The 68040-nt window shown below is 38.2% G+C and overlaps 1 non-coding gene across 1 annotated transcript; it reads right to left on the minus strand.

Annotated features, from left to right (window-relative positions):
- Positions 1-24532: 24532 nt before the first annotated feature.
- Positions 24533-24639, minus strand: LOC118492763. Its single transcript, XR_004894765.1, has one exon. It is a non-coding gene; the product is annotated as a small nucleolar RNA R71 (small nucleolar RNA).
- Between the last annotated feature and the right edge of the window lie 43401 nt (positions 24640-68040).

The following is a 68040-nucleotide window of genomic DNA, read 5'->3' on the forward strand; positions in this document are numbered from 1 at the left end:
TTATTTTAAATCTTGTTATATCTTCATAAGCTTTTCTTGGAATTGGCTAGATCTTCATTAAATATGTTTGTACTTGGGAGGACACCTTAACCATTGGGTATTAGAGATTATGTTTATAATATCCACCATCTTCTCCAACAAATATCACAACTCACTTCACTCCTCTTCCCCCACTAAAAGCTACGGCCAACACCCCCTTCCAACATATCACCATTTTCTATCTTCATTCAAGTATTCCAAGCTTTTCACAAGGTGCACAAAGGTGAATCACGAAGTGTGGAACTCACAAATCATCAAGGACCTCTCTTATGTGCTTTTATCCACTCATTTTCCCCATTGATCTTCCCTAGCTTTAAGCTAGATGTAAGCTTCTTTGATCCTTGTTTACTTCATGTTTGTAGTGGTTAAAGGTTATTTTATGATGAAATCTTATGAACTCTAAAAGACTTCAATCTTAAATCTTGAAACATAAGCTTAAAGATGATGAAACAAGATGAAATAATGAGAGTATGATGTTGTTTGAATGTGTTGATGATTTCTTGATGATTACTAGTAATATGATGGTTAGTCATCATATGAAACTTGTTAAGTTATGATTAAAAACATGGTTTAACAAGTTAGAGATGATTATGTGTACATGAAATAATCATCCACTAGTGAAGACATGAACTTGAAAGTAGGATGATTTTTCTTGAAAAATAATAAACCAAGTAAACTAGTAATCTTGTAAATCCAAGTCTTGAGAATGATTTTTCTAAACAAACCCAGTTAAAAAGACGAATTTTGAAAGATCATGATTCTTACACTATTTTTGGAAAGAAATAAGTATATGGATCCTAGTAAGACATGAAAATGTGTAAATAGATATTTTTGTAAAATATGTTCACAAGTTGTGAAATCTAAAAATCCCGAGAATGAGATTTTAACAAAAGTAAACACACTTTGGAGGGTAACTAAACCCACTAAACACTTCACCGAGTTACTACGTGTTTCTATAAAACATCAAGTTCATGTTGGGTGATAAATGGGGTAGTTTTTGCACTTGGTAAGTGTAATATTGTTTAGAGTATGTTTGTTGATGGTTTGAATGATTTTTGGAAAATTTCGCCATAGTCTCCTTTGTAAATAGAGGTCTCTATGCTAATAAGCATATCATTTTCTAATGTGACAACTGTCAAATTTGCATGCATCCGTACGTTTAATTAATATTAATTTATGCTTAATGACTGTGCTTAATTACAACTGATGACTTAAATTGCTTTCTGATTTCTGTATCATACATACATGTGCATCACATTTCTTACTGTCACAACATTTATCACATACAAACTTTAGTGACAAACTTGATGCACAAAGCACAGCTAGCACAGTGAGTGTGATGTGCGTAAAATGCAACATATAAATTACATCAAATGAGGCATAAAACTAACCCTTTTTAAGTACTAATGTTGGAAAAAGTGTGTTTTTGTCTTCCTTTTGTATTTTCATGATTAAATGAGCTCAAATTAACAAAAGAAGCAAAAAGACAGTTAAATCTAACATAAATACAAGAAAAGGAACAAAAGTGGATTGCCTGACCCCTCAACAGCATCCTCCCAAGCAAAACAGAGAAGGCAGAAGACTGAACACGCCCCGTGCTCAGCGAGCACGGGGCCGTGCCCAAGAAGCAGCAGAAAAGACAAACCTGTAGAAGCTTCTATTGCTCACCACAGGGCCTTGCCCAGTGAACACGGGGGCGTGCCCAAAGTACTGCAGGCGCATTAATTGTAATTGCGAATTACAATTAATGAGGAGAGATAGTGTCAGACAGGCACGGGGCCATGCCCAGCGGACACGGGGCCGTGCCCAGGCCTCTGTTCAGCCTATAAATACGAGTGCTTGGCTTCATTGCAACTCATCCCTTGGCACACCACCTCACTCACACTTCATCCACCACCCACCACCATCACAACACCATCATCCACCACCATCATCCATTGTCCATCATAGAGTGTGTGAGTCGTCTCGGGATCCAAGACTGATCGTAAGAGTTCTTGACAATCAAGGCCATGTTTGCCTAAGTCTCTTACATCACTTGGTGAAGACAAGTGTTTAGTATAAATACTTTTTATTTTTAATCTTTTGCACTTTTTATTTGGTTTTGTATTAATGACTTTAATAACCAGTTTCTTATGTTGAAGGTGACTTTTCCTTATCGTTTGTCCGTGGTGTCTTGGCATTATTTTACTGTCTATATAAAATAAAAGATTTTCACCATTCATATCTCCACGGTCTATATGGAGGTATGTTGGCTACCTGGTCGGGGGTTAAGGGAACGGTTTGGTAAGGGTCTTGCCCTTGTTCAGCGTTTAGAGGTCCTGCAAGGGACCTGGGTCAAATTTAGTAGGATCTCTTTCAATACCCAAAGGTATTGGATGGCGGGGATCCAAACTCTTTGACCCCCTCATAAGTAAACTACTATTAATATTATAACCCGACTATTTAGGACTGTATCCCAGCTGACACAGACTACTTAGTCGAGGGTAACGTCACCTCCAAAAGAGGGGCCTACCATAATTTACATTAATAACTTAATTCATTATCTTTCAATAATCCGACCCTTTAGGATTGTATCCTTGCTGACTCAAACTACTGGGTTGAGGGTAACGTCGCCTTCAAAAGAGGGGCCTACTACAATAACTAAGATAATCTCTTAAACAAGTGCAAAACTGCGAAAATAATCAAAGGTTATACTAATACACGAGTCGGATCCAAGTGATTCATCTTGTCTATCTGTTTTTATTTTTATTTCTATTTTATTTTTCAGCATTTAGTTAGTTTTATTTTCTTAGTTTAAAATCTTTTTCTAACATTTTGATTTGATTAGACGTTGAGGATAAACCGGTACTAAAAGCTCTTGTGTCCTTGGACGACCTCAGTATCTTACCAACACTATACTACGTCCACGATGGGTGCACTTGCCCATATGTGTGTTTAGTGTTAGTAAATATCGTGTTTTATAAATTTAAAACTTGGCTAAAAAAGTGTAAAAAGGGCTTAAAATATATATCTAAAATATATTACACTGCACACGCATCAAGTTTTTGGCGCCGTTGCCGGGGACACAAGGATTTTAAGAAAGCTTAAAATCGACGGCCTAATCAGTTTTTCAAAACTTTTTCAAAACGCGCGCACATTTTTCTGCATTTTTGTTTAGTTTGCATTTACAGTAGCTTGAACACGGGGCCGTGTCTAGTGAACACGCCTCCGTGCTTCATATTTTTAGTTAGATACCCAGATACAGAGTCTAAACACGGGGCCGTGCTCACTGAACACGCCCCCGTGTCCAACGAGACCAGTAACTTTAATTAAAACGCCCAGATACAGACCTTGAACACGGGGTCGTGTCCACTGAACACGGGGTCTGTTTCCGTCTTTGTTTTTGTTTTCTGGTCCCGAGACTCAGTTGTGGTCTGTTGAGTGATTCCTATGGATCAATACTCAGGAGGCTACAACTACACCTATGAAGAGGATGATTATATGAGAGACTATTGCACAAATTGTGGTAACCCGCACTCGGTACAATATTGTAACTTGTTTCAACCATCCACTTCATACAACCATTATGAGGAGCCCAGGTACGAGCCATCAACTTCATACACATCCTATGAAGACCAAAGGTATGAACCTTCTCCCTCATACTCATATTTTGATGAACCAAGGTATGAACCTTCATACTCATACTTTGGGAATTCAAGATATGAGCGACCACCTTCATACGCTTATTATGAGGAACCATGGCGTGAACAACCCACCTCATATGAGTACTATGAAGAACAAAATTTCGACCCTTATTCATCATATGCTAACCATGAAGAACAATGATGTGAACCATCTACTTCATATGGGTACTATGAGGAACCAAGGATCGAACAACCGGATTCAAGCCATGAGGATCCCGATCCTTACTCTATCACCGACATAGCCGATAGGATAATAGAAAAACTCAAATTTATCGAAAGATGCATAAAAGAATCTCGCGCAAGGGAAGAGGAGTCCCGCACAAGAGAAGAATTAAAAAAGGAAGAAACGATAAATGAGGAATTAAAAATGGAAGAACAAATAAGTGAAAACCCGACACATGAGCTAAACAACGAAAAAGGTGAGGCCGATAACGTTAAAATTCAAGAAGAGTCTAATTTTGAAGAAATTAATCTCTTGTCACCTTCTTTTGAAAATCATTGTTTAGTAACAACTCATGCTAAGTTTTTAAAAGAGTTAAGCACTAACACTAAAATTGAAGAAATGGTAAGTGTTAAGTTAACCAATGATCAAACTTCACTAATAAAAGAAGATCCTTTTGAAATTAACATTACATCGGTTCCATGTTTTTTTTCAAAATTCATTTATTAGTAATGTCACCATTGATAAAGATCTTTGTGTTAACATAATGCCTAATTACATTTTTGAAAAATTAAGTATTAGTGATTTTGCTCCACTTCAAATACCCATTTTTCTATCCAATCGGAAAGTAATAAAATCAAACGGTGTAGTTGAGGATGTCTTGGTTCAAACAAATCAAATGGTTATTCCAACCGACTTTGTCATCCTTGATGACGCTCCTCTAGTCTTGGGAAAACCTTTTGTAAAAACTCATGAAGCTTTGAAAAACCGGAAATTTAACAATCTACCTCTTCAGTTAGGGGCATTCAAAAGGAGCATAGATCTTGAGCGTTCAATGAAATATCCTTTCGGTAATAATGACCCCCTAATTGAAGATGAAGATGAGCCACCCGATACAACTGAAGAAGTTGACCACTTTGTTGAAGAAGAGGTTGCCATAGAACAAACTTTTAAAGTTCTTGATCTTGATGAGCCACAAAGTAAGGTGTCTCCTAAAGACCAACCCCTTGAGCTCAAAGAACTTCCGAAAGGTTTGGAATATGCTTTTCTAGACAAAGATGGTAATTTACCTGTAATTATTTCGTCTAAATTAAGTAGCGTAGAAAAAGAAAAATTAGTTAATCTTCTTAAAAAACACAAAAATGCGATTGCTTGGAAGCTTGTAGATATTAAAGGAATAAATCCTTCCATGTGCACGCACAAAATTTTAATGAATGATGACTACAAAACAGTGATACAACCACAACGTAGAGTAAATCCCAATGTGCACGAAGTGGTTAAAAATGAGGTCATCAAACTACTTGACGCCGGACTAATCTATCCTATCTCCGATAGTCCATGGGTAAGTCCCGTCCAAGTAGTCCCGAAGAAAGGAGGTATGACGGTAATAACTAATGAAAAAAATGAATTAATACCAACAAGAACCGTCACAGGATGGAGAGTTTGCATAGACTATAGACGGTTAAATGAAGCAACGAGGAAAGATCACTTTCCTTTACCCTTCATTGATTAAATGTTAGAACGACTATCCGGTCATAAATTTTACTGTTTCCTGGATGGTTTTTCAGGTTATTTTCAAATTCCGATAGCACCTGAAGACCAAGAAAAGACGACTTTCACATGGACACGGGGCCATGTCGACGCAACTGTCGGGATAAAACCCTCTTTTCATAAAAGTTACATCATTCCACACGCCCCGTTTCCCCGAAAAAGCTCTGGTCCAAGGCGATTTTCTGCAGATTTTCAACGTTATTTCCAGATCTAACAACATCAAGATGTCGAAGTTCACAAGATTTAACGCAAACGAGCTCGATGCTAGGGCAAGATACGAGATACTTCAGACTAGACCCGAGGAATACCCAAGGCAAGCGTGCACGAACCTGTTAACCTTGGTAAACCAGCTCGACCGATTCAACAACCTTGTTACCGGACCACTAAGGGCTGCCTTGACCACTCGGCTTCGGTCGGTACATCAATGCACTATGGAGTTCTATAGTATTTTCACCTTCACTTCAAGGTGTGACCCGTTTGACAATGAGGGGGTTGCATTTCGATGTGGTGGGACAAGGTACTCGATCTCTATGGCACAATTCGGAGCAATAGTGGGACTGTATGCGGAAGAAGGATCGGGGAATGAGGAAAACACTGGGGGATTACGAGATCTAGATGAAAATGAGCGCCAAGCCGCATGGGCCCAAATCGGTGTAGGACACTACAACCCCAGCAGCACAAAGAGTACTAAGCTGAGGGATCCGCTTTATCGCTACATTCATAGGCTCCTCACTTACTCTCTCAGCCAAAGACATGACAGTAGCGGAGTTGTTGGGTGGAAAGATTTGGTAGTCCTTCACTGCATCCACAACCGAAGGGCCCTCGATGTTCCATATCTCCTGCTTCGAAACATGCATCTAAACCACCTTGCTCGTGCACCAACCCCTATCTTCTTTGGGGGATGGGTGTACCGCCTCTTCAAGCACTTCACGCGCATTCCTAGGTCCTTTGAAAGGAGCCCATGGTCGGGACGAGTTGATTATCACATTTGCCGCGCCATGAACCTAATTTATGAGGCGGAAAACGGATCAGTGAGCTTTCAAAGGATGCAAGGCCATGCATGGAACCCACAGGAGGCCCTAGTCCTTCACGCTCCACCTCCCCACTACCAGTATCAACCCCATGGTGATCCGGGTCAATCCTCCTCCCAAGGAGGCGGTTTTCCTAACCTTCAAAGTATACATGATCTTTTGCAGGAAAACCTCATGTGCACCAGGAACACCTACAACCTTGCCAACAATACATACCACCGGGTCAGAGCTATCGAACGAAACATCAATGATATCCAAGACGACATCGGAAGCATCCGGGAGTATATGGCGGGTCATGGGGATGGAGGTGATGACAGCGATGAGGATATGGACTAGGAGGTTGAAGGAGCAAGAGCGGGTTGATGGTAAGCCCACAGGTTAAGGTCCCCTTTTATCTATCAAAACAATTTCCGGCCTGCGTGCCGAGTGTTAGACAATTTACTTTCCTTAACTCCTTTTTACTTTCTGCTTTAATTTTCTTTTACTTTATGGTTTGGATGATTAACTATGGTAAATTAGGACGTTTGGTATTGCTTGGTGTGGTATTTAGTGATAAAACAGGTACAATCATTAGCACTAATAAAGCCAGGATAGGAAAACCGGAAGAAGAAACCTGTTTTTCAGCCTTGCAGACAGTCCACACGGGGACGTGCCCAGCCGACACGCCCCCGTGCTCACCTCCCAGATCTGCTGTTTGTTTATTTTTCTGCAGATTTTTGCTAGACACTGGGTCGTGCCTAGCCAACACGCCCCCATGTCCATCTTCTGTAAGTTTTCATTACTGGCAGTTGAACACGGGGTCGTGTCCAATGGACACGGGGCCGTGCCCAGACTGCCAGTAACATAAAATTTTGCTTCTAAAACCATGTTACACATTCAATCAACCTAAAAATTTATTTTTGGGACACATTGAGGACAATGTGTAATTTAAGTGTGGGGGGATGCTAAAACCTTGAATTTTGCAAGTCCTAATAACAAGCCTTACACAAAACTCTATTGGAACCGCTAATCACCCCAATTTTTAAAAAAAAAAAATTCATTTTTTTACTTGTCTAAAGTTTAAGTTAGGAATTCTAAGACTAACAAGGTTATATTTTTACAAGTTTACAACCGATAGCGTCGTGATAAAAAGAACCAACATAAGAAAATTATGAAACGGCATGACAAGCTTAGTTAAAATTCGATTATATATACTTGATCACATAAAAACCCATTCCCACAAAAGTGAGTTTTGAGCCTTTATTGAGCATACAAATATATATCTTTACGCTAAATGCTCATTTTTCGTTTCTTGTGTAAATAGCCGCTTGGTTCTTACGACTCTAGAACTTGCCACGACAATTCATTCCCGATCCTTACCAACTTAAACCCAAGTAAGTAAATGATGGAGGCATTAGGACTAACCCTTTTTCTTTCAAAACCATTATTTTTATTTTTCTTTTCACCTACCCAAAAACTCCCCCTAGTTAGCCCCTTTGAGCCTAAACCTTTTTGTTTCTTAACCCCAAAACCCTTTTTACCGACCAAAAAAAAACCCTTTTTATTTTTACCCTTTATTTTAGTAACAAGCTCGGTTTTCGTGTGACTAAAAAAATAAAAAAATAAAAATAAATAAAAAAAATAAAATATATATATATATATATATATATATATATATAATGAAGTTAGAAATAAACAAACAAAGCTCCTCAAACAAAAGCTTGTTTGAAGAAATACTTCATTAAAAATAAAAAGTCACAAAAACAAAATGTTTTACGAAAACCGACGCTATTTACGACTTTCGCCCTTTTCTACTAACCACTAACCCAACTACCCACCTTTAGCCCAAGCCTAACCCTTCACCCCAAAAAGTCCTCTTGATATTTACAAAGGTATAAAGTTAAAAAGGAGGAGGATTGATTGCTTGGCAAGCTTATGGTAGGAATAAGTTCCATGCCGCTCTCGAGTGATTCACTAAAAATACACATTCGGCCGAGTGTGAGTGATTTCTCCCGTAAGGTATGTGAACTTGTATATAAATGGAATTTTAAAAAGGCATGTTATGCCTTAATAAATAATTTACCTTATGAAAAGTTTTTAATAAATCATGACGAATAGGATTGTAAATAAATAAAAATAAGACCCAATAAAGATCTTGGATTCCCGACACTCTATGACAAGCCAAAACCTTGTCTTCTACCCATTCCATTTGGGAGTGTAAGCCACATATTAAAGAGTTTTGCTTGAGGACAAGCAAAAGTTCAAGTGTGGGGATATTTGATGTGTGTAAAATGCAACATATAAATTACATCAAATGAGGCATAAAACTAACCCTTTTTAAGTACTAATGTTGGAAAAAGTGTGTTTTTGTCTTCCTTTTGTATTTTCAGGATTAAATGAGCTCAAATTAACAAAAGAAGCAAAAAGACAGCTAAATCTAACATAAATACAAGAAAAGGAACAAAAGTGGATTGCCCGACCCCTCAGCAGCATCCTCCAAAGCAAAACAGAGAAGGCATAAGACTGAACACGCCCCGTGCTCAGCGAGCACGGGGCCGTGCCCAAGAAGCAGCAGAAAAGACAAACCTGTAGAAGCTTCTATTGCTCACCACGGGGCTGTGCCCAGTGAACACGGGGGCGTGACCAAAGTACTGCAGGCGCATTAATTGTAATTGCGAATTACAATTAATGAGGAGAGATAGTGTCAGACAGGCACGGAGCCGTGCCCAGGCCTCTGTTCAGCCTATAAATAGGAGTGCTTGCCTTCATTGCAACTCATCCCTTGGCACACCACCTCTCTCACACTTCATCCACCACCCACCACCATCACAACACCATCATCCACCACCATCATCCATTGTCCATCATAGAGTGTGTGAGTCGTCTCGGGATCCAAGACTGATCGTAAGAGTTCTTGACAATCAAGGCCATGTTTGCCTAAGTCTCTTACATCACTTGGTGAAGACAAGTGTTTAGTATAATACTTTTTATTTTTAATCTTTTGCACTTTTTATTTGGTTTTGTATTAATGAGTTTAATAAATAGTTTCTTATGTTGAAGGTGACTTTTCCTTATCGTTTGTCCGTGGTGTCTTGGCATTATTTTACTGTCTATATAAAATAAAAGATTTCCACCATTCATATCTCCACGGTCTATATGGAGGTATGTTGGCTACCTGGTCGGGGGTTAAGGGAACGGTTTGGTAAGGGTCTTGCCCTTGTTCAGCGTTTAGAGGTCCTGCAAGGGACCTGGGTCAAATTTAGTAGGATCTCCTTCAATACCCAAAGGTATTGGATGGCGGGGATCCAAACTCTTTGACCCCCTCATAAGTAAACTACTATTAATACTATAACCCGGCTATTTAGGACTGTATCCCTGCTGACTCAGACTACTTAGTCGAGGGTAACGTCACCTCCAAAAGAAGGGCCTACCATAATTTGCATTAATAACTTAATTCATTATCTTTCAATAATCCGACCCTTTAGATAATCTCTTAAACAAGTGCAAAACTGCGAAAATAATCAAAGGTTATACTAATACACGAGTCGGATCCAAGTGATTCATCTTGTCTATCTGTTTTTATTTTTATTTCTATTTTATTTTTCAGCATTTAGTTAGTTTTATTTTCTTAGTTTAAAATCTTTTTCTAACATTTTGATTTGATTAGACGTTGAGGATAAACCGGTACTAAAAGCTCTTGTGTCCTTGGACGACCTCGGTATCTTACCAACACTATACTACGTCCACAATGGGTGCACTTGCCCATATGTGTGTTTAGTGTTAGTAAATATCGTGTTTTATAAATATAAAACTTGGCTAAAAAAGTGTAAAAAAGGCTTAAAATATTATCTAAAATATATTACAATACACACGCATCAGAGTGGATAACTCAGAAACATGCTGACAATGCCAGCACATAGACAGACAATGTTTTAAGGCTCAGTATGAGACAGAGACAAGGTACTACACTAGTAGGGAGTGTAGGGAAGTAGGGACCATAAAACTGCGTCACTAGGTGATAGCTTAAGTACCGGAGAGTGCCTAAAACTCACTCAAAGTACAGAATTCTGCATTAATTAACAAAATTCAGCATTTTAAATATGCTAGTAATGTGCAAAAACATGGCAAAATGGTCCTGTATGCTTTCCTAAGTGCCGAGAATTAAAAGTGTCACAAAAGGTTACATAAAAGACACTATACGGAATAACTTAGCACTTTAACGGAACGGTATCTAACCGAACAACCGGACATAACCCGGGACACCAAAATATTGTTAAAAACATTGTTTCATTTTTGTTTCTGAGCTAGTATTGGTTCCCGAGCACACTAACACATTACATAACACATGCAACACACTAAGCACTAGACTTAACACTTTAACCTTCCACCAAATCACCTACTTACCATTTAATTAACAATTTACCCCCCCCCCATGCCAATTCACGGCTCCCATAAGGCCCCACCAAAGATTATTTTAAATCTTGTTATATCTTCATAAGCTTTTCTTGGAATTGGCTAGATCTTCATTAAATATGTTTGTACTTGGGAGGACACCTTAACCATTGGGTATTAGAGATTATGTTTATAATATCCACCATCTTCTCCAACAAATATCACAACTCACTTCACTCCTCTTCCCCCACTAAAAGCTACGGCCAACACCCCCTTCCAACATATCACCATTTTCAATCTTCATTCAAGTATTCCAAGCTTCTCACAAGGCGCACAAAGGTGAATCGCGAAGTGTGGAACTCACGAATCATCAAGGACCTCTCTTATGTGCTTTTATTCACTCATTTTTCCCCATTGATCTTCCCTAGCTTTAAGCTAGATGTAAGCTTCTTTGATCCTTGTTTACTTCATGTTTGTAGTGGTTAAAGGTTATTTTATGATGAAATCTTATGAACTCTAAAAGACTTGAATCTTAAATCTTGAAACATAAGCTTAAAGATGATGAAACAAGATGAAATAATGATAGTGTGATGTTGTTTGAATGTGTTGATGATTTCTTGATGATTACTAGTAATATGATGGTTAGTCATCATATGAAACATGTTAAGTTATGATTAAAAACATGGTTTAACAAGTTAGAGAAGATTATGCGTACATGAAATAATCGTCCACTAGTGAAGACATGAACTTGAAAGTAGGATGACTTTTCTTGAAAAATAATAAACCAAGTAAACTAGTAATCTTGTAAATCCAAGTCTTGAGAATGATTTTTCTAAACAAACCAAGTTAAAAAGACGGATTTTGAAAGATCATGATTCTTACACTATTTTTGGAAAGAAATAAGTATATGGATCCTAGTAAGACATGAAAATGTGTAAATAGATATTTTTGTAAAATAGTTCACAAGTTGTGAACATCTAAAAATCCCGAAAATGAGATTTTAACAAAAGTAAACACACTTTGGAGGGTAACTAAACCCGCTAAACACTTCACCGAGTTACTACGCGTTTCTATAAAAACATCAAGTTCATGTTGGGTGATAAATCGAGTAGTTTTTGCACTTGGTAAGTGTAATATTGTTTAGAGTATGTTTGTTGATGGTTTGAATGATTTTTGGAAAAGAAAATGATATCCTTATTAGCATGGACACCTCCATTTACAAAGGAGACTATGGCGAAATTTTCCAAAAAAATTCCAACACTTAGAAATTATTTTCTAACAAGTGTTTCCAAATATGTTTTAACTTTGTTTTTCAAAATAAACTTCGCCATAGGTTTTGTTACAAAAATACAAAGTATCGGAGGTTGGTTTTCGTAAATAAAAATGGATAAATATATATTCAGAATATATATTTTATACTAAGTCACTTGTGGGAATATTTGCATATTTTGTGAACTAGTTATATTACTTTAGGGTAAAATAATATAACTTAAAATACCATGGAAAATTACAACTCCAAAATAATACCAGAAATCTTTCGGAATAAATATTTAAGTTACACACTTGATATTGTGAAATCGTACGCTAAAACGTAACTTACAAATTATTCCGGAATATACCGTTACAATATATTTTTGGTAAACATTATTTTGGAAACGAAGGAAATGAAAATATGGTTTTTATAAATATTATCAAGTCACAACATATTTTCAACAAGGGAGAATATATTATGTTTGGAAGTAAAAATATATATTTTCTTGGAATACATTATTTTGAGAAATAAGTTATATATATTTTCAAAGTGAGACTTGAAAATATATTGTTTTGGAAGTATATATTGGGAATATATTAGTATATTTTTAATGGGAATAATACACCGGAATACGACGCCAATACATGGCTAAAAACACACCTACAAAAAAATACGAATACACATGTATGAGATACCCCCATCCTTGGGAAGGAAATACAAGTTAAAATACTTGAGAAGTACTAATAAAGAAATATTGTTTAACAATTATTCCAAAATGAAGTATAATTTAGAGTTAAAATAATCATTTTAACTAATAATTATAACTTGGAATAATATTGGGAAAACAAGAAACGTAACTCAAAAACCTTCATACTAAGCAAAGGCACGGCCCGTTCGTCTAATAGACGTTAGTACACTGTAGGTAGTCGTGTTTGCTGAGGAGACTTGGGTTACACATACTGAAGACGCAATATTGTGAGTTCCTGTCCCCCTTTTCTCTTAACTGTTTTCAGTTTTATACTTCGGGGGTGGAATACATGTTACAACTACTACAGACATTTTTGTACATGGTATGGTTAGCTTAAGGAGGGTTTACTACTAGATCATGTGAATGAGTAGGGCGATTAAGGCCATCAATCCTCGTGTAGGACCGAGGGGCATGAGTGATAGATCTATTTGGGTGTAGCGAGCCCCACCCCTGATTCCGCTGAGTGGACCATGTGGTGACTATGTCTTACAGCCGGAAGCCCGATGCGAAATCTGCTAGGTTTGAGTCTTCCTGCATCACTTCACACATATCAATGGCCTTGCAAACCATTGGTGATCTCTTTTTCCTTATTGCTACATACCAGGGACTTACATACATACTTACAACGTTTCAAAGGTTTATACATACACACAAACGAACACATGAACTCGCTCAACTTTTGTTGATGTTTTTCAAACTACATGTATTTCAGGGAATTTGTAAAGTGGATCTGGCGGGCGTTGGAAGTTTTTATGCTGCGTTAAGAATAAAGATGTCATCCATGGTCTTTGAGTTTGGTTAGTGTGTCTTATTCCTGGACGAGACACGTCTTCCAAACCTTGGTGTTATTCATTAACTTTTGACGAGTCTTTAATAGGCTCATAAACAATTTGTATGATTTGTAAAACTTGAATGTGAAGTCTACGTTTTAAAATGATGTTGTTATGTTTTACACTTATTTAATGGATGACAAACCTATGGTTTTATCATATAGTTGATGTTATGATTGAATGCAATGATATTAAGAAAGTCACACCATAATCACGCTTCCGCAAAAGTCAGGGTGTGACACTAACAATCAAGAATCGCTATCCCCTGCCTAGAATCAGTGATTTGTTTGATCAGCTACAAGGTGCTACATGTTTTTCGAAGATCGATCTACGCTCAGGCTATCACCAGTTACGCATTCAAGAGGAGGATATACCCAAAACCGCTTTTCGCACTCGTTACGGCCACTATGAGTTCGTTGTTATGCCTTTTGGTTTAACCAACGCACCCAGGGTTTTCATGGATCTCATGAATCGCGTGTGTAAACCATTTCTTGACCGCTTCGTCATCGTGTTCATCAATGATATCCTTATCTATTCCAAGACGAAAACCGAACACGCGCAACATCTACGTTTGGTTCTTGAACTGCTCCAAGGGAATCGACCCTATGCCAAGTTCTCCAAGTGCGAATTTTGGCTGGAGGAGGTTCAATTCCTTGGTCATATTGTCAATAGTCAAGGTATTCACATCGACCCCACAAAAATCGAAGCTATTAAGAGTTGGGTTACACCTAAGAACCCGTCTGAAGTCCGTTCTTTCCTCGGACTAGCGGGCTATTATCGTTGATTCATCGAAGGATTCTCTAAAATCGTCGTCCCGCTTACCTCTTTGACGCATAAAGACAAGCCTTTTGATTGGGGAACTGAGCAAGAGACTACCTTTCAAACCCTCAATCATATGCTCTGCAACGTTCCCGTTCTTGCTTTACCCGACAGAAACGATGACTTTATTGTCTATTGCGATGCCTCGAACCTTGGTCTTGGTTGTGTTCTCATGCAACGAGACAAGGTTATCGCTTACCATCTCGTCAGCTCAAGATCCACGAGAAGAACTATACAACCCACGACCTCGAGCTAGGCGCAGTTGTTTTTGCATTGAAGATTTGGCGACACTACCTTTATGGTACCAAGTGTACGGTCTTCACCAACCACAGGAGCCTACAACACATCTTCAGCCAAAAAGAACTAAATATGCGTCAACGCCGACGGGTAGAACTTCTCAACGATTACGACTGTGAGATTCGTTACCATCCTGGCAAAGCAAATGTCGTTGCCGATGCCCTCAGCAGACGAAGCTATTTGCATAGTGTTTGTAATTTTCACGCCCAGCATCATCTCAAAACTCTTATCCGCGACGCTCAGCATGCCTGTTTTACCGAACGCACTTTGAAGAAGGAATGGATACCATAACGGAGAGTAGTTAGTGAATAAATCGCATGGGATATTCCATTATTTGGACCGAATTTGGATTCCCAAACGCACTAACTTGCGACAAATCCTGTTGGATGAAGCCCACAAGTCTCGATATTCTATTTATCCTAGTACCGACAAGATGTATCATGACCTTCGTCAACGGTACTGGTGGCCTGGAATGAAGAAGGATATCACAATCTATGTTTCGAAGTGCCTGACTTGCTCGAAAGTCAAGGCCGAACAACAAAGACCCTCTGGCTTGCTTGTGCAACCCGAGATCCTAATGTGGAAATGGGAAAGCATAGCCATGGACTTTATCACGAAACTTCCGCGTACAACCTCAAGTCACGATAGTATCTGGGTTATCGTTGACCGTTTGACTAAATCTGCTCATTTCCTGCCAATATGAGAAGACTTCAAGGTAGAAAAATTAGCCCGAATCTACACCGACGAAATTATCTGTCGACACGGTACACCTCGTGACATCATCTCTGACCGCGATGGTCGGTTTACCTCGCGACTTTGGGAAATTTCAATATGCTCTCGGTACTATGCTTAATCTAAGTACTGCTTTCCATCCCCAAACCGACGGTCAGACTGAAAGAACGATTCATACTCTTGAAGACATGCTTCGCTCGTGTGTCATAGATTTCAGTGGTAATTGGGACGCTCACTTACCTTTGGTCGAATTCTCGTACAATAACAATTATCATTCCAGTATACAAATGGCACCATTTGAGGCATTATACGGAAGAAAATGTCGATCGCCGATTGTGTGGCATGGGATCGGAGATGCGTAACTAACCGGTCCCGAGCTACTGCAAGAAACGACTGACAAAATCCTCCAAATTCGAGACAATCTGCTGAAAGCTCGGAGTCGTCAGAAAAGCTACGCTGATAGACGGCGCAAGCCTCTTGAATTTGACGTTGGCGATCACGTACTCCTAAAGGTATCACCTTGGAAGGGTGTGATCATATTCGGCAAGAAAGGAAAGCTCGCGCCTTGATATGTTCCGCCCGACTTTCCATGTATCAAACCTGAGAAAGTGCCTAGCTGAGCAGGATTTACAAGTTCCACTAGAGGATCTACAAGTGGACGAAACATTATACTTCGTGGAGAAGCCTGTCGAGATCATGGACTGAGAAACCAAGAAGCTCAGGCGCTCACGCATTCCCATTATGAAGGTTCGCTGGGAAAGCAAACACGGCGCAGAGTTCACCTGGGAACTCGAAAGTGACATGAAGGCAAAATACCCGCAGTCGTTTGTTATGGCTTCAGCCTAATTTCGGGACGAAATTCCCTTAAGAAGGGGAGGCTGTAACACCCCGTGTTTCGAAAGTCAAAGTCAAAGTCAAGATTGAAGTCAAAGGAAGAAAAGATTGCTAATTGCGATCTGTCACCCTTGCTTAATTACTGACTTGACTTCTTTGACTTGTAATCGAATCTTTTATTTTGTTTACTTTAGTTGTATTATGTTAATAATCGAGATTTAATCGACGCCTATCGCGTGTTTTATCGCTTAGTCGCTAATCGCATCGCAATCGCATTCGCAACTCGAATTATGCATTCTGGATATTGTTTTATGTGTGTGTGCTATTTATGTGTTACTTGTGCATGTTTATTTATGTTAATGTTTATGGTGATTAATCGAAACGCAATCGCAACTCTATCGTAATCTAATCACTGGCGCTAAATGCAAGTCACTTATAGCGATTGTATGTTAGATATAGTAGTTAGGTTGTTTGTGTAACTAATGGGTAATTCTATCGCATCGCTCACTCAAAACGCATCGCAACGCTCTACACGCGAATCGAAACGACAAAACTCAACACGCCGGACACTTGGATCGAATGGCCAACCGATCGAGTGGCCATCGGATCGGATTGCCATCCGATCGAGGCGCCATCCGATCAGTGGCCAATCCGACCCTTGTGCACTTTCCTCTTTTGAAAACCCTATAAATACCCTCCCGTCACATCATTTTTGATGTGACAGCTCCTCCACTCGACCAGCTCACTCAAGCCCTCATTCCTCTCGATATCTCGCGATTCTTGTAAGTCTTCAACCTAAATCTTGTACTTCTATGATCTACACGCACTTCTTCATCATTTTCTCTTTTGAATCTTAACTTTTAACCGTGGAATCAGTGGATTTGAGGTGTTCTAGGATGATGTCATCATGGAGTTCTTATGAACTTCAAGTTTTGGCCTCATTACACCAAGAACAAATCAGATCTGAAGGATTTCCACATGATTAAACGATGTTTTCGCATAGATCTACACATATTCATGGTTAAATGGATTGAAAGATGGTTTCTAACTTTCTTTCAACTCTTTTACACTCAATGCACTCAAAACCGGTAGAATCGGAGCTTGCACAGACCTTCTACTCTTTCTTAGTGATGTGTTGGTTCAAGATCTGGTTTCTATCAAAGAGACAACCGACTTCGGATTAAACATGAACAACCGTCACGAACCAGTAAACTGATCGGATTTGGGTGATTCCTGTTCGATAGGATAACTTGGGTCATGATGGGGTTTCTGTTGTCTAGCACGTTGTTACACCGTCTCAATCAAACCGCAAAACCTCCAAAAACTTAACAACTTTCAAGGTTGCCAGAAGATCAGATCGCGGGACGGATCGCCGTCCGATTGGATTGCTATCCGATCGACCCGCAATCCGATTGGATCGCACCTGGGTTCACACCTAAAACTTTTCTTTAAACCTTTAAAGCTCTGAACGTCGAACGGATTGACGTCCGATCAGATAGCCATCCAATCGAACGACCATCCGACCATGTGACATTTGGAACTTTGACACTTAATCATTTTCAGAATTTTCAAAGATCATCAGTAACTAATGGATTGCCGTTTGATCGGATTCGAGTGACAATCCTGTTGTGAACTTGTTCTCACTAAGTATCCTACCAATCGGATCGCTATTCGATCGAACGACCGTTCGATTGATCGACCGACCGTTCGATCGATCGACCTGAAGGGTAGAGATACTTCTTTGTTTTCAAAATGCTACAACGAAAACTTTAAAGCCATCATACACAAACACATTCTTACCAAACGAGTGTCAATCCAATCGAATGGCCATCCAATCGGATGACCATCCGAACGGATTGACATCCGATCGAATGGTCAACCGATTGATAGCCATCCGATCGGGTTTCCACTCGACACTTAATCACTTTTCAACGTTTAACGCGCCGCTATTCGCTATGCTATCGTTAACTGTTCAGGCTAATCTCTCAGCGCTCCCTTCAATCCAAGAGAGTGTTTACGTGCTAAACACGATATGTGAGTATACTTGAACCCTTTTTGCTTTATGCACTTTTGGGTGTTACATACGTTACTTATTCTAAATCAGAATCGACAAGCAACGCAAACACTATTTATACGCTGACTGTTATTGCATGCTACGTGTTATTCGATGAATGCTTGTATGTTATGTTAAAACAGTGATTGTTGTTTGACACCTTAGCAACGATAGTACTATAGTTTGGACTCAGCACCTGTCGTGGACAGGGGTTCTTAAGGGCTTTACTTCACGTGTCCCAGTGGGGATATGTGTTGCGCATTCAACAAATCGCAGCCACGTCTGTGCATATTTCTCTGTCGATAACCTACTTGCCTTCACTTTATACATGTTACATGCTGGTTATGCGTAAATGATTTCGAACTCTATTATTATTAACAAACTTGTATGCTCACCTTTACACTATGTGTATTGACCGCTATTTTAACGTATGTGACAGGTGCTTAGGATGTTTTGCTGCTATGTGGGAATCAAGCTAGGATGGAGTCTTAGAAAGAAACGAATTAAATAAAATCGGAGTTGTCGGAACAGTATTTGGTTTATGAGACAATTATTTGTAATAACTGTTTATTTAGATATGTTATGGTATGGTATGGGACATGATGTTTAAATTATCTGGTAATGAATAGTTGTTATGGATACTCATGGACAATCTGTTTCTCTCGGTGCCATGCCTCGATGTTTCCGCCATTGGTTGGGGTGTGACACAAGTTTCCATTACAAACATTTTATAGGGATAAACCCTATTTTATTAAATAAAAACATTTCCTTTATTTTGGTACCTTTTATAGCCACTTTTTCAAGCCTTCAGTGCTGTCCAACTGGCTTCTATTTGGCTTTCACATTTTGTTACCTGAAAAGCGTTTAAGAACATTTTGTCAGTGGGAAATACTGGTGAGTGAATCCCAATTTAATCAAGACAGGTTTTATCAGTTTTACAGTATTGAGGGCGATCTCGCAATTACATTTGTTTATTTTTCTACTTTAATTACCACCTATGGTACTGCCAATCCTGACTTGTGGTAATATTAATACTCACAATGTAGTAACAAATTTTGTATACAAAACCCCAACATACGGACGATAATTGTAGAATCACAAATACTCAATCACTGTTAATTATCATTTAAAACAATTGAGGTTTTGTAAAAACAGTTTAAAAAGAAGGATTAACTCACATTGCTACTTTAGGTTGTTTGATATACGTTAAATTATACATGTTTTTTTACCCCAAAACACTTCCGTTTTAAGCGTTTTTTTACCGAAAACACAACGTTTAGGTGCCAAATCCGGTACTTTTATATTTTCAGGTCTTCAACAGAGCATAAAGGAAATGCACACAGAGTTGAGACGACTTCAATCAAAGTCTACTCAAACAAGTCAACTCCAACTCTAAGGGAGTACCTCTTTCCCTCTTCACATTATTAGTTTAGCTCTTCATAATTGCTTAACTAATATGTATTTCACATTGGGGACAATGTGAAGTTCAAGTGTGGGGAGGGGTTAAAAGGTTTTAAAAAGTTTTAAACTGTGTTTGTCCTTAATTGTTCTCATTTATGTATATATTTTCGAAAAATAAAACAAAAATGGTTAATTTGTGTTCTTTAGGAAGCATCAAATTTGATAAAAATCGACAAGCCAAATTAATTTTTGAAAAAGATAATTAAAAAACGGTGATAAAACAAAACGAAAGACTTGCAAGTTTATCTTTATATTTATACCCATTCCTTCCGTTTACGTGAGCATATTTTTGAGCCTTTACAGCTTTCTTGTCAAATGCTTCTTTGTTTTTGCGGAAAAATGAGTGAGCCGGATGTTTTATGTAATTTAGAACTTGTCATTTGTATACTTTTCAAAATCATGAATATGTAAAATTACATAGAAATGATAGAGGCAATTAGGATAACCCCTTTGTCAGCCTTTTTCTTTGTTTATATCCCACACCCAACATCATCCATTAGTTCGCCATGTTGAGCCTATTTTCCGTATTTTTCTTAAACTTTACCCAAATTTAAAGCCTACTTACCCAAATATAACCTTTTCTCATTCACCCTTATTTTCGTTAAAAATTTGGCCATAAGCTTTCTAGTTTGATATAAGTCTCACTTTAGTACACAATGTGAGAAAAAAAAAACCGTTTTGTCAAAAACTCTCTAAGGAAATTAAGGAAAGACTATCAAGAAAGAAAAATAGAGAGTTGATGTATAAAAAGAATAAACTCTGAAGACCTACACAAGTAGCTTAGCAACGTGTTCAGAATCCTAGAAAATAAAGCACCAAGTTTTTTGGCCAAGTTTTAACCTTTCTTGCTACTTTCAAATATCCATTCCATACCCTAAACCTTAGCCTATCATTATAACCCATAAAAAACCTCTTGATTTATGCTTTTCACATATTAATTGGTGGAGATTAGATCTTTTGACAAGCTTATGATATTGCATGATTCATTGATTAGGCATAGAGTGTTTAACATACACATTATATGTATGATTCGGAAATTTAACCGAGTGTGTGTGAACATTGTGAGAAATATAGAGATTTGCATGCTAAGTCAATCAAACATAGAATGATTCCTTTATGGTTATCTTTTCATATATCTAACAAAGCTTGTTTGTTTTAAATCTTTGATGATTACTTTTTGAAAACCAATTTGACCACCAAAAAAATTAGTAAACCTTGTGAATACTCAATTTAATTCCGTATTTTATTTTAAGTTTGCTTGAGGACAAGTAAATTTCAAGTGTGGGGATGTTTGATATACGTTAAATTATTCATGTTTTTATACCCCAAAACACTTCCGTTTTAAGCGTTTTTTTACCGAAAACACAACGTTTAGGTGCCAAATCCGGTACTTTTATATTTTCAGGTCTTAAACAGAGCATAAAGGAAAATTCTGATGAAAACGGAAAAAATCTGATGCATTTCTGATGAAAATGGCAAAAATCTGATGACTTCCAGGTATGGTACGACCGTGCCATCCATCGGCACTACCGTGCCGATCCTCCGATCTCGAAAGCACTGCCAGTGCAAGGGCTGGTGCCAACTTTTTCTCGGACCGCACTACCGTGCCACCCGAGGCATGACCGTGCCAAGGCTTGACCAGGTTTCTGACCAACATTTCTGATGACGCAGCACTACCGTGCCGCCAGCGGCACTACCGTGCCGATCTGATGACCCAGCAACTTGTCCACTAGTCCACTTGGTTGACTCGGGATCGGAGAAACTGACGTCACTCGACAACACCTGCCACACGACCGTGCCACCAATGGTACGACCGTGCCGATGAAGAAATCTCCTATAAATACAGCCATTCACTACTGGTTCGAATGTTGGGTTTTTCTCCGTGTTTTTGGGCGATTTCTGGGTTCCGAAGCAGTCCTGATCAGACCTATTTGAAGCTTAAAGATCAAGTGGAAGCAAAACCGATCCAACCCATCAATTCCTTGCTTGTTTATGGTTCGATTCCTTGTTCTTGAACATGTATTCTGATCATTTTGCAAGTTATGAGCTGATGTTAATTTATGTTTAATGTAGTTTATGTAATAATAGTTATAAACTTGTTTCTTGAATATTCGTTACATTGTAATCTTATTTGTATGAAGCTTTGGTACTTTTCATGTTTGAATCTTCATGATTATATAATGAATGTTTCATTGATGTTGAGTTCCTGATTATGTTTGATTATCTTGTATAATGAATCTGTGGTTAGTGGGATGGTAACTATTTCTTGATTAATCACTTATTTGTAGACTTTGTTTACACCATAAAACCAGACCAGGGTATTGGTATTATACAAGATATATCTTATTTTGATTAGCAATGCTTTCTTACACGTAAGGGTTCTAATGAATTATATGGTGTTGATTGCATGTTCTTAGATGCGGTTTATGATCCCTGTTTAGTAGTTTTGGTCTGAAATTACTGACATGGTAGATTTGTGTTTAAGACATGTAAAGGTGAAATTGTTTGTTATATGATGTACATAATTGCTTATCCTCGTGGCTGTATTGTGACCATCGGTACTGCTTTCTTTGATAAGTGAGGTTAGGAATCCAGACCCGGTAAATAACCTATCTTTAAAGGTTCGCATGAATAAATATCAATTGCTCGCTAATGAATGATTTTAGGTGGTTAACGTGTGACCATCGCGTTAACTTTCCAAAGAATCATAATGCTAGAAATCCAGACCCGTCGCAATTGGAAAATTGATTAAGTGCTTTTGTGGCATATCTGATAGATAACATGTTTAGTAGTATATTTATGCTTTAGATGTAATTTTAGATAATTTAGTTAAACAACCATTCACCTTTCCTTATATCTGGTAAAACAATGACAAAGATTTAGTACATTATAACGCCCGTGTTCCATGGATCGATATCTGGCTCTTACCAATACTTTGCTGCATATATGACGGGATACACTTGTCCTTTGTTGTGTGTGTTTTAATGTTAAGGTATAAACCATTTTTATAAATATAAAACACATTTTGTTACATGTGAAAATACTGTAAATAAATGTATGTAAACACCAACGTCAAGTTTTTGGTGCCGTTGCCGGGGAGCTCGAGGCAAAATTAATGGAACAATCCGAGTCACTATTTTACCGGTGTACAAACTGTCAATAACTGTTAATACTTGTAAATTTCTGTATTTATTCGTTTTCTTTTACTAACCTGTTAATATTTAACCGTTTGACTAACTTTTCTTTTTCTGTTTTACTAACCAGCTGGCTGCTAATCAACTAACCTTACTAACACTCTAACTTCTTATTTTATTTATTCAACTAACATTCATTTCTTTTACTTTATTTAATTCAGTAATGTGTTCGGAATCGAACCATTTACTTTTATTTATTTCATTTCAGTATTTCTAATTCAGTATTTCATTCATTTTTATTCAGTTATATCATTTCTGTTTACATTTATACTTATGTCTGTGTTTGCACGTCGAACCATATATATATATTATATTTATTTCATTTCTGCATTTATTATTTACGTTCAGTTGTTCAGTTATTTCAATTCTGTCCATTTAATTGTTTAAATTAACAGCTTATTTATTTAATTATTGTACTCATTTGTTTATTTATTTACTCCATAAAAATAAAATATAACTTTTTGATAAAATCATCAGATTTTCTGATAAATTCCAATGAATTTATCTGAAATTAAAGATGATTCTGATAAACCCATTAGATGTTCTAAAAACAACAGTTTACAGTTCTGATGAATTTACCAGATTTTCTGGTAATTCTGATGGATTTATCAGAAATTCTGATGGAACGAAAATTTTCATCAGATTTTTGTCAGATCATATCAGATTTTCTTATATATTTATAAAAAAAAGAGAGTTTCCTCAGATTTCTGATGTTGTCATCAGAAATTATGGTGAACAAACAAAAATAGTTCTCGGATGTAAATATGTAAACGAACCAGTAAATATTTAATTAGATTTGTTTAAATATCTTGTATATTATATGTGTATTATATATTAATATCGTTAATGATACTTATTACTTATATTATTATCATGTTATTTTTCTGTATAATGCCTTTCTTTTTACATGCAGGCTAATGTCCACGCCCCTGCACCCGCTAACGCTGAGCTAGCCAACGAACCAGAAAATAACCTAAGAAGAAGTAGGCGGCTTCGCGAAAGATCGCTTGTTGTTGCACAAAGGATTGCGGCCGCAATCGACGAACCAGTGATACTTTCTGACAGCGAGAGTTCGGAGGACGACACAGGAAGCATTATGGCAGAGGACGACCAACCTTTAAATGAGACCGGCCGTCCAGGAGGAGAGGGCTTGCTACCAAGCATCGCCCGACCTATGATAGCAGCACCGAGTTTTGAAATTAGATCTAGTATAATTAATATGTTGCAAAATTCTGTGCAGTTTGATGGGAAGGATCACGAAGATCCCGGTTGACACATCGCATCATTTCTCGAGGTGTGCTCGACTTTCAAAATTAGAGACGTTTCTGAAGACACAATTCATTTGCGGCTATTTCCATTCTCTTTGTGAGATAAAGCCCAATCTTGGCTTTTGTCACTTCCAGCAGGTTCCATCACGACTTGGAACGAGATGGCCGATCTTTTTATGGAAAAATATTTCCCGCCGAAAAAGACAGCTAAGCTTAAGAATCGTATTATGACATTCAAACAGGACGAAGGAGAATCTCTACATGCAGCTTGGGAGAGGTTCAAAGATCTTCTGATCGATGTTCCACATCATGGGTTGTCCAAAAGACAACTTGTGTTGAACTTCTACCAAGGACTCAATTACGACTCACAAGAACGTTTAGATGTATATGCAGGAGGCGATCTTGGAACAAAAACACCCAATGAAGCCTATGCAATTATAGAGAAAGCTACCTTGAAGTTGAGTTCTCGTCATGGTGGAGTGCGAAATAAAGCATCATCTATTCCTGGTGTTCATCAAGTGGATACATATACAGCTCTTGCAGCACAGATTGGAGCTTTGGCAGCAAGATTTGATCAAGGTCAGAACGTTTCGCAAGTACAATCATCATGTGATCTGTGTGGAGTGTCACACGAGCCAGGTACATGTGAGTAGGGTGTTATGTTTACAGGCCACGAATAGATGGACTATTTGGGGAATCAAATTAGGCCCCGGAATAACCCCTATAGCAATACGTACAATCTGGGTTGGAGGAATCACCCAAACTTTGGGTGGAAAGCCAATTCCAGTAATCAAAACCCACTCGGATATGCTCAACGCGCTCCCGCGCCACAACAGCCTCAGGGGCAATCCTTTCAGCCCAGGGACAATCTTTTCAGCCATCAGGTGAAACCTTTCAACCACGTTACAATAATTTAGGTTCAGGAAGCACTTCCCAGCCACAAGCCTCTCACAACAATTCAAAACTAGAGGAGATGATGGCGCAACTGTTAAACAACTCCAACAATGCCAATCAAATATCTGAAAAGCGATACCAGTAGCATGAGGAGCGTTTCATTGCACAGGAAGGGGAAATGCGGAGCCAGAAGGCTTCAATACAAAGCATTGAGAATCAAGATGGCCAATTGGCCAAGATGTTGTCTGAAAGACCTCAAGGTAGTCTTCCAGGTAACACAGAACCAAACCCAAGAGGGCACATTAATGCAGTAATGACGAGGAGTGGTAAAACCATGGGACCTGACAAATCGGACTCACCACCGATCACTGAGACGGTCCAAACTGACGCTTCAGACGAGGTGCACGCTAGGCGAGTCCTAGCAAGTAGAGCACAGTTCCAGGAGCCAGTTAAAGATTTCATTCCTCGTGTCCCATATCCGAGCAGACTGAAGAAGCAAAAGAACGATGAACAACATGGTAAGTTTTTAGACATGTTTAAACAATTACACATAAACATACCATTTGTTGAGGCGTTGGCTCAAATGCCTAAATACGCAAGGTTCTTAAAAGACATCCTCACAAACAAGCAGAAACTTGAAAGCTTGTCTTGTGTGTTGATGAATGAAAACTGTTCAGCCCTTCTCCAAAACCGTCTACCTGAAAAGATGGGAGATCCAGGCAGTTTTACTCTTCCCTGTCTCATTAGCAGCATGTCTGTCAGTCACGCATTAGCCGATTTAGGAGCTAGCATAAACCTTATGCCATATAAGGTCTTTGCTAAGTTAGATCTGGGTGAACCTTCACCCACTAGAATGAGCATTCGACTTGCAGATCGTTCAATCAAGTATCCGCGTGGATTCGTTGAAAACATGCTTGTTAAAATTGATAAATTTGTTTTCCCCGTGGATTTTGTTATTTTAGACATGGATGAAGACTCAAAAGTGCCATTAATACTTGGACGCTCGTTCCTCAATACTGCGAGGACGATTGTTGATGTGGCAGCTGGCCAAATCACGCTCCGAGTAAATGACGAGCACTTGACTTTTGATATTAAAAGATCAATGCAGCATCCGCAAAGTCACGATGATATGCTTTACTATGTCGACATTGTCGATACTTGTGTAAGCTCTCATTTCCAAGGAACTATTGAAGAAATTGATGCGGACACACATCTGCTGTCTGAGGACCAAAATGGCATTTCACAGGAGAGCCACGAAGCTGAGAAGCCGGTTTTACAAATCGGTGATGATGGTTCTCAAGGTCCCGTTCAATTTGTGGAAATTGACCGTGAAGTTGAAGAAAAATCAAAACCTTCGGTTGAAGACCCACCATTATTGGAGTTAAAAGAACTCCCACCGCATCTCGAGTATGCATTTCTAGACGAGGAGTGTCACTTGCCTGTTATCATTTCAGCATCTTTAGCAAAAGACGAAAAAAGACAGCTTCTTGAAGTTCTAACGCTCAACAAGAAAGCCATGGCGTGGAAGATTATGGATATCAAAGGCATTAATCCTTCTTTTTGTACTCATAAGATTCTCATGGAAGACAATTACAAGCCTAGTGCACAACATCAAAGACGATTGAATCCTAACATGCAAGATGTGGTGAAGAAAGAAGTAATTAAGTTATTAGATGCATGGCTGATTTATCCTATATCTGATTCTATTTGGGTAAGTCCAGTGCAAGTAGTACCCAAGAAAGGTGGTATTACTGTAGTTCCAAACGATAGGAATGAACTTATTCCTACCCGTACCATCACCGGATGACGAGTTTGCATTGATTACCGCAAGCTCAACGATGCCACCCGTAAGGACCACTTCCCTATTCCATTCATCGACCAGATATTGGAACGTCTGTCGGGGAAGTCATTTTTCTGTTTTCTTGATGGGTTCTCTGGATACTTTCAAATTCCTATCGCTCCTGAGGACCAAGAAAAGACTACTTTCACATGTCCTTTCGGTACATTCGCCTACCGGCGTATGCCTTTTGGACTGTGTAATGCACCAGCCACATTTCAGCGCTGCATGGTAGCTATTTTCCATGACATGATTGAAGACTCCATGGAAGTATTCATGGATGATTTCTCTGTTTTCGGGAGTTCTTTCGATCAATGTCTTGGAAATCTGAAAAGAATGTTAATGAGATGTGAGGAAACTAATCTTATGCTTAACTGGGAGAAGTGCCACTTCATGGTGAAAGAAGGGGTAGTTCTTGGACACAAAATCTCTGAAGCCGGGTTGGAAGTCGATCCAGCAAAAGTGGATATTAGTTCTAAACTTCCTCCCCCAACCTCGGTCAGAGCGATTAGAATTCCTGGGTCATGTAGGGTTCTATAGGCGATTCATAAAAGGTTTTTCAAAAATCGCAAGACCTATGACCCGTTTATTAGAAAAAGATGCTCCATTTATATTTTCAGACGAATGCATGAAGGCGTTCAAGCAGCTAAAGCAAAGGCTTATCGAAGCCCCTATTTTAGTTGCACCAGACTGGGCGTTAGCATTTGAGATAATGTGCGACGCCAGTGATTACGCAATAGGAGCAGTCTTAAGACAAAGAAGGGAGAAGCATTTTCATCCTATTTACTATGCAAGAAAAACTCTACATGATGCTCAGGAGAATTACACGACTACAGAGAAGGAGTTTTTGGCAGTAGTTTACGCTTTCGATAAATTCAGGTCGTACCTTGTGTTTTCCAAAACAATTGTGTATACGGATCATGCAGCAATCAAATACCTTTTTAGCAAACAGGACGCAAAATCGCGTCTTATCAGATGGATCTTGTTACTACAAGAATTTGACATCAAGATCCAAGACAAAAAGGGATCTTTGAATGTTGCAGTCGACCATCTCTCAAGACTTGAGAATGGCAGTTCTGAAAATTCGTTGGAGGAACCAATAAGTGACAATTTCCCCCACGAATTCCTCTTAAGTAACGAGGTGAACGACGAGTCACCATGGTTCGCCGAATTTGCAAACTACCTCGCATGTGGAATCCTTATCAAAGGATTATCGTATCAGCAAAAGAGGAAGTTCTTTGCAGATTTGAAGTATTATATTTGGGATGAACCATACTTGTTTAGAATCGGGGCCGATCAGGTGATCCGAAGATGTGTATTTGGAGAAGAGGCAGCTAGCATTCTGCGTCACTATCACGAAGGGCCAACCGGAGGTCATCATGGAGCAAACTACACTGCAAAGAAAGTGTTAGACTCTGGGTTTTACTGGCCCACAATCTTTCGTGATGCGCATGAATGGCTTAGAGCGTGTGATGCTTGTCAAAGGGCAACAAATATCTTCGCACGCAATGAAATGCCCCAGCATCCAATGCAAGTCTGTGAAGTCTTTGATATATGGGGTATCGACTTCATGGGACCATTTCCAGCCTCACAAGGTAATAAATATATCCTAGTTGCTGTAGACTATGTCTCAAAATGGGCCGAAGCTCAAGCTTTGCCTACAAATGATGCTAGGGTAGTCGTGAGGTTCTTAAAAAGTTTATTCGCCCGATTTGGTGCTCCAAAAGCACTTATTAGTGACCGAGGAACGCATTTTTGTAATGCGCAGTTAGAACGAGCCATGTCCCGTTATGGTGTTCATCACAGATTGGCTATGCCATATCATCCTCAAACGAGCGGGCAAGTGGAAGTTACAAATCGGGGTTTGAAAAGAATCCTTGAGCGGTCCATTAATAACAACTACAAGGATTGGTCAGACAAGCTAGATGACGCTCTGTGGGCTTTTAGAACAGCATTTAAAACACCTATTGGGACCACACCCTTTAGGTTGGTTTACGGAAAAGCTTGTCATCTACCTGTCGAGCTAGAACATAGAGCATTTTGGGCTTTGAAAGCGGCAAATATGGATTTACGAAGTGGAGGTGAAGCCCGTTTTTGGAAAATCCACGAGCTCGAGGAGCTAAGAAACCATGCCTACGAAAGTTCTAGCAAATACAAGGAACGAGTCAATAGATTTCATGACAAGAGGTTAAGAGAAGATAAGGATCTCCGTATAGGGGATCTTGTCTTGTTATATAACTCAAGACTGTGTTTATTCCCCGGGAAGCTAAAATCCCGATGGATGGGACCATACACAGTTAAGGAGATATTTCCGCACGGGGCCGTAACTATCGAGGATCCAAGCGGGGGAAGTTTCAAAGTCAACGGTCATCGTTTAAAACTTTACATCAACGGACCGGTTGACCCGGTGGAGGAAATTCTCGAACTCCACGTCCCGCACACTTAAAACAAGTATGGGTAGAATGAGTCTAGTTATCGACTCGCTGACAAATTTAGCGAACGTTTTTCACACGCTAAGGGTTATTTTGTATATATTAGTTTTTAATATTTAATTCGTAATTCGTTAATTTTGCGGTTTTAAACATAGGAACATACGATCTTAATCCGTAATTTTTGGAGGTTTGAAGTTGATTAATTGATAAAATATATGAAATAGTGCAAAAATGGGAAAATTGGGTAAAATTTCAGAATAAAATGCTTACTGTGAAAAGTTACACAAAAAGGCCCAGGTGTTGCACGGTCGTGACAAATCGGCACGGTCATGCAATCCTTAATCAAAACTGACCAGTAGCTCGTACACAGGGCAGTCATCGGATCGCACTACCGTGCGACCGCTGCACTACCGTGCAACCCAATAACATAGGTCGAACCAGGAAAGCAATCCGGAATGGCACGACCGTGCCAAATCCGCAACGCCGTGCGGCTCGAAAACCGAACAGTAAAAACTAGGGTATTTAAGCGATTCTGCAATAAAAACATCTCATTTTTACGAAACCCAAGTCGCCGCACGGGAGTTCCAGGTCGCCTCCACCCAAAAATCATCTAATTTTTGCCTAGATTTCACTTCAATCATCTTCCAAGGTATGTTTCCTACCTGTTTTGTAGATTAAACTTAGTTTCTGATGTAGATCTGATGTTTGAACCTAAAAATCAAATAAACCCTTGTTCTTGGGTGATTAGTGTTAAATCGGTAGTTCTGGTGCTTGATTCGAAGTCTATTAACTGATTACAAGTCAAATTTTGAAAGATACAAGTTAAAATAAGTGAAATAAACTGTTTTCTGGTGAAAATTGCTGTTGCACAGTCACGCCATTGAAACGGCATGACAGTGCCGGTCGGAAATCAAGTACAGAACACCAATTCATAGCTGCGACGCCGAGTCGCACGGCAGTGCCGATTTGGCACGGTAGTGCGACATGAGTTTCCGGAAACAAGCTGTTGACCGATCACGGAATGGCACGGCAGTGCCACCAGCCGCACGACCGTGCGACACCTGATATGACGACAGAACATTGTAAACAACCTGTTCTGGTGGCAGCAATGAAATTTTTATATTCTGCTCTTATTTTGTTATATTCCTGTGTGCAGATGAATCACAGATTCCTCCAGTTCAACGAGAACAAAGCGAAAGAACAGCCTTGTATTGCAAGATTACAAGCCTTATGGAATAGACGGGGACAAATCGGTAAACCGAGAAGGATCAACTGGGAGACTTTGACAACCCTAAACCAAGAAGAAAGGCTAAGAGACATGATGTCACATCCGATGTCAAGGTTGTTCAACATTTCACAACCCATTTATCTTGAACTAACATTGGAGTTCTTCGCTTCATACACTTATGAAAAACTGAGAAGCGAAAATCCAGACTTTAAAAATAGGGAGACAATACTGTTCAGGTTGGGAAGAAAGTGGCATAAGTGGACAGTTGCTAGACTTTGAAGAAGATTGGGCATATACTCAGCTGAAGACATAAATTCAGAACTTTTCACCAATATCTATAAGTTTGTTAATGATCAGCAACGAGCCAACTTCTGGGCACAAGTGGCAGTTGAACCACCTTATGAAGCTAGAAAAGCTAAAGCTTCACGACTACGAGACCCGCTTTTGAGGGTCATTCATCAGGTCACGAGTCACACCATCTGTGGGCGCATGGACAGTGCAGGAAACTGTCCCACTCCGGATCTTCTTTTCTTATATTCCTTAGTGACTGGAGTGCATGTCAACCTCGCAGCTAGAATGGATGAATTCTTTGTAAACAGCGCGGGGAGAACTACAAGCAGTGAAATCCATGGCGGGGAATATGTGACTCAATTAGCATATAATTTGGGTATTATGACAGATGATGTAGTCAACGGTCTCACGATGGTTCACGCAGGAGGAGATGTGGATATGACATCTTTGAGAGCGATGGGTCTGGTAGTAGATACCGACAATGGCCCGCGACTGAGGGGTCTAAATGGGGAAATATGGAATCCGCTACCACTACCACCATAGGACGAAGACGTCAACATGGAGGAGCATCAGGTGCTAGAGCCACCACCACATGGCCAGCCACCCCATGATCAGCCACATCATGAAGAACACCAGCATCAGTATCAACATCAGCAAAGCTGGCCTACAGGTATACCTTCCTACCCTGAGTTGTACCAGCAATTCCAACATATGCAGGTTTCTCAAGATGCCATCAGAGCAACTCAAGACACTATGAGATGTAACACCTCGAAAATTCACGTCCTATAATGTATTGACACGAGTCATAAGCTTGAACGAGTCAATGAATACTATAGAGGGACTAAAGTTGACAAACATAGAAAGTATGTGAATTCAAGGGTTCAAAATGTCAACAATGAATAAATATGCCCTACAATATCCCTACATGATGTTTATACCCTTAAACGAATGATTCGTGGATCATACGAAGCTAATTGTGAAAGAAAGTGAGAAATTACAAACTACAGGGGTTAAATGTGTCAACATGTTTAAGTTATACCTCTGAGTGACCTTTTAGCAAACCCAAAGCTTTGTAAGGGTAAATTATGCTCACTATAATGCACGATTTAAATTTCATAAAGTTCCGTTGTAAAATGAGAAAGCTATAATCGATTTCGTACATGAGGGGTTAAAAGCGTCAACGTTGAAAGTTATGACTTTTTCGGGTAATAACAAGGTAAACAAGGACTTAACATGATGGGTAAAAGTCTAGGGGCCCTTGTAGGTAATTTGGAAGGGGTCAAAGTGCAAGAAATAAGTTAAGTTGACCTTTCGAAGAACCAGGAGCCAACATGCAATTAATAAAAGGATTTGGAATCAGATCTGAAGGCTCACGCGGCCCGCATAAACATTGTGAAGGCCTTACGCGGCCGCCTGACACGCCCAGATGCAGAAAATCGTTTTTGTGCCTGTTCAGCCCATGTAAACGACTTATGTTGCCTTTAAACACTTCCAAGAGCTGCCTAAACATCCCCTAGACATTTAGGGACACTTGTTAGTGATCAAACATCAATGGTAGACCTTGTTGTCAACAATCTATGAATTTATGAACACTATATAAAGCCCATTGTTGCACACTTTGATCATTCATTCATTCCTTCATCTACTGATCATTGCTGGAGCTCAAGACCTCCTTCTAAGCTTCCCTAGTCGTGCATAGGACCTTTGTAAGTATGCTTGACCTTTCCTTATTCAGTTTTCGCTTAGTTTTAGCTTAGAAGTCAAACCGTCGTAAGTAACGGTTGACTTAATGATTTATCACTATTGGTCCAGCGATTGATCGAATCGAAGGTGGTTATAAGTTGGTAATCATGTGGGCTTTAAACCCTTAAAAGGGCACCCTCTGATTCCCATTCTAACTAGGTCAAATGTCGGGTCAAAGTTGTTTATAAAAAGTCAACAGAAGCTTAATTTTCGATTTAGCGCATAAGTAGCAATGTAGAAGGCGTATAACCTGTTTTAACACTCATATAACATGATAATAAGTATATTAACTAGTCTAAGCTTGTTGATCCGACCATTTACTATTTTGACCCGGTTTGGAACCGAAAGTCGCAAAGCTTTGACTTTTGCTTTGACTTTAGTTCTGACCCGTTGTGGTATGATTTAGATATGCCTTAGGACTCTCTTAGGACCAGGTTACATGATGGTGCAACCCTCTGTGACCGGTTTGTTGTTTGTCCGAGTCTTTTACACATTTCCGTTAAACGCCTAAAAGTTGACCATAACGCCCTTTTTACTTTAAAACAAGAATTTTGGACATGTGAAGGACAATAACCTTAGTTACTGAATTCTAAGCATGTCCCTAAAATTTCATGTCAATCCGAGGTCTAGAATAGGAGTTATGCTAGATAGCGCAATTACGGAAACTTTAGTAATTAATCGGCGCAATTAGCATAAAGCCTATCTAAACCCAAATTTCGACACCAAACCTTTTACACACTGATGTAAAATAATATTTTGAGATTTTCAAAGATTTTTAATTATTTTTAACCTACACATAACCTGCGGTTATGGCATCGATTCGGTAAATACCGAATGTACCCTTTTCGGACATAACTTGAGTTCTACATGGTATTTTGACCCGATTCCAGTTGCTACTGATTTTAAATAATAAATAAAGTATTTTGGACTTTATAAACTGTTCGGAAAACTCAGATTTCCTGTAGAACTCGGAAATCTCTTTTATAATCTTTAAAAAGACCGAAATACCCCTCCGGGGCATATTTTGGATTTAAACTCATTACGGGCATTATGGAAGGTATCCTACTGATACTACAACCTCTTTAGAGTATATTAACTTAGGAAACTTGTGTAGGACTCTTACGGTTACCCGTTACGCCTTTTGCGCGCACGGTTCGGTTTATGTAACTAGCTTACGTAAACTAGCCGAAACGGGTCAAACCTTATCATTTTTACTTCAAAATCCAGAGTGTGGTTATTATACCCATATAAAACAAGTCTTCAAACTTGTTGGGTCCAAACCACATTCCATTCCCGGTTTTAGCCTTTCACGCGATTAAACCGTATTTATCCTTTGAAACTGACCGGTCTAAGCTAAGGCTAAATTAAAGACCCGTTAGGAATCTAATAGGTTCGTAAAACCTTCGTTCCAGATTGAGAGCCCCAGTAGAAGTACTTGCGTTTGCTGATTAAGAATATACGGCTGAGTTTAAATTGCTTTTGCTAGCTCAGGTAAATACCGTTAACTTATTTTCCCTATACGGGCTTGGGATACGGTATTATAATAATACCACTTGGTCGGGTATTGAATGTTTAGTCGGATTGTGATTAAATTATTGAGGTAACCCGCTATAATCTGTATTGTTTGAAATAAAAGCCTTTAGGGGTTAATGACCATGTCTCGGATATCCCTAACATCATTGTATTATAAAATGGCCACGCCTTATGCACGAGGTGTAGGCATACCCCTGACAGTGCATAAGGGAAACGGTATCTCACTCTCTTGTGGGCCTATACTTGTGGCGTGTCTGTTAATCTTGACTCGATTTCTACATCGGGCCCTGAACGTACAACGAACATGTAAATCTGTATACAAGATTATAAAGATAATTGTCCCAAGTTATAAAAGATATGTTGTGCCTCGTGCATTCAAATCAATTTTATTAAACCTTTTCAAATGAGTCGGTTAATTGTATTTACCAGTGTAAACTGACGTATTTTCCAAAAAGGGTTAAGTGACAGGTACTGAACGTAATTGGCTGGAAGCTCAGGGCGTTAATAAGGAATCTTGCAACTTCTAGATGCGTAAAGTCTGTTGAACAGTTTTCTTTTATTTGATCCGCTTGTGGATCCTTTACTTTCCGTTGTAATACTTTGACATTACTTTATATTCGGAATGTAATATATTTATATTTTGCTTTCGCTGTGGATTTATATATTGTGTTGTTTGACTATGATGACATCAATTACGTCACGATACTCCCCACCGGGACCACCGGTGATACGTGGAAATTCGGGGTGTGACATGAGAGCCGACCAGTTAGCTGGGAGATGCTATCAGAGCAACTCAAGACGCTATGAGAGCCGACCAGTTAGCTATACGGGCATCTCAACACACCATGCGGGAGGAAATGTATGCAGGATTTTCCTACATCTTCGGAGGGCTACAAAATGTATATCCAGGCCATTTCGGTAACCCTCCACAGTTTCCATTTGGAGACACCGGTACCTATGGGGCGGGTTCCTCTGGAACACACCACCATGATGGTGATGATGATGAGGAGTAGGAGGAGGTAGGGTGAAACAGTTCAGAAACTAATGTTTATGTTATTTTTATTCAGTACTTTGTTTGGGATATTTTTACTTTATGTATGTTCTAAGAATTTAAGTAGTATGTTTGCTTTGTTTGAATAACGGATTTGGTTGAATTATCTAGCATTTTGATCAATGGTAATGTTGGCTATTTTAACGAGTGACATAATTGGCAGATTTGTAAAGAAATGCACACAGAGTTGAGACGACTTCAATCAAAGTCTACTCAAACAAGTCAACTCCAACTCTGAGGGAGTACCTCTTTCCCTTTTCACATTATTAGTTTCGCTCTTCATAATTGCTTAACTAATATGTATTTCACATTGGGTACAATGTGAAGTTCAAGTGTGGGGAGGGGTTAAAAGGTTTTAAAAAGTTTTAAACTTTGTTTGTCCTTAATTGTTCTCATTTCTGTATATATTTTCGAAAAATAAAACAAAAATGGTCAATTTGTGTTCTTTAGGAAGCATCAAATTTGATAAAAATCGACAAGCCAAATTAATTTTTGAAAAAGATAATTAAAAAATGGTGATAAAACAAAACGAAAGACTTGCATGTTTATCTTTATATTTATACCCATTCCTTCCGTTTACGTGAGCATATATTTGAGCCTTTACCGCTTTCTTGTCAAATGCTTCTTTGTTTTTGATGAAAAATGAGTGAGCCGGATGTTTTATGTAATTTAGAACTTGTCATTTGTATACTTTTCAAAATCATGAATATGTAAAATTACATAGAAATGATAGAGGCAATTAGGATAACCCCTTTGTCAGCCTTTTTCTTTGTTTATATCCCACACCCAACATTATCCATTAGTTCGCCATGTTGAGCCTATTTTCCGTATTTTTCTTAAACTTTACCCAAATTTAAAGCCTACTTACCCAAATATAACCTTTTCTCATTCACCCTTATTTTCGTTAAAAATTTGGCCATAAGCTTTCTAGTTTGATATAAGTCTCGCTTTAGTACACAATGTTAAAAAAACCCGTTTTGTCAAAAACTCTCTAAGGAAATTAAGGAAAGACTATCAAGAAAGAAAAATAGAGAGTTGATGTATAAAAAGAATAAACTCTGAAGACCTGCACAAGTAGCTTAGCAACGTATTCAGAATCCTAGAAAATAAAGCACCAAGTTTTTTGGCCAAGTTTTAACCTTTCTTGCTACTTTCAAATATCCATTCCATACCCTAAACCTTAGCCTATCATTATAACCCATAAAAAACCTCTTGATTTATGCTTTTCACATATTAATTGGTGGAGATTAGATCTTTTGACAAGCTTATGATATTGCATGATTCATTGACTAGGCATAGAGTGTTTAACATACACATTATACGTATGATTCGGAAATTTAACCGAGTGTGTGTGAACATTGTGAGAAATATAGAGATTTGCATGCTAAGTCAATCGAACGTAGAATCATTCCTTTATGGTTATCTTTTCATATATCTAACAAAGCTTGCTTGTTTTAAATCTTTGATGATGACTTTTTGAAAACCAATTTGGCCACCAAACAAATTAGTAAACCTTGTGAATACTCAGACTTAATTCCGTATTTTATTTTAAGTTTGCTTGAGGACAAGCAAATTTCAAGTGTGGGGATGTTTGATATACGTTAAATTATACATGTTTTTATACCCCCAAAACACTTCCGTTTTAAGCGTTTTTGACCGAAAACACAACGTTTAGGTGCCAAATCCGGTACTTTTTTATTTTCAGGTCTTAAACAGAGCATAAAAAAATTCTGATGAAAACAGACAAAATCTGATGCATTTCTGATGAAAATGGCAAAAATCTGATGACTACCAGGTATGGCACGACCGTGCCATCCATCAACACTACCGTGCCGATCCTCGGATCTCGGAAGCACTGCCAGTGCAAGGGCTAGTGCTAACTTTTTCTTGGACCGCACTACCGTGCCACCCGAGGCATGACCGTGCCAAGCCTTGACCAGGGTTTCTGACCGACATTTCTGATGACGCAGCACTACCATGCCACCAGCGGCACTACCATGCCGATCTGATGACCCAGCAACTTGTCCACTAGTCCACTTGGCTGACTCGGGATCGGAGAAACTGATGTCACTCGACAACACCTTGTAGGATCGTTTTCGGCCTTGATTGAGTCGATCAGAAGAATTCCTATCCAAAACAAGAGGCGGAAACTAATGCTTTGGTGCTATTTCAGATAGATTCACTTTAAATTGTTGTTGTATTGATCTTGAATGCGTTTACAAGCCCTGACAACACTTCGGCAGCACTTCGTGGCTTAGCGGAAGAGAACACCTACAACTATGCATGTGGTTTCGCACAAACGACCTATATATAGGAGATCAGATTTCGCTCATACGTACATGACAAATGAGCGAAACCTCACAACTGCCATATAAGCGAAACCATCACTCTGACACATGAGCGAAACCTAGACTATGACACATAAGCGAAACCAAGTCTAACACATGTTTCTTGGATTTCGTGCCACGTTCTAACCTATACACTACTAGACTCGATACAAGACGTAGTCGACAGACGTAGTGCACCAACAAACTCCCCCTCGGATGTTGACGGAGTCTTCAGTGTCGAGTCTTCGATTGTCAGCCTACAGTCTTTATCAGTCTTCAATCTTCCTCTGAAGTATTTGTCATTGCAAGAATCCTCAATCTCTATCTTCATCATCAACAAACTCCTCTCTCTCGGATGTTGACATGGTGTCTTCAGACTCCCCCTCTCAATCTGCTGGGATCGTAGTCTGGAATTTACAGCTTCATTCTAAGATCGTGATCAGGCTCTTATCTGGTTCAGGATCGTCACCTGGCACACATTTACCTGCACAATCTCTACCCATACATAAGATTCTTTTAAAGATTAAACTTTCAAACTTTTAGAAACTTTTGCAAGAAACTACATTAATGATTTTACATTCAGGATCTTTTACTAGCTCTTTATCAAATAAACCTAACAACTTCACATACTCTCTCCCAAACATGTTCTTCATGTTTAGCACTTTGGAATTTCGAAAATCAGCTTCTTAACACCAGTTGTCGAAAATCTTTTTGAATTTTTCTGAAAGAAAGTAACTGACATCACTTGTAAAATCAAGAAAATGCAGAAATGAAATATTTACAAACAATATTTTTGTGAGTTCGTGCAAGAGGATCATATCAGTTTTTGAGACAAATCACCAACACCATTAAGCTTGATTTCATTTTAAGTTCTAAACAATTCACCTAGATTGTCAGTATGTTTGTCCACTTAAATTTTCACACAAAGTTCAACTGTTTCGAGATACGCAATTAGTGTCTTAATTACTTAAACTTATTTGCGTGTCCCACCACTTGAATATACTCCCGTATCCAGATCCCAATATTCAGTCTTACAGGTGAGTATACCACAGATGATATCTGTAAAGGGGTTAGGTGCGAGGGCCGTGAGAGCTCAGGTCGATACTTCCGTATACCCAGAGAGATGACGGCTTCGAATTTTGGTGTGTCCCCTTTAGAGGATCTTTTTATTACAACAGCAGCGACTATCAATTTTATTGTTTCATCAGCTTGCTGAGGGCGAGCTTATATTTCAAAGCTTTTGCAGAAAGCATTATCCGGGGACTAGGTCAGTATTTCCATACAGCACAAGTCCCAGGATAATACCTAGATATCACTGAGCATAAATACCTAGTATCTCAGAATAAGGGACCTTTCAAACAAGATTTCAGGGGTTACCTATATATCCAAGAAGTTGTTAACCCACAGAATAAGCAAGTTTGAATTTAGGTTTATATCTCGTTGCAGTTTACTGGATGTGTAAAAACCTACTGACACATCCACACTGAGATTGTTTATCACATTTTGACTTTTCAATTCTTTAGCGTGCTGTGATAGTCCACTGATGTACTATCATTTCTTCTTTTAAGCAAGAAATACTCATTTTTCAGTTTTATCATGTTTTTGGCTTTTTCAAAATTTTTCTAATGTTTTTGGATTTTCTGAAATTCTTACTCCCCCTAAAATTCAAAAACATTTAAAGGAAATTGAAAACAAACTATACAAAACTGACAACTGATATCAAATTGCTTCAATTCTCCATTCGTTTGGCTTAAACAATCAGAACTCCCCCTCACAACAAACTATTTTCCCATAATGATTTCAAAACACTCATGTTTGTTTTAATCAGAATGGTTTTTCTGGAAAATAAGTTTTGTTGATTTTACTACTTGTAAAATTGGGGATCAAATCATCACTTTGTTTTTCCAATTTTATGAATAATAGTTAACTCAAGTTCAATTTAATGACCTTGATTAACCATTTGTAGGATCAATCTGAACCACTTGCAAAACAAACATACATACCACTTGTAGGATTAACAATTAAGCATTTCAAACCTGTTTTTCAACCAATTACCATCTGTTGGTTGAATTCTCAAGGTGCCGATTCCTACTCCTCGCTTACAAACCTGGGAGTTCCGGCAAGTCCTGCAAAATTTCTCAAACACAGATTAAGAAAGATGCCGATTCATGATCCACGATTACCAACTTGGGATCTCCGGCAAGTCAGGTTTTTATTCTTTGAAAAATATATCCACCCAAGCCTGACCTTCCTTGGGTGTAACAACATTTTCTTCTTCATCTTTTTTTTTCAACAGACTTGTGAACACGTCGTTTAGAAGCATAAAAATCTTTGACACTTTTGGCCTTACCATTTACCATTTTGCCAAAAATGTGTTTCACATTTCCGTTGAAAGTCTTTTCCACATCAAATTTCTTCTTGTCAGAATAAAATTGATTAGAAATTTCAACTTTTCCAACTTTCTTCATAAAATTTTCAGCACGCAACGGTGGAATATTTTCATTGTTCATAGTTGGAACAGATTTTTCAACCTTTTTCTCAACACGTGGCTCCTCTGATTTTGTGGAATCAGATTCATCACCAGAATTATTACCTGAACCTTTCACAACCCATTTTTTATTTTTCGCATCTTCTTTTCTCTTCAAACATTTTTTGAACATTCTCCCTTCTCAAAGGTTGAATTTTCAAAGCCTGTAAACTTTCGGTTTGAAAGTTCAGTTTTCTCAATAATTTTCTCTTTCAATTTACCAGAGACTTCCTGTTTTGGTTTGAATGTCTTCGGAAAATCCTTAGCAATATGACCAACAATCTTGCACTGAAAACAGGTTCTCTTTTCAATCTTCTTTGGAACAACATTCTTCTTCAGTTCTTCTTGCTTCTTGGCAAGGAATTCCTGATTCGTCTGCTTTCTGAATGCTTGTTCTTTCTCATCCTCTGTTGTTTTCCCTGAAACAAACACAGTTTTTGGTTTATAAACTTTTTCATTTTTATAGTTTTTCGGTTGATTAAATCCAAGACCTTTTTTTTTGAAATTACGATTATGGCTTGGTTTTTTTTGGAAACTATAATCACAATTGTAACCCATTTTCTTGTTGATTCTTTGTTGATCTCTTGAAGTGTATTGTTTAGGTTTTCCATTAAGATTTAAATCTTTTATTTCAGAGATATTAATTTCTGTGATTTTGAAAACCTTTTGAATCATTTCAAATCTGACACTTCTTATTGGAAAACTCTCATCAGAATATAATTTGTTAGAACCTTTCAAAGTATACGCTACTTTGACCGATTCATCATTCAAATTAGATTTTGATAACAAAAATTGTTTGTCATAAACCCGTTTGTCCTTTTTGATTGATGGCTTTGACGCATCAGACTCAGACTTTGACTCGGATTTGGACTCCATGTTTGACTCCTCGCTGTCATCTTTATCTAACACCTGATCGACCACACTTTTTATCAACTTTGACTCATGATCAGTGTCGGATGACGTGTATGTAACATCAATATTTTCTGGCAAGTTATCCGATGGCCCAGGCTCCCATTGTAAGTTTATTGCCTTTTCGACTCTTTCGGAATTTGGATTTCGAGGTGAATATCCATTTTCGACCAGGGGCGGACATCTATTGTAGACCACACTTGGTTTCTTACCAGAAATCTTCACTTTATCTTCATCTTTTGTCACAGATTTCTCTTCTTCTGAAGTCTTTACTTCTTCAAACGTCTTCAAATTCTCCACAACCGGATAAATCCTGTCAACAACAAAAGTAGAACATGAGTAACTTTCTAATAACTTGTTGACTTTCTCAGTTTCTATCTTTTGTGTTGCCAACTTCAATTCCAGATCAGCACATTTCTTTATGTGAAAGTTGACATCATCAAGCTGCCTCAGGTATGCTCTCTTTAGCGTATTCGTTGCCACAACTTGTTCACCGTTTGAATCAGTATACTTGTTGATTTCTCTGTTCATTGTATCATAGGATTCTTTCAATCTGTTTATGTTATGCAGGAACTCATTGTTCTGCTTGATTAAAGAATCACAGTTCATGCACTTTTCAGGAACTTTAACAGGTTCTGCATCAACTTTGACTTCAAATTCAGGAACCTCCTTGGCTGTTCTGTTTGATCATAAAAATTCAGCTCTTCTCTTTTTCTCAGCTTCAGCTTCAGCTTTTAATCTCTCTTCCTCTTCTTCCTCTTCTTCAAACTTTCTCCGTCTTGCTTCAGCAGCTTCCATTACTTTTCTGCATTTTTCGGCACATTTCAAATCGTAAGCATTTGCAATGAAAGCATTAACATTTGAAGTGTTTTTGGACATCTCTTTGGCCATAAGTTCTTGATCTAGGCAAAAATTGTCCCAACAGAAACCTTCAGCCAATTTTTCATCATCTTGTTCTGCCAAACACACTTTGCTGTTCGTTAGAAGATATTTATCCCAGGTAAAATTATCATATTTGCCCTGATTAACTAGACATGCTCTTTTTGAACCTTCAATCACATCTCTCCCATGTGCAGTTTGTGCCTGATGCGGTGCTGGTGGTGTGACTTGATGATAAATCGCCTTTTTGTGATAATCGTTGTTTCCAAAAGGATTCTGGGCTCCACTCGCTTCACGATTCTTACACTCCCTTTTGAAATGCCCCTTTTCCCTGCAACGAAAACATGTAACTTTAGATTTATCAAAGCCTAAAGTTGAAACATTTGCATCACGAAAATCATCTCTTCCCGTAATTTGTTTAAACTTCTCAGCTCGTCTCAACACACTAGCCATGCACCATTTAATGTCCATCAATTCCATTTCCTCAGCATCGATTTGATCGTAATCCTCTTTCGTAAGCATTGGATTACCGATCTTTCCGGCCACAAACTACTATAGGACTCTAAAATCATTCCCAACAAAGACATTTGATTTTTAGCAACCTCTTCAGTATAATCTTGATCATTTTCAAGACTTAGAACAATATTGCACTGAAGTTTTCTTCCATTCTTTGTTACTGAAATGTTTGGATCAAACGATGAAAATCTTGTGCTGCTTGATCCCTGGGATGATTTCTTTTCAAAAGAATCTTTCACACTGTAAGCAGTTTCTATTTTTAGAGAATGATTTGTTGTTCCAGTAACACCACTCTTGTAGTACAAGCTGATGTCCTGTTCTCCATCATAGTTCTTCATCCTGGCAATCTTTCTCTGCTCCATCTCTTGAGCTTCCAGATGTTTGATGAAGTCTCCCAGTGTCATATTTTTATAATCTTTTCTGTTGGATCTCAGCATCATCAGAAACGTTCCCCAAGTTTCATGAGGTAGCGCATCTGCAAGTTTTTCAATCAATTCATTAGTATCCTTTTTAATTCCAAGTTTTGTCATATTTCTCACCAAGTTACAATATCTATCAATTATTTGCTTGGTGTTTTCAGATTTCAAACCACGGAATAAATCAAATTCTTTCTTCATAAGAGACATTTTGTTTTTGAGCATATCATCACTTCCAACAAATTTTGCTTCCAATTCTGTCCAAATTGAATAAGCAGTTCCATCATGTTGAAGCAGTATCAGAATGTCTTCTTTTATCGCTTGCTGAAGCAGACTCACCATCAGTTTCTCATCCCTATATTTCTTTTTATCTTCAGTACTCATTTCTCTGATTGTTTGCTGCACACCATTTGTTGTGGGTCTAACATATGGTTCTTCAGTGTGTTCCCAAGCATCCAAATGATATGCTTCAACCCAATTCCCAAACCGTTCGGACCACGCATTATAATCATCAATGTCCATGAGTTTAGGCGGTTTCTGAGATGTTCCGGTTTCGTTTTCAAGTAAAGCATTCTGCGTGATTGTAATCGGACTAGCAAAGGCGTTATAGAATTCGTTGTCCATTGTTCAAAGTTCACAAGTTCACAAATTTCCAAGCTTAGGCAAAATTGATCCTTGGAGCGAAACCCTTAGTTGTCACACGAGCAAAATCTCAAGGGTTACAAGAGCGAAATCTCCAAATTGTCACTGGAGCGAAACCTCAAGTGTTACAATAAGCGAAACCAGTCTTGATGGTCACAAAAGCGAAATCCCAAGTGTTCCTTGGAGCGAAACCCTATGGTGTCACAAAAGTGAAACCTAAGTGTCACTATGAGCGAAACCACTGAATGTGTCACAATGAGCGAAATATGCTTGTACAAATGAGCGAAACCAACTTGATCAGATGAGCGAAATTAGGCTGATGATGTCACTTTTTGCACGAGTCCATACGAGCGAAACCTTAACAATCCTAAGATCTAGGTCGATTTTAGCTTTGAAACTTTCAAGGGTTTATTAATGCATGATTACGAGTGCTGTGTGTGAAATTGAGCTGGTTTTACCGTGAACAGATTTTAAAAATTTTGAAGAAAGTGTAGAAAATCAGAATAAATGCAGCTGAAATGGCAAGAACTCTTCCTCCTGAGCTCTGATACCACTTGTAGGATCGTTTTCGGACCTGATTGAGTCGATCAGAAGAATTCCTATCCAAAACAAGAGGCGGAAACTAATGCTTTGGTGCTATTTCAACTAGATTCACTTTAAATTGTTGTTGTATTGATCTCGAATGCGTTTACAAGCCCTGACAACACTTCGGCAGCACTTCGTGGCTTACCGGAAGAGAACACCTACAACTATGCATGTGGTTTCGCTCAAACGACCTATATATAGGAGATCAGATTTCGCTCATACTTACATGACAAATGAGCGAAACCTCACAACTGCCATATAAGCGAAACCATCACTCTGACACATGAGCGAAACCTAGACTATGACATATAAGCGAAACAAAGTCTAACACATGTTTCTTGGATTTCGTGCCACGTTCTAACCTATACACTACTAGACTCGATACAAGACGTAGTCGATAGACGTAGTGCACCAACAAACTCCCCCTCGGATGTTGACGGAGTCTTCAGTGTCGAGTCTTCGATTCCTTGTTCTTGAACATGTATTCTGATCATTTTGCAAGTTATGAGCTGATGTTCATTTATGTTTAATGTAGTTTATGTAATAATACTTATAAACTTGTTTCTTGAATATTCGTTACATTGTAATCTTATTTGTATGAAGCTTTGGTACTTTTCATGTTTGAATCTTCATGATTATATAATGAATGTTTCATTGATGTTGAGTTCCTGATTATGTTTGATTATCTTGGATAATGAATCTGTGGTTAGTGGGATGGTAACTATTTCTTGATTAATCACTTGTTTGTAGACTTTGTTTACACCATGAAACCAGACTAGGGTATTGGTTTTATACAAGATATATCTTATTTTGATTAGGAATGCTTTCTTACACGTAAGGGTTCTAATGAATTATATGGTGTTGATTGCATATTCTTAGATGCGGTTTATGATCCTTGTTTAGTAGTTTTGGTCTGAAATTGCTGACATGGTAGATTTGTGTTTAAGACATGTAAAGGTGAAATTGTTTGTTATATGATCTACATAATTGCTTATCCTCGTAGCTGTATTATGACCATCGGTACTGCTTTCTTTGATAAGTGAGGTTAGGAATCCAGACCCGATAAATAACCTATCTTTAAAGGTTCGCATGAATAAATATCAATAGCTCGCTAATGAATGATTTTAGGTGGTTAACGTGTGACCATCGCGTTAACTTTCCAAAGAATCATAATGCTAGAAATCCAGACCCGGTAACTAGCTGTCTCGTAATTGGAAAATTGATTAAGTGCTTTTGTGACATATCTGATAGATAACATGTTTAGGTTGTTTGTGAAACAAGATAGTAGTATATTTATGCTTTAGATGTAATTTTAGATAATTTTGTTAAACAACCATTCACCTTTCCTTATATCTGGTAAAACAATGACAAAGATTTAGTACATTATAACGCCCATGTTCCATGGATCGATATCTGGCTCTTACCAATACTTTGTTGCATATATGACGGGATACACTTGTCCTTTGTTGTGTGTGTTTTAATGTTAAGGTATAAACCATTTTAAAAATATAAAACACATTTCGTTGCATGTGAAAATACTGTAAATAAATGTATGTAAACACCAACGTAAGTTTTCCTTTGTGTTTTCCTGGTTATAATCTATTAATTAAACAATGCACACGCATTAGTATAATAACCCAATATTTACATTAGTTATACCCTCCCCGAGACAGAATTCCAACGACTACGTCGGGCAGAGCCTCAACAGTCGTTACGGAGCGCTAGATCAATCGGGCAGCGTATCTAATACGTAACCGGGGGTTATGATACTTACAGCGAGGCAGAACTTCATTAATTAGGGGGTATAATGCCCGGGTATTATGTTTACAATACAGAATTTGAGAGAGAAAGTAAAATTTTTGAACGATTTGAGTTGAATGCCGATGCCATCTATATATAGGGCCGTTCGTCGAGTCCGTCTCACCCCATGAAGAAAGAAGGCAGGGCCTTCGCGGCCCGCGACATAGGGGATCTAGGGCGTAGCCTTGTCCGGTCATAAGATAGGTTCAACATGGGTGAGGACACGTGGCGGCTTAGGGTGCAGCCTCATAGCCAAACTTCCGTGCACAAAGAGAGGTCATGATGCCATCTGGGTAATTGTTGATCGTCTTACAAAGTCAGCACATTTCTTGCCGATCCGTGAGGATCTATCTGCTGACAAGCTTGCTAAAATCTATGTGGATGAAATTGTATCTAGGCATGGTGTTCCACTGAACATTATTTCTGACAGAGATGCTCGATTCTCATCTCGTTTTTGGAGAACCATGCAATCTGCTATGGGGACCCAACTTAATTTGAGCACAGCTTATCATACACAATCAGATGGCCAAACTGAAAGAACAATCCAGACTTTGGAGGATATGCTTAGAGCTTGTGTGATCGATTTTGGTGGTAGTTGGGATTCGTATCTTCCATTGATTGAATTCTCCTACAACAATAGTTATCACTCCAGCATCAACATGGCTCCTTTTGAGGCTCTCTATGGTCGAAAATGTCGTTCACCAGTCTGCTGGAATGAGATCGGTGAGGCTTAGCTTACTGGACCTGACCTCATTCTAGAGACAACAGATAAGGTTCAGAAAGTTCGTGATAACCTGTAGACAGCTAGAAGCCGTCAAAAGAGTTACGCAGACCGATGACGCAAGACCTTGGCATTTCAAGTCGGTGATCGCATATTACTTAAGGTCTCACCTTGGAAATGTGTGATCATATTTGGAAAGACAGGAAAACTTACACCTAGATATGTTAGACCATTCAAGATCGTCGAAAGAATCGTTAAGGTAGCCTACAGACTTGAGTTACCTCCTTAACTTGGAAATGTTCATCCGACCTTTCACGTGTCCAATCTCAAGAAGTGTTTAGCTGATGAGAACCTCCACATACCGCTTGATGAGATTCGTGTTGATAACACGATGCATTTTGTTGAAAACCTGTGGAAATCATGGACCGTGAAGTCAAGTGGCTTAAACGCATGCGCATTCCATTGGTCAAAGTTCGCTGGGAATCTAAACGTGGACCAGAATTTACTTGGGAACTTGAAGATCAAATGAAGGCAAAGTATCCACATTGTTTCTCATAAGTTTCCTCTAAATAAATTTCGGGACGAAATTTCCTCAAGTAGGGGAGACTGTGACACCTGTGCTTGTAATCATTGTAAATAGTTCAGTTATCAATAAAACAATGTTATTTGATCCCAATATTCGTTTGTTTATGTTTGACATTTTGCATGTTTTGATTTCTGTTCAATTTCAAACTCTATATCGCTTTCTGGAAAGTTATACGCAAACTGATGCGTAACCATAATCAGTTTAACGCGACAAACACTCCGGAACATCAATATATGCTTAAAATACCTTAAATAACCTTTACATAACTTAGAAATAGGCTTTGAGGGGTTCGGTGTGCTAAAATAAACTTTTTGGTCATTCAGGGACTAAAAGCGTCAAAAAGTGCATAAGTTTGCATTTTGCGCATATCTTACGCTCTGAATACATCCGGACATCCAAAAATTTATGTAATCATTAAAATATTTTATTTTAGTGATTGGCATGATAAAATTCCATTCATTGCGTAATTTGGATCGTTTTTCGCGTTCGTTCGTGTTTCGTCGTAATTAACCGAATAACGTGATCGTACGGCCAAACGAACCGACATCCGTCATATTTTTGAGCATGTTTCATGTTCCCTATGTTTTAACATCCTTATGGAGCTTAAAAATGGGCTTGACGGGTGTTAGAAGTGCCAAAACTCGACAATACGCGCATAGGGACCAAAACTGACATTTTGCGAAACTTGTTGGTCTGCAAGGCCCATACGGACCGTAAGGGACCTTATACGGTCCGTAAGCATGCCCCAGACAGCAGAAAATGGTTTCCAGCTTGATCCAGGTGTTCCCCATATGTGCAAATGGTTTTGCGCAATCTATGGGCTGGTTTTAGGGTGCCCATGGTATTCTAAATTAGGGGATGCACTTGTACGGCTCAGATTGAAGCTCGGATTTCAAGAAGCGATCCTAACGGTTCTCCGAAATCTATAAATACCCAACCCCCTTTTGCTTCAAACCCACACCTTGATCTGGTTTGTTCTCTAAGTTGGAGTTCTAACACTCCATACCTGAGAATAATTAGATCAAACATCCATTTCTTGGACCCGTTGTAAGTATTCTTTCGTTCTTTTACGCGTTTTAAGCGTGAAAGTCAAACTGTGTTTGACTTTCAGCTTTGACCAGTTTATGGTCAACACGAAGTTCGTTTGAACTTCATAACGTGAACGTAATCACAATGGTTATAGTCCCTTGTGACTATACCTACTGATTACCACGTTATTTAAGCATAGTGACGAGTCATAGTTTCGGTCAAAATGAGTATTCTTACGTATTTTGCAACCAAACTATTCTTGAGTATCAAAACCGTTTGTTTTGATATCAAACCTATTTTCTAACGTCGTTAAACATGTTTTAACATGTTTAACTCGTCACTTTAGGCTTAGTGCTTATATAGGGTCGTAAGGTAAGCGGTCTAAACAACCGCTTAGGCTTTCGAACCCGACCCGTTTGGTCGATCATTAGGATCCGACCAAACACATTAGGTGACCATAGTTGTATAGGGAATAACCTTCTGAGGTTATACCTTATGGTCGCTACGTTTAGTTAGTTGTATGTTAGGTAGTTTATATGCCTTAGGAAAATTACCAAAATGCCTTTTCACGCATAAATTCATTTTAAGCATATGTAACCTAAATTTTGACATCCAAACTAGTTAGGTAACATTATTAGACATGTTAAGGCATATATTACTTGCCATAGGACTAGTTAAGCGGTCCGTACGCGTTTTGCGCATTAGAGCCAGTTTCTGATCAAGAGTATTAGAAAGCTCAAGAGCCAGGTTGCGACTTTGAAGAGTGAAAGAAAGAAAAGATTAAAGATTGTAAGATCATCATTCAAGGGGAAGTTTGAATGGCAAAGAGCCAGGTTGAGATCCTGGAAAAGAGAAAGAGATTGAAGGATGCTTACAACTGTCAGATTCTTTGGGGAGAACACTAAGACTGATCAAGACTGAAGAGTTGACATACCGAAGACTCGACACTGAAGACTTCGTCAACATCCAAGGGGGAGTCTGGTGGTGCATATGTCTGTCGACTTCGTCTCGTATCGAGTTTTGTGTCTAGATTGGATAGAATGGAGCTCGGTAGGTTAGTCTAGAGGAAATTGGATGTGATGGACCATTCCACACAAAATGGCAAGAGCCATTTCGCACGAAATGGACATTGTCCATTTCGCACGAAATGGATCTTGTCCATTTCATGCGAAATGCCTCCCCTATAAATACCTGAGTCTTCATTTCATTTGAAACAGTTCTAATTCCGGTACCGAGGTGCTGCCGAAGTGTCTACTGCCTGTAAAACGTTGTTATATCAATATACAAGACATTATAAGTGATTTTGTGTGCAAATCAAGCTGATTCAAAGTCGATACGTTTGTTTCCACATCTCGTATTGATTAGAACTCTTCTGAACGACTCGTTTTGGTCGTGCAAACGATCCTACAGTTGCTACGTTTAGTTAGTTGTATGATAGGTAGTTTATATGCCTTAGGAAAATTACTAAAATGCCATTTTCACACATAAATTCATTTGAAGCATATGTAACCTAAATTTTGACATCCAAACTAGTTAGGTAACATTATTAGACATGTTAAGGCATATATTACTTGTCATAGGACTAGTTAAGCGGTCCGAACGCGTTTTACGCGAACGACGCGTTAAAGTAGCGTAAGCTACCTAAACGAGTCGTAATGGGTCGTAAGCACTTAGGATAGGTTTCGTTTTAGAATGTAGGCTTTGTTAAACCATATTACATGAGTTCCTATACTCATTTGGTTTACGAAACCACATTTTACCCGATCCTCCGATTTAGGTCCGTTTATTAACGTAGTTACCTATATTAGGTGTCGTTTGATTCCGTGATCTTTCTTGCTTTGCTTGGTTGTTATCCAAAGACTATTAAGCAATCTCAAGTGAGTACATAGTCCCCTCTTTTACTGTTTTTCAAACATTTTGGGGTGAAACACATGTGCCTACTTGTTACTTTCGTGCTTTCCATGTTTTCATATCATATGCTTGTTATGTTCATTAGTACACTTATAGTACATGATTTCATTATGTTTTTGCTATGTATATCCATTTAGTGCATACTTAGTACATTGTTTTACATTACATTTCACGCTATGTATGTCCATTTAGTGCATACTTAGTGCATTGTTTTACATTACATTTCACGCTATGTATGTCCATTTAGTGCATACTTAGTACATTGTTTTACATTACATGTCACGCTATGTATGTCCATTTAGTGCATACTTAGTGCATTGTTTTACATTACAATTCATGCTATGTATGTCCATTTAGTGCATACCTAGTGCATTGTTTTTCATTACATTTCACGCTATGTATGTCTATTTAGTGCATACTTAGTGCATTGTTTACATTACATTTCATGCTACGTATGTTCATTTGTTGCATACTTAGTACATTATTTTCATAAAACATGCTTACATTTTGGTATGACATTTGGTTTGTTTAAATGGGACAAAAATACATTCATTAACATTGGCCATGCCGTTCGTTAGTAGGTAGTGGTACCATAGGAATTGACAACTCTCGTTCTTGAAATCCTAGGTTTGTTTGGATGGAAGGAATGACCGAATTTGATACACATAATTCAGATAAACCTTTAATTTGTTTAAGGGTTTGTCGCCACAGTCTCAAGGCTTGAATGTACGCATTTTCACAATACTGCATAGATGTTTGTATTAGTATAGCATGCAGTTATTTTACAAGACATAACTTTGATTTATTTCATTACCTTGTTTTGTGCATTTTACATATGGTTTAGTTGATATATTTCACTTGCCACACATGACATTTGATTACACATTACATGATTTCCATTTGACAATAGACATTGTTTACACATAAACATTTTGACATTTGTTTAACAAGACATTTGGTTGGTTTGTTTGGGTAAGTGAATTAAGTAACGAGGCGTGTGTAATATAATGAAAGCATGGTGGATACGCCGCTGGTACTTCCTATATATAAGTGCTTTTATGATATTACATATCGTAGTGTTATTTAAATCATTTCAATTTAGACATATAACATTTTACATAAATAACATATATTTCACAAGACATTGTTTTACAAAACAGTTTGTTTTATACAACTCATTTTACTTGGTTATTTAATTAACTATACATCTTTATTTTATATAATCTGATTTCTTATCACGTTTTCATATGATTTATAAAAGAAAACACTTAACAAGATTCATGACTAATTTTTATTAAACATTTCTTTAAACTTAAGTCATGAATCCTATTTTCACAAAACCTATGTATCTCACAGGCATTTTTATGCTGACGTACCTATTTTCACATGTGTTTTCAAGAACTGGTGCATAGGTTTGATTCAGGATACACTAGGGTGGACTCGGGCCTTAGTGACATAAAAGAAGCAAGATTAGTTTAAATAATGTTATGTACTCTTGTTTCTTTCGTTTAAAGATAATGTAATCCTTTTTGTTAATAAATAAAACATAACTTTAATTACCATGGTTGTGAAACAATAATTCTGTTACAACACTCCCCGACGTTTCCGTCGCGGTTTCATTGTTTTACGCGGTCGGGGTGTGACAGAAGAGTTGGTATCATAGCCAATGGTTATAGGGAATTAAGTTATTAGTAATGCTTTGACCTAGACTATAACTTTTCTAGGACCCCAACACAAGTTATCTTGTGTTTAGATCTTAAAACATGCACTTCACCTTCTTAGGTGATTACCCAAAACAAGAACCCAGTTTTCTAAAAACGCTTTTTGAAAAGCAATCATCTGTTTTTAAATGATTTATTATAAGTTTTGAACCCTTGAATTTTTTTTTTTTTTTTTGAATGATTTTGAAAATTTAATCATCCATCTTTGAATGATTCTTTTGGCCTTGTGCCTTCCAAGTTTTCAAAATCTCATCAAAGTTTTGGGTCCTAAATAGTGTGCACACGTGCAAACTGGAAGGGTGAATGCCTGTACCTCGAATTTTCTGTCTAAGGCTAGAGTGTTCATACAAATCCACATAATCAGACCAGTCACTCTTACCTGGGAACTCTTGGGGTGAGTGTTCACTTATAGGCGAGCATGTCTTCGCGATGCATTATTTTTGACCCATTTACTTTGATTAGTCATTGTGTGTCGTTTGTTTGCTTTGTGGTACGGACGAATGACCACCATCTTTGCTTTCGTCGATTTTTGTTTCATCTCATTCTTTTCATCTAATCATCTCACTCGTTTTCTCTCATGTTTCCTCTTTTAGAATGCCTCCTCGACGCGAAAATCCGCTCCCTAATGCCGAAATGGAAGCTATCATGGCGCAGCATATGGCTATTGTACTCCCAGACATTATTGCTCTAGTGAACCAAGCCAACAATAACCAGAATGCTCCATGCAATTTCAAGAGTTTCAATTCGGCTAAACCACTCAAGTTTAGTGGTTCTGAAGGAGCAACTGGGCTCTTACAGTGGTTCGAGAGCATCGAGAGTACGTTTCGTCATGTTTAGTGTCCTGATAATCGGAAAGTCGAGTTTGCTTCCAGTGTGTTTCAGAAGAGGGCTCTTACATGTGGAATGGAGTTATGAGAGACCGTGGTGCTGAGGTTGCTTTAGCACAGACTTGGGCCGAGCTTAGGGCTCTTATGATGAGGGAATTCTGTCCTCGTCATGAACTGAGGGCTTTAGAAAGGGAGTTTGATGACTTAAAGCAAGATAGTGGTGAGCACCAGGCTTACACTGATAGGTATGATGAATTGAGTTTGCTATGCCCTACCATGGTTACCCCACTCGAGAAAGCTATCGAGAGGTATATTGATGGCTTACCTGACTCCGTGCAAGACATCGTCACTGGTAGTAACCCTATCACAGTTCGTCAGGCAATCGAGTTAGCTGCGACATTGACCGAGTCGCAGGTCCGAAAGGGTAAGCTACACAGAAAGGGTGACAAGGGTATGAAACAGACGTCTGATAAGGGTGAAAGCAAGAAGGGTAAGGAAACTGGTTCATCAAAAGGGTCTAGGAAGCGCAAGGCTTCCCAGAACTTTACTGTCACTACCCAAGTCAACCAGGCAGCTCCCAATCAGCCTGCACAACCGCCAGCAAAGAAACGGTATGCGGGGAATGCACCGTTGTGCAACATATGCAATAGCCACCATCAACCGCAAGTTTCGTGCCGTTTCTGTACTAACTGTGGGAAGTCAGGTCATCTTGCTGATATTTGTCGCTTTGCTCCCAATCAAGTTGCACGTAACCCAGCTCAGCAGGCTGCTCAACCGCCTGCTCAATAGCAAGCACAAGCTGCACAACCTCACTTTCCTCCTGGTTCATGCTACAATTGTGGGGACCTGACTCATTATCGAAACCAGTGCCCAAGGCTGGTCAACGCGAATCAGAATCAGGCTCAGGATTGAGGTCGAGTCTTCAGCATGAATGCTAATGAAGCGCGTGCAGACAACGAGGTGGTGAATGGTACGTTCTTTGTTAACAATCAGTCTGCTTCTATTCTTTTTGATTCAGGTGCCGATAAGAGTTTTGTATCATTGTCTTTTGAGCCATTGCTTCGCATCTCTAGAACGAAACTAGGAAAGCCTTTGACAGTAGAAGTTGCTAGTGGTGATCCCATTGTTCTCGATTTTGTTCTTCGTAACTGCCAGTTGAACCTCAACAACCATCTTTTTCCCATCGACCTCACACCGATGCAACTTGGGAGTTTCGATGTTATAGTAGATATGGATTAGTTAGCCAAACATCACGCACAGGTAGTTTGTTTCGAGAATATTGTTCGTGTTCCGCTCTCGACAGGTGAGATCCTTCAGGTTCGTGGTGAGAAACCTACTAGTAGTCTCAAGCTCATGTCTTGTACTCAGGCTTGGATGTATCTGCGAAATAACTATGTGGCCTTCTTGGCACATGTTGTAGCAGATAAAGGCAAAGGTAAGTCTATTCAAGATATCCCTGTTGTTCGGGATTATCCTGAATTGTTTCCTGGAGAGTTACCTGGTTTACCCCCAGCACGCCAAGTCGAGTTCCGTATTGATCTTGTACCTGGTGCAAATCCTATTGCCAGATCTCCGTATCATCTTGCACCTTCTGAGATGCAAGAGTTGTCTAAGCAACTTCAGGAGCTTTCTGACAAAGGTTTTATCCGTCCTAGCTTTTCACCTTGGGGTGCTCCCGTTCTTTTTGTCAAGAAGAAGGATGGATCTTTCAGGATGTGTATCGATTACCGTGAGCTTAACAAGCTTACCATCAAGAATCGATATCCCCTACCTCGCATTGATGATCTCTTCGATCAGCTACATGGTGCTTTTTATTTTTCAAAGATTGATCTGCGTTCTGGGTATCATCAGCTTCGTGTGCATGAAGAAGATATTCCCAAGACAGCGTTCCGCACTCGATATGGGCATTATGAGTTCACTGTTATGCCATTCGGTTTGACTAATGCTCCTGCTGTTTTCATGGACTTGATGAATAGGGTTTGTAAGCCTTATTTGGACAAGTTCATCATCGTTTTCATTGATGACATTTTGATTTATTCTAAGACGCAAGCTGATCATGAGCAACAACTTCGTCTTACCGTGGAACTCCTGAAGAAAGAACAACTTTTTGCCAAATTCTCCAAGTGCGATTTCTGGCTTAAGGAAGTTCAATTTTTGGGGCATATTGTCAACGAACAAGGTATTCACGTAGATCCCTCTAAGATCAGCGCGATTAAGGATTGGGATACGCCTACTACACCCACCGAAGTTCGTTCTTTTCTTGGTCTTGCGGGTTATTACCGCCGCTTCATCAAAAACTTCTCAAAGATTGCAGTTCCTCTAACTGCTCTAACTCAGAAGAACAAACCCTTTGATTGGGGAACCAAACAAGAAGAAGCTTTTCAGACGTTGAAGCAGAAACTCTGTGATACGCCTATTTTATCTTTATGCATCTAATTTGGGTCTTGGCTGTGTTCTCATGCAAAGGAACAAAGTCATAGCATATGCATCCAGACAGTTGAAGATACATGAGAAGAACTACACCACTCATGATCTTGAGTTAGGTGCAGTGGTATTCGCTCTCAAAATCTGGAGATACTATTTGTATGGTACAAAATGTGTGGTTTTCACTGACCACAAGAGTCTTCAGCATATCTTTAATCAGAAAGAACTCAACATGAGGCAACGACGTTGGGTTGAACTTCTAAACGACTATGATTGCGAAATTCGCTACCATTCTGGTAAGGCGAATGTCGTGGCTGACGCATTAAGTCGTAAGGAACGAGTCAAGCTTCACTGTGTCAAAGTTCGACCTGATATTCATACCCGCATTTCTCAGGCTCAACATACTTGTGTCTCGCAAGACTTGATGGGTAAGGAATTTCCCTATCACATTAAGCCTGATCATGAACCGAAAGACAATGGATCATATTATTTCATGGACCGTTTGTGGGTCCCAAGTCAAGACAATCTTCGCACCTTGCTGATGGATGAAGCTCATAAGTCTCGTTATTCTATTCATCCAGGTGCAGACAAAATGTCTAAGAATCTCCGTACTCAGTATTGGTGGCCTGGTATGAAGAAAGACATTGCCTTATACGTATCAAAATGCCTCACTTGTCTTAAGGTTAAGGTTGAACATCAACATCCTTCTGGTTTATTGGAGCAACCAGAGATTCCAGTTTGGAAATGGGAAAACATTGCTATGGATCTTATTACCAAACTTCCGCGCACTAAGAGAGGTCATGATGCCATCTGGATAATTGTTGATCGTCTTACAAAGTCAGCACATTTCTTGCCGATCCGTGAGGATCTATCTGCTGACAAGCTTGATAAAATCTATGTCGATGAAATTGTATCTAGACATGGTGTTCCATTGAACATTATTTCTGACATAGATGCTCGATTCTTATCTCGTTTTTGGAGAACCATGCAATCTGCTATGGGGACCCAACTTAATTTGAGCACAGCTTATCATCCGCAATCAGATGGCCAAACTGAAAGAACAATCCAGACTTTGGAGGATATGCTTAGAGCTTGTGTGATCGATTTTGGTGGTAGTTGGGATTCGTATCTTCCGTTGATTGAATTCTCCTACAACAATAGTTATCACTCCAGCATCAACATGGCTCCTTTCGAGGCTCTCTATGGTCGAAAATGTCGTTAACCAGTCTGCTGGAATGAGATCGGTGAGGCTCAGCTTGCTGGACCTGACCTCATTCTAGAGACAACAAATAAGGTTAAGAAAGTTCGTGATAACCTGCAGACAGCTAGAAGCCGTCAAAAGAGTTACGCGGACCGACGACGCAAGCCCTTGGAATTTCAAGTCGGTGATCGCGTATTACTTAAGGTCTCACCTTGGAAATGTGTGATCAGATTTGGAAAGATAGGAAAACTTGCACCTAGATATGTTGGACTATTCAAGATCGTCGAAAGAATCGGTAATGTAGCCTACAGACTTGAGTTACCTCCTGAACTTGGAAATGTTCATCTAACCTTTCACGTGTCCAATCTCAAGAAGTGTTTAGCTGATGAGAACCTCCACATACCACTTGATGAGATTCGTGTTGATAACACGATGCATTTTGTTGAGAAACCTGTGGAAATCATGGACCGTGAAGTCAAGTGGCTTAAACGCAAGCGCATTCCATTGGTCAAAGTTCGCTGGGAATCTAAATATGAACCAGAATTTACTTGGGAATGTGAAGATTAAATGAAGGCGAAGTATCCACATCTTTTCTCACAAGTTTCCTCTAAATAAATTTCGGGATGAAATTTCCTCAAGTAGGGGAGACTGTGACACATGTGCTTGTAATCATTGTAAACAGTTCAGTTATCAATAAAACAATGTTATTTGATCCCAATATTTGTTTGTTTATGTTTGAGATTTTGCATGTTTTGATTTTTGTTCAATTTCAAACTCTATATCGCTTTCTGGAAAGTTATACGCAAACTGATGCGTAACCATAGTCAGTTAAACGCGACAAACACTCTGGAACATCAATATATGCTTAACATACCTTAAATAACCTTTACATAACTTAGAAATAAGTTTTGAAGGCTTTGGTATGGCAAAATCAAGTTTATTCGCTTACAGGGACTAAATTCGACAAACTGCGAAAATATACCGATTCGTACTGTAACGGACAATCCGGAACTTGATAATAAGTTAAACATAACCTAAATATCCTATACATAGCTTAGAAATAGGCTTTGAGGGGTTCGGTGTGCTAAAATAAACTTTTTGGTCATTCAGGGACTAAAAGCGTCAAAAAGTGCATAAGTTTGCATTTTCGCGCATATCTTACGCTCTGAATACATCCGGATATACAAAAATTTATGTAATCATTAAAATATTTTATTTAAGTGATTGGCATGATAAAATTCCATTCGTTGCGTAATTTGGATCGTTTTTTGCGTCCGTTCGTGTTTCGTGGTAATTAACCGAATAACGTGATCGTACGGCCAAACGAACCGACATCTGTCATATTTTGAGCATGTTTCATGTTCCCTATGTTTTAACATCCTTATGGAGCTTAAAAATGGGCTTGACGGGTGTTAGAAGTGCCAAAACTCGACAATACGCGCAAAGGGACCAAAGTGACATTTTGCGAAACTTGCTGGTCTGCAAGGTCCATATGGACCATAAGGGACCTTATATGGTCCGTAAGCATGCCCCAGATAGCAGAAAATGGTTTCTGATCCAGTTGTTCCCCATATGTGCAAATGGTTTTGGGCAATCTATGGGCTGGTTTAGGGGTGCCCATGGTATTCTAAATCAGGGGATGCACTTGTACGGCTCAGATTGAAGCTCGGATTTCAAGAAACGATCCTAACGGTTCTCCGAAATCTATAAATACCCAACCCCCTTTTGCTTCAAACCCACACCTTGATCTGATTTGTTCTCTAAGTTGGAGTTCTAACACTCCATACCTGAGAATAATTAGATCAAACATCCATTTCTTGGACCCGTTGTAAGTATTCTTTCGTTCTTTTACACGTTTTAAGCGTGAAAGTCAAACTGTATAATCACAATGGTTATAGTCCCTTGTGACTATTCCTACTGATTACCACGTTATTTAGGCATAGTGACGAGTCATAGTTTCAGTCAAAATGCGTATTCTTGCGTATTTTGCAACCAAACTATTCTTGGGTATCAAAACCGTTTGTTTTGATATCAAGCCTGTTTTCTAACCTCGTTAAACATGTTTTAACATGTTTAACTCGTCACTTTAGGTTTAGTGCTTATATAGGGTCATAAGGTAAGTGGTCTAAACAACCACTTAGGCTTTCGAACTCGACCCATTTGGTCGATCATTAGGATCCGACCAAACACATTAGGTGACCATAGTTGTATAGGGAATAACCTTCTGAGGTTATACCTTATGGTCGCTGTTGGTGCATATGTCTGTCGACTTCGTCTCGTATCGAGTCTTGTCTCTATATTGGATAGAATGGAGCTCGGTAGGTTAGTCTAGAGGAAATTGGATGTGATAGACCATTCCACACGAAATGGCAAGAGCCATTTCGCACGAAATGGACATTGTCCATTTCGCACGAAATGGATCTTGTCCATTTCATGCGAAATGCCTCCCCTATAAATACCTGAGTCTTCATTTCGTTTGAAACAATTCTAATTCCGGTACCGAGGTGCTGCCGAAGTGTCTACTGCCTGTAAAACGTTGTTATATCAATATACAAGACATTATAAGTGATTCTGTGTGCAAATCAAGCTGATTCAAAGTCGATACGTTTGTTTCCGCCTCTCGTATTGATTAGAACTCTCCTGAACGACTCATTTTGGTCGTGCAAACGATCCTACAAGTAGTATCAGAGCTCAGGAGGAAGAGTTCTTGCCAAATCAGCCTGATATCAACTAAATTTCTGACTTCTACACCTTCTTTTTCAAAATTAACAAGATTTTACGGTTAAAATGGATTGAATTTCACATATAATGTGCGTAACACTGTTTTAATCATTCCTTGAAAGAATCAGACCTAAAATCGAACTAAATCGTGACCAATTGTGCAAAAATCATGTCCGAGTGTATGACCTCAGCACCATTTCGCACGAAATAGCCCATTTCGTGTGAATCAGATAATCCATTTCGCACCAAAGTTGCCCATTTCACTTGAAAACAATTCATTTCGGTTGAATAGTACCATTTCGCTTGAAAAGGATCTTTCATTTCACACGAATTAACAGTATTGGCTCATTTCGCTTAAAATAGACCTCCATTCCGTGTGAAAGTGCCAATTCGCTTGAAAGGCCATTTCGTACCAAAGATCCATTTCGCTCCAAAGGTCCAGTTTGCTTGAAAAAGTCATTTCGCATCAAATCCATTTCGTGTGAACTTCCAATTAGCTTGAACTTTGAGAACTTGTGAAAATTGTTACCGAAACATGGAAGAAGAGTTTTATAATGCATTTGCTACTGCTCCAGCTGCTCCAATTACAGTTGCGAAACTCTTGAGATCGAAAATGAAACGAAAACATCTCAAAAGCCTCCAAAGCTTATGTACATCAAGGATTTTAAAGGATGGCAAAATCATTTTGAAACTTGGGTGCAAGCTTATAAGTTCGATGCATGGGTTTCGTTGGACAAAGATTACGAAAAACCGAAAGATGAACGTGGAAATGAAAAACTTTTAAGTGACTATTCAGCAAATGAGTAGTTAAAATACACTAGTGAGAAAATAATGATTAGCATTCTCCAAAAAGCAGTGAAAGAAGATATCTTTGTTTTGCTTCAACATGACAACACTGCTAGATCAATTTGGTTGGCATTGCTTTAAAAGTTTAAGGGAAGTGCTGATATGATAAAAATAAACGTGCTTTACTAAAGAAATCTTTTGATATGTTTACAACTGGCAAAGGTGAAACAACCAAGAAGACTATCGATAGATATTGTCATCTTGTCCAAGAAATGAAAAGATTGGAGATAACAAAACAAGATGATGAATGGGTTGACAAGCTTTCTGATGCATTACCACAAGATAAATGGGGAACATATCTGTTGATCTTAAAGCATATGAGAAAATCTAAAAGTATGAATTTGTGTAAGTTTATTCAAAAGCTTGAAGAACATGAATTGGATGTTCAGAAAACCGCTATCATGAATAATCCAAATGCTCAACAAGATGAAAGTTTATACTATAGAGGAAGCAGAGTTGAGACTACTCCGAGTCCAAAGATTCAGACTTCGTTCAGCGCTGATGGTACTTTAGGAAAAAATGTTAGCACTATGACTCAGAGTGGTTGATATTCGTCATCATATTCAAGTTTTGATCCGAATTTCTCAACACCAATTTCTCAACACCAATTTCTCAACGACAGAGTTCAACGAATCTGCAATGCAATATTACATTGAATATTCAAAATGGTCAAAATCTCTCTCCATAAATAGCTAAGCAACACATGGCATCACTTGTTACTATGTTAGAGTCTTATAAAAGCCTAGTTTCTGGAAAAATTGGAAATCCGATGCTTACTAAGGAGGATTATGATCAGATTGATCCTGAGGAACTTGAGTTGATGGACCTCAAGTGGTGTTTAGCCAGTGGTGTAAGAAGAGCAGAAAAATTCAAACAAATCACCGGTAGAGATGATCTTCGTGATGCTGGTACATCTCCGTTAGGTTTTGACAAATCAAAGGTCACTTTCTTTCGTTGCAGATAAAAGGGACATTTTAAATGAGAATGTACAAACAAAGAAGCAACCGGAAGACAAGATCCGTTTGGAAACAATGATTATCATCGAAAATCAATTTATCATCAAATTGCTGATCAATCGTCATCATCTCGTGCTATTGAAGATGTAAAGAAGAAAGCTTATCTTGTAAATCAAGATGATGAAAGAGTGGCAGAGGGTTTTAGCTGGGATAAATACGTTCTGGCTGATTCAGCATTTGTTGCTCAAATCTTGGAAGAATAAGCAGTCAAATCTAACCCAGAAAGAATGAAGATTTTCAGATCATCAGAAAGTGATGAAGATACCGATGATGAGGAAGAGTACATTAATAATGCTAGAGAAAGTTTAGACTCATTCAGTTTTAATTTGTTTTTGGCAAATAAGATCGAGATGTTGAATGAGAAGAAGGCTGCTAGATTGAAGAGAGAACTGGAAGCAAAAAGGATAGCTGAAGAAAAGGCAAAATTGGAAGCTGAGAAAGCAAAAGCTGAAGAAAGTTCAACAGAGAAGGTTGAAGATGAAGAGTGTGAGGTAAAAGTAGAATTTGATGAAGAACCGATGATTGAAAAGGTGATTGAGAAGGTGGTGGAGAAAATAGTTGAAGTTGAAAAAATAATTGAGGTTGAGAAAGTAGTTGAAAAAATCGTTGAAGTTGAAAAGATAGTTGAAGTTGAAAAGATTGTCGAGGTCATGAAACCTTGTCTGAAATGTTTGAAATCATGCAAAGATTGTGAGGAGAAAGACAAGAATTATCGTGAACTAGAAGAGTTAAAAGAAAAATTGTTGTTTGATGCGAAGTATGTAAAAGAATCGTATGATGTGCTAAACAGAACAGTTGATAGTTTGAACAAAACAAATCTAGAAATGGGAGCTGCTCAGACGATGATGATTTCAACATTAATGACGAAGCAGAAGGTCATCAATGAGTATATTGAAGATTGTTCTAAGCTGAAGCAGGATTTGGAACTCGAAAAGATTGAAAATGAGAGAATCAAACGATTGCTGCTGAGTTATACAACTTGTGATTATTTGATTGACAGAGTTTATCCTACTGTTGCAGGTCTTGAAGCTTTTTAAGAGAAAAAGACGGAAGTTACGGATACTACTGGTAAGAAACCAAGTGTCAAGTACAACAAGTGTCCGCCTCCGATCTGGGAAAGTTATTCTCCCAGAAAACCAAATGAGGAAGATTGAAAAAGGCTGTCAATATAAAGTTAAAGTCTAAAACCATTGATGAGTTACCGGACAACATTGACGTCACATTCACAGCGTCTGACACTGATCATGAGTCTGAATTATTAAAGAAAGTGGTCGATCAGGTGTTGGATATGGATGAAGAGTCAAAGTCGGAGTCTAAATCTGAAAGTTCGAGTTCATCAGACAATAGTCCGAGTTCACCAGTCAAACGGGTTTACAATAAAGAATTTCTGATGTCGAAAAATAATTTGAATGATGAAATATTCAAAGTAGCATATACTTTGAAAGATTCTAACAAATTATTTTCTGATGAAGAATTTCCAATAAGAAGTGTCAAAACTGAAATGATCAACAAGATTTTCAAATTAACAGAAATTAATATTTCTGAAATAAAAGATGTAAATCTTACTGAAAAACCTAAAAGATACACTTCAAGAGTTCAACAGAAATTGAACAAGAAAAAGGGTTGCAGTTCTGGTCCTGGTTTTCAAAAGAAACCAAACCATAACAGTAATTTCAAAAAGAAAGGTTTAGGATTCATATACCCAGAAAATTATAAAAATGAGAAAAATTATAAACCAAAAACTAAATTTGTTTTAGAAACAAGTTCAGAAGAAGAAGAAAAGAAACCATTCTGTAGACAGTCAAACAAAGAGTTTCTTGCTGAGAAGAAAAAGAATGTGGTGAACGAATCTGAACGAAGAGTTGAAAGAAGAACATGTTTCAAATGCCAAGAAGTTGGACACATTTCTTGGAATTGTCCCTAGTCTACTTATACAAAACAGGGAGTTTCTTATAACTCAAAGTTGGAAAAGAAATGGGTTGATGAAAAGAAACAACCAACAGAAAGTTTTCAAAAGTTCAAAGATTCGACTTTCGAAATTGGTGAAAGTTCGAAACGCTTTTACAAAAGAAAAGCCAATTTGAACAAACAGAAATGGGTTGTTAAATCAGAGAGTAGTTCTGACAATGAATCTGACTCGTCAAAGTCAGAGGAGTCATTTGTTGTGAAAAATGATGAGAATTCCGTTTCAGAAATGAACGATGAAAACTTTCCATCATTGACAAGAGAAAACCTGAAATCAAAGGTTGGTAAGAGTGAGATTTCAGATCAATTCTTTGCTGATAAGGAAGAATTTGATGTTGAAAAGGTGTTTAATGGAAAAGTAAAACATATCTTTGGGAAGATGGTTGACAGGAAGGTGAAAGGAGCAAAAGAATTTTATAAATAAAAAAGATGGTGGGTTTAAGATGAATCAGAATCACCCAAGGCTGGTCAGGCTTGGGTGACAGCATTTTCTACTTAAAATCCTGACTTGCCGGAGCTCCCAAGTTGGTAATCGTGGAGCAGGAATCAACATCTTTCTAAAAAATCTAAAAAAATTGTCATATTTCAATTTACAAATGGTATGGTTGAACTTACAAGTGGTTAATCAAGGTCATTAAGTTGAACTTGATTTAACTTTCATACAAATTGTTGTGAAAACAAAATGATGAGTTTATCCCCTACCCTACAAGTGGTAAAATCAACAAAACTTATTTTTCGGAAAAACCATTTTGATTAAAACAAACTTAAGTGTTTTGAAATCAGAAATGGGAAAATAGTTTGTTGTCAGGGGGAGTTCTGATTGTTTATGCCAAAGTGGATGGCGATTTGAAGCAATTCGAATCAGTTTTTCAGTTTATCTGTATAGTTTGTTTTCAAATTTTCCTTGAAAATCAAAATTTGAAACATAATTTTGATTTTAGGGGGAGTAAAAATTTTTAGAAATTTCGAAAATTTGAAAAAGCCAAAAACATGATAAAATCTCAAAAGCCAAAAACATCGAAAAATCAAAAATGAGTTTTGTTGTGAAAAAGAGGAAATGATAGTACATCAGTGGACTATCACAACACGCTAAAGAAATGAAAAGTCAAATGTGATAAACGGTCTCACTGATGATATGCCAGTAGGTTTTTATATATTCAGTAGATTGTTTTCGAGATATAAACCTAAATATTGAATGCTTACTTATTTCGTGGGGAACATCTCTCGGATATATAGGTAACCCCTGAAATCTTGTTTGAAAGACTTTCTATTTCTAACATACTAGGTCTTTGTGCGTGATAATATCTGGGTATTATACCTGGACTTCTGATTTTGCGGGAGCATTAGCCTAGTCCTCGTATAATACTTTGCACAGCTTTAATCTTAAAGCCTACCCTCAGCATAAAAAATGATGAAACATTGAAAAATGCTAACCATGTGCTGTTGAAGAAAAGATCCCCAAACGGGACACACTAAAAGACGAGCCATCATCTCTTTGTCTGAACGGAAGTTCTAACCTGAGCTCTCATGGTCTCGCATTTACCCGTTTACAGATATCATTAGTGTACACTCACATGTAAGACTGAATATAGGAGTGTGGATACGGGAGTATATTCTGAGGTGGGACATTCGAATAAGTTTAAGTGATTAAAACACTAAATTCGTATCTCAAAACAGTTGAACTTGGTATAAAAATTTAAGTGGATCAGTATACTGACAATCTAAGTGAATCGTTTAGAACTTAAAATGTTTAAAGCTTAACGGTGTTAGTGATTTGTCTCAAAAACTAATATGATCCTCTTACACAAACTCGCAAAAATATTTACAGACAATATAAACCTAGAGTGTAAATATGTCTTTATGGTTTTTCATTATAAAAATCCAAAGAGTTAAGTGTGTTTTAGCATAAAATTTTGAAAAATACAAAAAGATTTTCGACAACTGATGTTGGAGAGCTGATTTTCAAAATTCCAAGTGCCAAACATGATGAACAGGGTTGGAAGAGTTTGATTTGAAATAAGAAAAATAATATTCTTTCAAGTGGTCATCAAAAATTATAAATGTTAAATCATTTTGAATGATACCTGCAAGAAGTTTATAAATTTGTCAAATTGTTAAATTTGTGAAATTTATTGAGGTAGAGGATTGTGCAGGAAACAACTTAAAAAAGCCAGGTTTCGATTTCTGAAGATTTTCCAAATAAAGATGTGAAGTTTTGAGCCAGATTCCTGATCCTGTTGCTACGGAGAGCCAGGAGATGACCTAAACCTGTGGAAAAGCTATGTTAGATTGCGATCCCGGAACAACTTAAGGGGGAGTCTGCTATCAAAAGGGAGTCTGAAGTCATTAGAGCCAGTTTCTGATCAAGAGTATTAGAAAGCTCAAGAGCCAGGTTGCGACTTTGAAGAGTGAAAGAAAGAAAAGATTAAAGATTGTAAGATCATCATTCAAGGGGAAGTTTGAATGGCAAAGAGCCAGGTTGAGATCCTGGAAAAGAGAAAGAGATTGAAGGATGCTTACAACTGTCAGATTCTTTGGGGAGAACACTAAGACTGATCAAGACTGAAGAGTTGACATACCGAAGACTCGACACTGAAGACTTCGTCAACATCCAAGGGGGAGTCTGTTGGTGCATATGTCTGTCGACTTCGTCTCATATCGAGTCTTGTGTCTAGATTGGATAGAATGGAGCTCGGTAGGTTAGTCTAGAGGAAATTGGATGTGATGGACCATTCCGCACGAAATGGCAAGAGCCATTTCGCACGAACTGGACAATGTCCATTTCGTAAGAAATGGCTCTTGTCCATTTCATGCGAAATGCCTCCCCTATAAATACCTTAGTCTTCATTTCGTTTGAAACAGTTCTAATTCCGGTACCGAGGTGCTGCCGAAGTGTCTACTGCCTGTAAAACGTTGTTATATCAATATACAAGACATTATAAGTAATTCTGTGTGCAAATCAAGTTGATTCGAAGTCGATACGTTTGTTTCCGCCTCTCGTATTGATTAGAACTCTTCTGAACGACTCGCTTTGGTCGTGCAAACGATCCTACAGTCGCTACGTTTAGTTAGTTGTATGATAGGTAGTTTATATGCCTTAAGAAAATTACCAAAATGCCCTTTTCACACATAAATTCATTTTAAGCATATGTAACCTAAATTTTGACATCCAAACTAGTTAGGTAACATTATTAGACATGTTAAGGCATATATTACTTGTCATAGGACTAGTTAAGCGGTCCGAACACGTTTTACACGAACGACGCGTTAAAGTAGCGTAAGCTACCTAAACGTGTCGTAATGGGTCGTAAGCACTTAGGATAGGTTTCGTTTTAGAATGTAGGCTTTGTTAAACCATATTACATGAGTTCCTATACTCATTTGGTTTACGAAAGCACATTTTACCCGATCCTCCGATTTAGGTCCGTTTATTAACGTAGTTACCTATATTAGGTGCCGTTTGATTTTGTGATCTTTCTTGCTTTGCTTGGTTGTTATCCAAAGACTATTAAGCATTCTCAAGTGAGTACATAGTCCCCTCTTCTACTGTTTTTCAAACATTTTGGGGTGAAACACATGTGCCTACTTGTTACTTTCGTGCTTTCCATGTTTTCATATCATATGCTTGTTATGTTCATTAGTACACTTATAGTACACGATTTCATTATATTTTTGCTATGTATGTCCATTTAGCGCATACTTAGTACATTGTTTTACATTACATTTCACGCTATGTATGTCCATTTAGTGCATACTTAGTACATTGTTTTACATTACATTTCATGCTATGTATGTCCATTTAGTGCATACTTAGTGCATTGTTTTACATTACAATTCACGCTATGTATGTCCATTTAGTGCATACCTAGTGCATTGTTTTTCATTACATTTCACGCTATGTATGTCCATTTAGTGCATACTTAGTGCATTGTTTACATTACATTTCATGCTACGTATGTTCATTTGTTGCATACTTAGTACATTATTTTCATAAAACATGCTTACATTTTGGTATGACATTTGGTTTGTTTAAATGGGACAAAAATACATTCATTAACATTGGCCAAGCCGTTCGTTAGTAGGTAGTGGTACCATAGGAATTGACAACTCCCGTTTCTTAAATCCTAGGTTTGTTTGGATGGAAGGAATGACCGAATTCGATACACATAATTCAGATAAACCTTTAATTTGTTTAAGGGTTTGTCACCACAGTCTCAAGGCTTGAATGTATGCATTTTCACAATACCGCATAGATGTTTGTATCAGTATAGCATGCAATTATTTTACAAGACATAACTTTGATTTATTTCAATACCTTGTTTTGTGCATTTTACATATGGTTTAGTTGATATATTTCACTTGCCACACATGACATTTGATTACACATTACATGATTTACATTTGACAATAGACATTGTTTACACATAAACATTTTGGCATTTGTTTAACAAGACATTTGGTTGGTTTGTTTGGGTAAGTGAATTAAGTAACGAGGCGTGTGTAATATGATGAAAGCATGGTGGATACGCCGCTGGTACTTCCTATATATAAGTGCTTTTATGATGTTACATATCGTAGCGTTATTTAAATCATTTCAATTTAGACATATAACATTTTACATAAATAACATATTTTTCAGAAGACATTGTTTTACAAAACAGTTTGTTTTATACAACTCATTTTACTTGGTTATTTAATTAACTATGCATCTTTCTTTTATATAATCTGATTTCTTATCAAGTTTTCATATGATTTATAAAAGAAAACACTTAACAAGATTCATGACTAATTTTTATTAAACATTTCTTTAAACTTAAGTCATGAATCCTATTTTCACAAAACCTATGTATCTCGCAGGCATTTTTATGCTGACGTACCTATTTTCACATGTGTTTTCAGGAGCTGGTGCATAGGTTTGATTCAGGATACACTAGGGTGGACTCGGGCCTTAGTGACATAAAAGAAGCAAGATTAGTTTAAATAATGTTATATACTCTTGTTTATTTCGTTTAAAGACAATTTAATCCTTTTTGTTAATAAATAAAACATAACTTTAATTACCATGGTTGTGAAACAATAATTTGTTACAACACTCCCCGACATTTCCGCCGCGGTTTCGTTGTTTTACGCGGTCGGGGT

This window comes from Helianthus annuus, chromosome 5 (genome assembly GCF_002127325.2).
Source record: "Helianthus annuus cultivar XRQ/B chromosome 5, HanXRQr2.0-SUNRISE, whole genome shotgun sequence".
Taxonomy (NCBI): Eukaryota; Viridiplantae; Streptophyta; class Magnoliopsida; order Asterales; family Asteraceae; genus Helianthus; species Helianthus annuus.